At 38.4% G+C, this 72,089-nt stretch overlaps 3 pseudogenes; 2 read left to right on the top strand and 1 right to left on the bottom strand.

The window, feature by feature from the left end:
- Nucleotides 1-13,362: 13,362 nt before the first annotated feature.
- Nucleotides 13,363-37,609, bottom strand: LOC111148738 (annotated as a pseudogene).
- A 3,112-nt stretch (nucleotides 37,610-40,721) lies between these two features.
- LOC111148726 lies at nucleotides 40,722-41,551 on the top strand (annotated as a pseudogene).
- Nucleotides 41,552-44,560: 3,009 nt separating this feature from the next.
- On the top strand, nucleotides 44,561-45,839 carry LOC111148725 (annotated as a pseudogene).
- Nucleotides 45,840-72,089: the final 26,250 nt, after the last annotated feature.

The following is a 72,089-nucleotide window of genomic DNA, read 5'->3' as shown; positions in this document are numbered from 1 at the left end:
TTTTAGTTTTAAGTAATCTCTACACCCAATGTGGGGTGCAAACTCACAACTCAGAAAACAAGAGTTGCATGCTCCACTGACTGAGTCAGCCAAGCACCCCCTAAATAAGTTTTTCAAAATGAATAGTTGGGGTGCCTAGGTGGCTCAGTCAGTGGAGCCTCCGACTCTTGATTTCAACTTAGGCCATGATGTCAGGGTCATGGGATCCAGACCTGCATCGTTGGGCTCTATACTCAGTGGAGAATCTGCTGGAGATTTTCTTTCTCCTACTCCCTCTCCTCCTCCTCCCACCCCGGGCTTGTGCTGTCTCTCCCTCCTTTTCTCTCTCTCTCTAAATAAATAAATCTTTAAAACAAAGAAAAGTGAATGGCTATTTGTGTAATAAATACATATTATACCTAATATGCTTTAAATAAAGGCCCAATTTGTGCCTTGTGGATTTTTATTTTTTGTTTTAAAGCACCTATGTTTACAATTTTAAGAAGTAAGCTCTTTATGTGAAAAGAAATTGCCTCTAGTTATGAATGCTATAGCTAACAAATTAAACATCCAATTGTTTGTATCATTATTTATAATATTAAATAAAATGGAAAACATATTGAACAGGGAATTATTTAACTTATGTTACATCATTAAAGTAATGCAATTAAAATAATGATTTGCCTTTGCAGCACTTGTCTAAATCATTTTAGAGACATTAAAATTCATGTGTATAACAATTTATCTGTATGAGCAAAAGCTTATGACACGATATTAAGTTTAAAAATACATAAAACAATAAACAATTGGTGACAATTAGGTATAGCCATGATTGGTGAAACGAAAACTGGAAGGCAAGTGCCTCATGTGTCATTATTGCCATGTTTTCATGTTGTAAAAGCAGATGGTATTTTTCGCTATTACCAACATTTTTAATAAAAATTACAATGATTATCATAATAAGCATCCTTGTGGGAAAGTTTCTGTTCATATCATTTGTCATTGCCGTATAACAAATCCTATAAATAGATGCATTAGATCAAAGAACATTTCCAAAACTTCTTACCTAGTGCCAGTTGCCGTCCAGAAATGCACAAATATACAGTCCAGCAAGCAGTAAATAAAGATGCCCCATTGTAATTTTTACAAAGAAAGACTAATGAAGCAAACCATCAATATTTGAGCCTCTTTTTTTCCAAATGTGGTTCTAAGGTCAATTGTGTTTTATGATTACTATAGAAAATATGCAAAGAAGTTGGGAAGAAATCATTGTCATGTACTTCCGCTTTTCAGCGTGGTAACAAATGCATTTGAAAATTGTCCGCTTTCTCTGATTGGGAAGCTTTGTAGAGATCCCCAGGAAATATAGTCCCATTAGTTTATGTAGTCAAGGTAAAAAAAGCCATGAGTGCTCTGAGAGAGACCATTCTTCAATTACCCCCTTGAAGACCGCTTCCAATCTCTGTGGGGTTGGTAAAGAAAGTAATTTATGTCTAGATTTTTCTCACGTTTGAGAACAGTTTTTACTTATATTCAGTTCGGTTTGTCTGTTTTCCCCGTGCTAATGTTTAAATACTTTATAGACTTTAGCCAAGACTTTGGCCATTATTTAAATCTTTTTTTTTTTTTTAAGATTTTATTTATTTATTTGAGAGCAAGAGAGAACATGAGCAAGGGGGAAGGGCGGAGGGAGAGGGATAAGCACACACCCCACTAAACAGTGAGCTCGCCCAGGGAACTTGATCACAGGACCCTGGGATCATGACCTGAGCCAAAGGCAGACGTGTAACCAAGTCACCCAGGTGCCCCTTTAGTTAAATCTTTTAATAAACTGTAGGATTTTAAAACATTTAATCACACTACAATTACTTTTCACCTAGTCATTCAGTAAATCCTAGGAAAACGGCAGAGTCCGTATTATACAGCTTTATGTTGTTTAATTTTTTTAATTTCATTGTGAATTTCAGTACTTTGTTTTGGACACCCTTGCCTGAAATTTTCTGTAACTGAAACACTGATAAAATGTAGAGTTTGAGGAGGCAGAATAAAGTCTAGAACCAGGATACCTAGATATGACTGTATGAAGCTCCAGTTCCTTCATCTAATGTGAGGATATTAATAGTAACTGCCTCTAGGATTTTTAGGAGTTTAAACAAGATAACTTCATGTACAACATGTATACATTTCTATGCAGCACTAAGTAGGTATTAGTTACTAGTTCATTTACCATCATCACGTGCTCGCTTCGGCAGCACATATACTAACATTTACCATCATCACCACCATCATTAAACCTGCATTGTTCAATGAGTAGGTCTCAAATTCATGAGTAAGTCTCAAACACTGGAGAGTGGTTTTAAATGCAGATTCTTAGACCTCACATCCAAAGATTCTGATTCAGTATGTGGCACTGAGGCTCAGATGATTCTGATATAAGTGGTCAACTGACTACATTTTGAACTTCTGACTTATACCTGGTCTAGGGACACCTAGGTGGCTCAGCTGGTTAAGCATCTGCCTTCGGCTTAGGTCATGATCCCAGGGTTCTGGGATTGAGTCCCACATTGGGCTCTCTGCTCAGTGGGGAGCCTGCTTCTCCCTCTGCCTGCCTCTCTCATTCTCTGTCTGATAAATAAATAAATAAAACCTTAAAAAAAAAAAAAAAAACCCACAAACTTTAGCTGATCTAAGAATTAAATTGACATGAGACAGATTAACAGGAGAAAATAAAATTAAATTTTATAGTTACAGGGAATCCCCAGACATGAGGTTCCAAAGACAGGCAAAGTAAAGTATATATATCATCCCCATCCAAGAAGGGGAAAGGGATCTGGGACTTCAAAGAGAAGGAAAGCAATTCCTGGGTATGTTTGGTAGACAAGTGTTTGCTGAGCCATAGGAAATCAATGGGACAAAGAAAGGAATTTTAACAAACAGAGTTTACTAAATTCATTTTATACTATAATTATCTATGGCAATAGCTCCCTTCCTGGAGCAGGTCCTTTATCTAAATTCCTTTAGGCAATTACTTGAAGGTCAAAATGTCTTCCTGAGTTTTTTGGACCTTGATTGCCTTCAGCTTGAAATGTAATCTGTATGCCAAAGTGGCACATTATGGGCAACTCGCCCTTGGCCCCTACAGGGGTCAGGGTAAGGAACTTAACTCTCCGGGTTTTTTTTTTTTGTTTTTTTTGTTTGTTTGTTTGTTTGTTTGTTTTTTAATTTCAATCACATGGAAGTGGAAACAACCAGAAAAACTGTTTGAACAGGGCAACTTTTTCTCCAAATGGATTATCCCATGTTCACTGTGTATAACTATTGATAATGGACCAAATAGTATATGCCTTTGGGGACAGATAGCCCTCCTGCTTTCCTCCTGATGCTTTCCTTTTGGAGAATTTCATCACTCTGTGAAATCACAAGTCGGGGTGTATTGGAACAGAAAAGAGGAGTGGACCCAGAGGAGCATTCCATCAGGAAGCACCAAAACCTTGGTCAAAATTGGAATACTGATGCTGTGTGGCCTCAGCACATTCTCTGGGTTGATCACTTCAATCCACCATGCCTATTTTCTCATCTGTAAAATAAGGAACTAACAGTGTCTGTCCTATAGCATTGTTGTAAAAATTAAATCATGGGACTTTGAAATAAGATGACTAAAGTTAAAGTGCATTTTAATTAATCATCTTTGTTCAGCCGTCTTCCTCCCTAAAGGTTGGCCATCATTGATCAAATAATGTATCCTATCTCTTCCTCTCCCTAGTTAAAGATGCCGCATATGATACAGAATACAAATTATAAAAGGAAACATGAAACACTGGTCAAGCAAAATGTACTGCTCTGCCTGCAATTTCTCCTTCTCTACTCCAGATATTAAAAAATAATTCTCTCAGTTATTCATTGCTGGCAGAGATGATTAATTTAATCTTTATAGATAAAGTAAAATGTTTGGACGAAAGGAGCAAATACTCTGCTGAGGCTAATTGTAAGGCACATTCGGGTGAATAATTCATTGTGTGCAGTATAATAATATCATAGATGGTTAGCCAAGAACAAACATCAATTCTATAAAGAGAATTAAACTAAAACCAAGTCCATTTGGAAGCAGAAAATGAATATAGTCCTTACAGCCAATATGGATCTCACTTTGGTAGATCCTACCAGGGCCCAGGAAGATTTCACTATTACCAATTTATGATAGCCCTTCATATGTGCCTTTATCTCTCAGTACTGATTTTTCACTTCAGTAAAATATTTAGGGTATCACCTGGTATTTAGAAATGTGTATGAGTAAGATAGACATTGGAAAAATCCCACTCTGCTACTAAATGTGGTAGTTGTGCGTATGACTTAAACTCCACAAGCTTTCAGTTTCTCGCCAGAAAAATGGGGAAACGAACATCGGGTAGTTACGAGGATAATATGAGATCTATTTAAAGCATTACTTAAGGGGCGACTGGGTGGCTCTGTCAGTTAAGCATCTGCCTTCAGCTGAGGTCCTGATCTCAGGGTCCTGGGATCCAGCCTGACATCGAGTCCCATTTCAGGCTCCCTGTTCAGTGGGGAGTCTGCTTGTCCCTAAGCCACTCCCCATGCTCTCCCCATGCTCACTCTCTCTCAAATAAAGAAATAAAATCTTTTAAAGAAAAGCATCACTTAATGTAGTCCTGGGCTTATAGCAAATACTTGATCAGGGAGAAATATGGAGACATGTAATATGTGTACATATGCATATCTATAAAAAATACATATGCATATTATAAATAATATTTCTATTTATCCTCTTACCATCCAGCTATCTTCCTTTTACACCCGGCTGTGTTCATTTCTGTCTTTTTTCAAGGTATTTTCCTTTTCTCTGCCATTTTAAAATCCTCATCAACAAATACAAGAAGAAAACAGATGGAAAGATTCTTTTCCTCATTAGTAGTTAAAAATGCAAATTATAGCACCCTGGAAATGAGGATTTAAAAAAAAAAGATAACATGAGCTGATGTGGCTAAGATAAACTAGTTCCTTACTAGCAATACTACAATCTTTTTGTAAAGACATATTTCAAAAGTAAGAGCCATAAATGTGCTCTTAGCCAGCACCCCTGGTCTTCCCTAAAAGTAAATCCAAAAGAACAATCTGCTGGAAGCAAAAATTTAGTGACACAATTAATATCTTCATGGGTAAATCTAAGGTAGCAAAATTTTTAAAATAAACACACACGCCAAATGGAAGGCTGAATAATTTATGGCACAACCAGATGATGGAATGTTACATGATGATTACAAATATAAAGTATGTAAAAACATGAAAAATAGTTATGACAATGTAAATAAAAATGCTTAATAAATTGTATATCAAGATTATGACTATTTAAACTGTGCATTTGTGAACATTAAAGCAAAACATGAGCTTTTAATGAGGTAGAATGAGCAATTTTTGTGATGACAATTTTTTGGAATTTTTTTTTAAGATAGTTTTTTTTTTTAAAGAGTTTGTTTATTTGTTTGTTTGTTTGTTTATTTGAAAGAGAGAGAGAGAGAGCGTGCACGCATGAGTGGGGAGAGGGCCAGAGGGAGAAGCAGACTTCCCACTGAGCAGGGAGCCTGACGCAGGACTGGATCCTGGGAACCTGGGCCGAAGGTAATCGCTTAACCAACTGAGCCACCCAGGCACTTAAAAGATGGAATTTTTTTTCATCTTGGCTTTTTCTTTCTTGAAAAATGATGATCAAAGTCTGCTCCGAATGTATGATCAGAAAATCATACATATTTTCTTCCCTTTTTCAAAATAATACAATGGCATTTAGTTGTGTTTCTTTTTTTTAAAGAGTAATTTTATTTAATTTTTTTTAAGATTTTGTTTATTTATTTGACAGACAGAGATTACATGTAGGCAGAGAGGCAGGAAGAGAGAGAGAAAGAGGAGGAAGCAGGCTCCCCACTGAGCAGAGAGCCCAATTCGGGGCTCGATCCCAGGACCCTGAGATCATGACCTGAGCCGAAGGCAGAGGCTTAACCCACTGGGCACCCAGGTGCCCCCATTTAGTTGTATTTCTTATTCTGGACCTTACATATATTATTTTTATCATTTTCACTTACTTCCTCCTTGTTCATTTCTTCTCAGAAAGCCTTTAAACCCTCTGAAGACAGAAGTGGGGTAATTTCCAGTTTACAAATATCTTGCAACACCTAGCCCAGAGCAGGAACTCAGTGAAGCTATGAAAAATTGAAGAGAACTGCCCACAAATATGAATGAACCACAGAAGTATTACCAATACACTTAGATAAAATTGCTTTATCAATTTGGGAACTGGCTAACCAAACCAAAATGCTTATGAGGTATCATCATGCAGTTCCTAATACAGAATATGGATATAGAAAGGCACTTGGGGCTTCGTTCTCTTGATCCCTTCAAGGTTCACCTTCCTGTCTTTGTTGAAGTTCTGGGGTCACTGCCTTCTGCTGCTGCTCTTTCTATCCCGGACTCTTACATTTCCTCGATTTTCCCCAAACCCCATTCATGCAATCCATTGGTATGTGTGTGTAAGACTCACTAAAGATTTGACAAAATAGATCACACATTCATACAGTGGGAACTTTCGAAAATGCAATATTAGACACTTCTTGTATCAGTCAGGGTCTCGTCAGGGGAAGCAGAAATCCCTCTAGACATTTAAAGAGAGAGGATGTCACTTAGGGAATTAACTGAACAGGCAGGGGAGGTAAGCCACTGGACATACAAATGAACACTGGTCTGCTCACATATGACAAAAGAACTCTGACCCTTAACCTCTGTAGAAGTCAGCCCAGAATGGTCAGGACTTGACCAATGACCACTGGCTTCCCCATCTTTTTATCCACTGCCCATCTCCTACTCCCGCCACCTGCCAACTTTGGGGAGCATATCCCAAGCCAAATATGCTCTCCAAATTAACAGAGCCTGCCTCTGAGATTTGCCATGCCAACAACCCCCATTTCAGAGCACCCCTGAAATCTTCCCTTTTTCACTGTAAAGAGTTTTCACTTTCCAGCCTGCCTGTGAGTCTCCGCCAACTGAAGCGATGGTGGCTGACTCCCTTGCTATGGCAAGCTTTGGCTAAATAGCCTCTGTTTGTTCTCATTTGTTTTTTGTTTATTTCCACAGTGGATTAAAAAGAAAGGAGGTCACACTGAAGTAATACAAGGTTAATAATCACTGCAAGCCATCACCACCCCTAGTGTTGGAGACAAAAAGGGGAGCTATTAGAACCTAGAAGTTCAGACCCCACACAGTTGGGAGAAACCCTGCAGGAAGGAGTGACCATCTGGCTGATGCCAGCAAATCAGGGTCTTGGGGAGGGTGTGGCTTACGTATGAGGCTGAGCCCTCTGAGAAAAGGCTGTTGCCCCTCTGGTGCTGGTACATGGATAAGGGGACAGTGAGGCTGGTCCTGGAAGTGCCAGAACAGAGAGACTGAAGCTGACTGCTGCTCCTCGAATGAAGCTCTTTGTCAGGAAGATGGTTATAGAAACAGCAAATGGCTCCAGTGACAGGAATAGCAAGAGGAAGGAGCAAGTCCCCAGACTCACTGTGGCAAAACCTCACAAAGGCAACTGACAAAGGAAAATGTACATTACAGCATCCGAGCATCAGCATAGCGAAGCAGCACACAGAAGGGCAACAAAGGAGAAAGACAACCACTTAATAATTAACACACTCTGTCCTTAAAAGAATTTTAAGCCACCCACATTACCCAAAGCCATTATTTTGCTTTTTTCTTCCTTTGTTTTCTTCCCATTCTTTCCTGAATCCTCTTTATTTTCTCCAACCTTACAAGCAACAGTGACTCTCTCTTACATTGTGTCCTGGGTGGCTCAGTGCTTGCACCCTAAATCATCCAATGGAGGCATTTTCCTTTACAAAAAGCTGTTGGCTCTAGAGGAAAATTATACCACTCCCTAGGGGGACAGAAGCCGCTGCTGCCATTTGGGAGTTCTAAAAGCCTTTCTGTCCTTGTTTACTTTGTTAACGCATGTTTCCATACTCCCTGTGCATTATGTGCAGGCAGATGCTGGGGTCGCTGCAAAGGTGAAGTTTCCAGGAGGTAGGCATTTTGCAGTGTCTCACTGTAGGAGAATCCCTGTTAACACAGGTGAGGGCATGAAGATCTAGTGGCTGCAGAGGGTAAACGTCTGTGGGTATGGGCGATGAAGTCCAAGTGGGGAAACTCAGAGGCCACACTTGAAGGAGAATGTTTTCTTCTGTTAACTTTTCAAAGTAAAATACTTTGCAAAAATAACACACGTTCATCGTAAACAACAAAACAAAACAGCATGTTGGTATGTAAGGAAGTAAACATCCTCCTGCCATTATTTCCACCTCCTGGGTATGCCCACGTTATTGAACGGTGAGTATTCTTTTATGCTTTTTTCTTCCATGGGTGGTCCCCTCCCACACTGCCTGGGTTTGGCCACATGACTTGCTTTAGCCAATGAGCTGATAGCAAATCTGATACAAATAGGAGCTTGAAAAATGTGCATTAAGGTGTGCCCTCTCCTGCGGCTGCCAACCTTTCCACCTTCATGTGAACAAGCCTAGGCTAGCGTCCCAAGGAGGAGAGACCACGTGCTGTGAGCCTCAGCCACCCTAACTGCCCCTGCCATTCCAGCAGAGGCCAGGCCAGGTGAGTGAGGTCATTCTAGACAGTCTATGTTCAGCTAAGTCAGAATAACTCCAAACCCACCCATGGAATCATGACAACTAAGGGTGTTTTAGGCAATCGAGTTTTGAAATGGTTTGTTGCACATTATAAGTTTGTTCATAAAGATGGAAAGATATAACTATTTAGATATAAATAGATTTATATTTCTATATATACATAGTACAGGGTTAAAATATTTTTATTCATCCTTACTTGAGTCATATATGATTATGTTCCATACAAATCACAAGACAACTCATAAGGTGAGAGAATCCTTATAATTAGTAGCCACCATCCAAGTTATCAGTGATTATGTGCTCATGTGGATCTACTCCTGCTTTGTGAATTAGAAAAGAAAAAATTTTATTTTCTCAAAAAAAAATTTTTTTTTTCTCTAGCCAGTCAACAGCATGGCTTGGAATTATGCCTATCCCAGTGAGCGTACATCTATTCCTACACACGCACACCTCCACCATAGTTTACTACCTAGATCTTTAGAATTTGAAATCTCTTAGATCAAGTTGCTCTCAATTTATTCTTTTATAAAACTGCCTTTACCTTTTTTCACATTTATTCTTTCACTTGAATTTTATTTTTTTTAATTTAAAGATTTTTTTTTTTTTTTTTTTTTTTTAAGTAATCTTTACACCTAAACTGGGCTCAAACTCACAACCTGGAGATCAAGAGTTGTGTGCTCTACCGACTGAGCCAGCCAGGTGGCCCTCTTTCACTTGAATTTTAGACTCCTCTGGTCACGAAGGATGAAACATCTTGTGGGAAATTCTGGGAGATTACATTGAATTTAATCAGTTTGAAAGAATTAACAACTCTATTGTATTTCATCTTCCCATGAACAAACATGTTATATTTCTCTTTTACTCAGGTCTTTCCATCACCTTCAGCAAAATTGTATAATTTTCTGTACATTATTATACATTTACTTCTAGATTCCTTCCTCATGGCTTTATATATTGTGTTTCCATCAAAAGAAGGATCTTTAAATCTATTCTATCCCATTGGTACATAGGAGAGCTCTAGATATTTTTTAGCATTTATTTTTACCAGGCCACAATATTGAACTTTAGTCTACTAGGAAAACTAAGACAATCAACCGACCAACTATATAGGTAATCTTATCACTTGTAAATCATGATTTACCTCTCCCTTTCAGTATATGTACTTCACATTCTTTTTCTTATTTTATTAATTTGGAACTGCAATGTAGAGTATTAAAGACATTAGCACTCATCTTTATCTACTTCGTGACTTTGATGGGAATGCTTCCAGTGACTCTCCATTGATCACAATATTTACTATAGGTTACTGGTAGAAATTTCCTATCAAAGTAGGGTTATTTTTTAGTTCTCATTTTCTCAGAGTGTTTTTTTTTTTTTTAAATAAAGAATGGGTGTTGAATATCATCAAATGCTTTTTCATTATCTATTAAGATCATCATATAGTCCTCCTTCTTATTTATGAGCTGAACTATCATAATAAATTCTAATATTAACCTACTTTAGCATTTCTGAAATAAATGCTAATTACATTGTATTATTTTCCTAAAACACTGCTATGCTTTATTAGTAGTATTTTATTTTAGATATCATGCTTCTGTTCACAAATGACTTTTTTCAATACTTTTATTTTCTTATTCTCTCCTTACCTACATTTGGTAACAGGTAACAGCTGAGCCTTTAACAACATGGGTTTGAACCACAAGAGTCCATTTATATGTGGATTTTTTTTTTCTGAGACAGTACTGTAAATGTATTTTCCCTTCCTTATTATGTTCTTAATTATATTTTCTCTTCCCTAGCTTACTTCATTCTAACAATATACAATAATACATATAATACAGTACATAATACATATAGACTACAAACTATGTTAATTAACTATTTATGGTATTGGTAAGGCTTTCAGGCAACAGTAGGCTATTCATAGTTAAAATTTTGGAGAGTCAAAAATTATATATGGATTTTCAGCTGCCTGTGAGGTCAGCACGTTTAACCAGCATGTTGTTCAAGGGTCAGTTAAAATACCAGCTTGACGGTGTGACTGTTGTAAATGATTATCTGTAGTTATAAAGTACTGTGTTTCTTTGTGCCTGTTTATATATGTGTTTTCTTCTGCCAATGACATATCTATATTAAATTCATTCAAATTCTTCTCTCTTCATCTATCTCTCTATCTACCATCTTTCTCTCTTTCTCTATCATATATTCATCTATATATCTACTATCATCTCCTCCGAGTAATTTTGATTCTCATCTTCTAAAATAGCTGCTGAAATGTTTAGTTCTGTCTTCAGTGACTCTCATTTTTTTCTTATGTTTTCCTCAGCTTTCTGAGATAGCGTTGGAAAGTGATAGTGAATATTTACATAGCTCTTTATATACAGGCACTGTCCTCAGTATTAACTCACATATGACTCAATTCATGTCCTGGGTACACATATGAACTTGATTCGATCTTCATAACCACCTAGTTCTGGTAGAACATGACAAACTATATTAGTCGGGATTGATTTGGGAAAACAAGACACCCTTGATGTTTCAGCAGAGAGAACTCACACAGGGGATTGATTAAGCAAGTACTAGAACTCTGAAAAAGCAAAATGAGAACACTGAGGTAACCTAGAGGTATATGGAAGTACAAGTGGCTACCACCTATAAGTGTGGGGAAGTTCCTGAAAGATTTTCAGAACCTAGAAACTCCACAGAATTGTAGTACAGAACTCTGAGCAGGAGGTGTTACTGTAGGTCGCGTAGGCAGAGGAGGGGTCTCTTGGAGATGAGGCAGTGCCCACTGTATACATATTGGTGAGGGAGGGTGAGGAAGCCTGCTTTGGGTGGCCAAAGGAAGGTGGAGACTGGAACCAACTGCTATGGCCACGATTGCCTCCTACTACTGTTGGGACCACCATGACACGAACTACAAGCAAACAGGAAGTTCCTACCCTTGCCTCCAGCATCTTCGTTGCGCTTTTGTGCTCTCTGTCAGCATAACTTCACAGTTAATAAAGTGACAAAGTGACAAAGGAGAAATAAATTCACAAATTCCTAGCCCCAATTTCACAAAGAAAAGTATTATAGGATACGATTGGAGTTTAAAGAAAAAGGCTTAATAACAAGCACAAAAAATTTAAATGATTTTTCTAATGTCACACAGACAGTAAGTATAGACCTAATATTCAAATCTAGGCAGTCTGTTTCCAGAGTCTGTGCTCTTAACCACCACACAAACTTGCCTCTCCAACTATTTAAATTCCAGAAAATTCCTTGGTTCTAGCTTACTAGTTTCTCTTGAACTATGTCCTTTCTTTTGCTCAACCTAACTACTAGGTGTTATTTCAATGATGAGAGTTTTGTTTATTTTTAAATTTTTAAAATTTTATTGTGGTAAGAACACTTAACATGAGATTTATGCACTTACATTTTTAAGTGTTGTTCACTACAGGCATAATGTTGTACAGTAGATCTATAGAAGTTGTTCATCTTTCATAGCTGAAACTTTATACTCACCCATAGCAACTTTTCATTTCCCCTTTCCTCCAGCCCCTGAAACCACCATGCTGCATTCTGCTTCTCTAAATTTGATCACTTTAGATAGTTTATATAAGTGGAACCTTGAAGTGTTTGTCCTTCTGTGGCAGGTTTATTCTACTTAACATAACGTCCTCAAAGGTCATCCCATTTATCACATATGATTTTTTTTAAGGGTAAATAATTTTCCATTTTATCTGTATACCACCTTTTCCTTACCCATTCGTCCATTGATGGGCATTTAAATTGGCTCCTTATCTTGGCTATTTGTGACTAGTGCTGTAATGAACATTGGAGTGCTACCATCTCTTTGAGATCCTGATTCCAATTCTTTTAGATAAATACCCAGAATTGGGATTGCTGGATCATTGGGTAATTGCATTTTTAGTTTTTAAAAAGATTTTATCTATTTATTTGAGAGAGAGAGAGAGAATGAGTGGGAGGAGGGACAGAGGGAGAAGCAGACTCCCCATTGAGCAGGGAGCCCGATGTGGGACTTGATCCCAGGACTCTGGGATCATGATCTGAGCCAAAGGCAGATTTTAACTGACTGAGCCACCCAGGCTCCCTTATTTTTAAATTTTTTTTTTTTTAAGAACTCCATACTATTTTCCATAACAGCTACACCACTTTATATTCTTATCAACAGTGTGCAGGGGTTCCATTTTTTGCATATTCTTGCCAACCATGATGACAGTTTTAATTTCCATTTTATTCAGTTAATTTTATTATGGGTTAAATATCTTCCTACAGTTTTTAGGATATAAATTATATTTATTCTAAACTTCCTGTTTTGCTTATTCTTCTGTCTCTGTCCTTATGATGAAGTTGATTAAGCTGATCTTTTATTGAGGAACAACAAAATATTGGCCTTCCTTGAATGATTGATGACTTTTTTTTCCCCTAAAACTAGGCCATTTTAATGTCTTTTTACATTAGAATAAATAGTATTCTTGATGATTTCAGACATGTAAGGCTGTTGGGTAGTATTCGGAAACATCACAGCAATGCTGGTTTTCTCGATTGGTGTGTAGTCTTCAATAATTATAAGGAGTTACTTGTATGGAAATGATGTCAAACCATAGGACCATGCCTATGCATCCATCATTTCAGGATTTCTGGTAACTTGTGGGCATATCTTCCCCAAATACTTTCCCTCCTTGTGTCACTGTGCCATAAGGCCCAACTTGCTGATGTTCACTTTATGAGAGTTCCTTTGGTAATGACATTCAAAGTTGTATAGAGTGGGGATAGAGACTCTTTTTGATACTAAGCATTGGTGGGCAAAAGATGCCATTCAGTTCAGGATGAGTTACATGGCCTTTTTCAAATATAAGCCCAGCCACAGATGTCTATAGCCATATCACCCTGAATGCGTCTGATCTTGAAACATAAGCCCATTGGCTTAATGAGTCTTTATATTTAGGTGGTTTTTGAGTAAAGCCATCTCCAACACAGCAGACTTTAGTAACCATCTTCTTCCATATTTTCTTCTTTCTCTTTCCTGTTTGAATAATTTTTAATACTTCTATTTCTTCACAGGCAAAAAGTTGGGCAGAAATTTCCTGATTTCATTCTTTATTTTTGTTTAATCATTTTTTTTAAGTCTTTATTTATTTATTTTGAGAGAGAGTGATAGAGACAGTGTGTGTGTACACAAACAGGGTAGGGGTGGGGCAGAGGGAGAAGGAGACTCCCTCCTACGCAAGGAGCCCAATGTGGGACTCAATCCCAGGTCCCTGGGATCATAACCTGAGCCAAAGACAGATGCTTAACCAACTGAGGTATCCAGGCACCCCTGTTTAATCATTTTGGAAAGTACCTTAGCTCAGGACTGTCCCTCTTTATCCAATACATATGCAAGTACTGCTCCTTATGGAGTCTTTTTATCATTCTTTTGTTTGGTGTTTGTCTTTTCATGTATCTTGATAGTCTTTTCCATTTGTATTTTCTCAGCATGGCACTGTTTGTGGTAGAACTTAGCTTTCAGACCAATCATCTAGCCTCTTGACCTTCCTTCTTTCTCTTTTTCTCATGGTAATCCAAATGATATCCATAGTGCTTATGGTGTAGGTGTAGCTCAATACATTTTTTTTTATAATAAGGTGATGGCCACCAAGCCACCAGGTGCACAAAGAACCTCTCAATTTTGGGGTCTCAGAGACTTATGAGCTGACTCCACACCACTCACAACAGGAAAGGGACACTTCTAAAGTGTCCAGTTCCAGACAAAAAAGCATAATGCAATTGGTGACTATTGGTGTGCTCTCATCTCTAACAGCTGAAATACCTTGCTGGATTGACTGACTGTCCACTTATGGGGAGAGGTGAGATGAACTGCTGTGGCCTGTGACTGAGTAGCCTTCATTCAGAGTAGAGAGGCTTAGAATATCCCACTGGTGCAATATGTAGCCTTTAGTTATCCTATTTCCTTCACCCCCCAACCCCGTTGTCATAGCCTGATATCCTCCCATCCCCACCCACCTGAGTCTGCAACCCCTGTGGTTGCTCTCTGGCCTGAGGAGATGGATTTTTCAGAATCTGTCCTGCTTGATTTCCTCTTCTGATTACCATTGGTTACTTTTAGGACCACTCTTGAATTTAGGATCCACTACAGTTGGGTATGAAGCTCCTTTGGTAGTGTTCCCAACTTTTCTAGAAGGAAAATATGTCCTATGTCTTGGGAAATTTCATTCTTTCATTTCCCACCTTCCAAGGATTTTTTATATGTTATGATCCGTTAAGAATTCTCCTTGAGGGGCACCTGGGTGGCTCAGTGGGTTAAGCTTCTGCTTTTGGCTCAGGTCATGATCTCAGGGTCCTGGGATCGAGCCCCGCATCAGGCTCTCTGCTCAGCAGGGAGCCTGCTTCCCCCTCCCTCTCTCTGCCTGCCTCTCTGCCTACTTGTGATCTCTGTCAAATAAATAAATAAAATCTTAAAAAAAAAAGAAAAAAGAATTCTTGATTTACATAGCAGATGTGAATTTTAAAAAGAAAATGCACGATCATTTCTAGAGATTCTATTATGATATGGAGTAGCTAAAACAGTGCCAAGTTTGCCATCTAGAATGAAATTTTATATATATTTTTAATAAAAATGGGCTTCTGCTACTCACAATATTTTGAAATTTTTTTGATGAATCAATTAAACACATTTCCATGAAAGTAGATATATGTTATTTTAAGGTTGCCTAGTGTTCTAGATATAAATATACCACCTAGACATTCCCCTGTTGATGATCATTTTAGTTTCTTTTCAGTTTTTATATTACAAACAATATTTCAATAAATATGTCATATACTTTTGAAATTATTTCTATAGAATGGAATTTTCAATATAGATTTATAAAGTCAATAAGAAATATTCGTGGAATGTGGTTTTCAAAGGAAGAGATCACTCTTTCTTCTCTAAGTTTTTGTTAGCCCCCATCTGCATTAGCTCAAGGTTCTTATCATTCTGGCTATTTCAGTCCTGGAGTTGAGCGACAGGCCCATCATCCATAAGTATTCTCTTTTAGTCAGAGCAAAAGCACCAGGACAGAGGAGGGTATTCAAAAGCATGGAGAGGGGCACCTGGGTGGCTCAGTGGGTTAAGCCTCTGCCTTCAGCTCAGGTCATGATCTCAGGGTCCTGGGATTGAGGCCCACATTGGGCTCTCTGCTCAGCAGGGAGCCTGCTTCCCCCTCTCTCTCTGCCTGCCTCTCTGCCTACGTATGATCCCTCTCTCTGTCAAATAAACAAATAAAATCTTAAAAAAAAACACACACACACGCAGAGAAACATGATGCAAAAAGAAAGCATCACTCATGCATTCCCAGAATGTTAAAAACCTACAATATCTATTGATAAATAAGTGAAAATATTTTTAATTAAAATGTTTACTGAATAATATGCAGAAAAATAACATATCCTGAAGTCAAACAACTAATTTCTCAAAATTATCAGGAGCTTTACACTCACCAAGAAATTCTTAATCCTTTTCAGCAAAGAGATATTTCCTTCACATCCTAAATCCTTTTTCTCAATAGACTCAAATCCAACATCTGTCTTCATTGCAATTTTAAACATCTTCTTACCTGTTCTGGACTTCTTTTCAACAACTAACACTTTCAAGTTTGGTTCTTTTCTTTTATCCTCAAGTGTAAACTCCAAAATATCTGTGTCAGAACAAACATATGGTAGATCTACCAGAAGAACCCCAGATACAAACTCAGGTACCTTTCATCTGAAATGAGCTGATTAATAGCAGTTGACCAAAATATCACTAGAATTTACTAGGCATGTGTTCTCCATACATGAGTTGTTATTTCTTTTTTAGAAACTATAAGAAAGCACAGATAGGACACAAACAAACACACAAAGGAAAGAAAAGAGAAGGAAAAAGAAAAAGAAATAATCACTGTGGCAGACCATGTTTCAAAAACTGTCCATGTTTTTGTGTTTCCAGTTCTATGATTGTAGAACCTTGACATTTGTCCTATCAGAAGGTGGAGTCTAATTTTCACCCTTGAATGTAGGTCAGCCTTTGTGACTGCCCAATAAGTAGAATGCAAAGGAAGATACTGTGTGGCTTTTGAGACTAGGACACAAAGGGTGTTATAGCTTCCATCTGGCTCTTTCTCTGGGATACTCACTTTTGGATCCCAACCACCAAATTTTGAGGAATCCCAGGCTCCATGAAGAGGCCACCTGTAGGTGACCCTTTGACAGTCCTATATCAAGTCCCTGCTGAGAGCCATTATCAATCACCAGGCACGCGTGTGAACAGCCTTAAGATGATTGCGGTTCCTAGCCTTCCTTCATAGTATCCTGCCGATGAGGCTTCATCAGTATGGATCAGTGACAAACCTTCTCTTGTGTGCTCTATTCAAGTTCCTGACACAGAGAATCTATAACAAATGGCTGTTTTTGCCATTAAATTTGGGGTAATCATGGAAAAACCACCCTTACCCTTAGAAAAACAGAATACTTGCCTTGAGTTATTGAAATAAATAAATATGGGAGGATATACGTTTAAAACATCAGGTTTGAAAAGGGCTGGACACTCACACCCTTCCATCACAATGTTAGTTCTAGTGTAGAATTAATTCTTTTACTAGAGATTCAAATCAATATTGATGGATCTCAAAAGTTTCAGGTGGGTACCCTTTCCTGTCCTTTGGCATTTTCTCTGCTGTATATCTGAAAAATGTTTAAAATTGCAATGGATTCTCCTAATGTTTAATTGAACATTGCCCTTCCTATGTTTTAAGGCATTGTCTCTAACATCAGCCTTGACCCTCCCAATGCCTATTATACACTCTGCTGAGATTCATTTCTCTTCCTTAGCACTTGCTTTATCTGACTGTTAGGTTTGGTAGAGTTGGATGAGAATTAATAATTTATTCATTTGAAAGAAATTGATAAGTTTATTATTTAGCAAGTATATTTCGGAATGCCTTAGGCTCATCTATTAATGATTCCTTCTCCTTTAGCTCATAAAAAACAAACCAAAACCAAAACAAAACAAAACAAAACACACCAAATATATAAAACCAACCAGTAAAGATTTTACCCAAGCCACCCTGTTATGTCAACTCAGCAAAGAGAAATCAAATTGGCTGAGACCTGGTTTTGTTTTTAGTTTTACTGAGCAGGACTCTTTTCCTGAACTAATAGCTTGATGTAACAGCTAACGGAAAATTTTATCTCTTTCTGATGATATGCAAAAGAGCTACACAGTTGAGTGTAAGTCTTATATTCAAAGATTAAAGCCCACATTCATTTATGGTATCTCCAATTCTGTTTTGGTGATGAAATTTAGTGTTTTAAAAAAATTTACACCACAGCCCGTTCTAACACAATTGCTATCTGACTACTTTATAACCTACACCATACCATTTATGGATAAAATAATGAAATTTCACAGAGAATTAATTTAATGTTCTCAGAGGGATTTTCCATATCTGTTTTTCCTTTAATTACCCAAAATGGCTGTGTGAATAAGGCGGAGGATAGACATGGCAAACTAGATTCTATTCATTTCCTGGGATTTGATCTAAAGCCGCTAAGAGACATTCCATTTTTAGGTTCCTCAGATGGAAAATTTTCTACTCATGATAGTCCTTTATTTTCTTAGGTGAGGTGTAGGTAATGGGATGCTGCTGCAGATTTTTTTTTTCCTGCTGCAGATTTGAAGATGACTATGTCACAAAGGTGTCAGAATCAAATAATAATTTACAAGTGTATTAAATAGTCTAGTATTACTTTTAAGCCACACATTAAATTTGAATTGTCAAAAGTGATTTAAAATGGGACATTGATAGACTCTACCCATTCTGTCTGGAAAGCCAAACATTTTTATTGCTACAGTTACTTTGTTTGAGTCTAGGTGTGTATGTACGTATACATGTGTATTTTAAAAAATGAAACAAAGACCAGAGAAGTGTATCCTCAGAGAAATTGCATGCAAATAGGGAAATCCTTTGTCCCTGAGGCTATTGGTGGCTTTCTTTCTAGTCCACTTCAGGATTTTTCCTTTAAATAATTGTGGAGCTGAGAGTGTGGGGCAGAGCCCACTTGCTGTTTTTGCCCCTTTCGTGGGCTATAATAAGCTTCTTACCTCAACTGGACTTCATTTTTAGCAGGTTCCAACATTTTTCCTGCCATTATGACACAACTATGTATATAAGAGATCTCTGAACATAGTAAACATTGCTAGAACATCGTCATTCATTATAAGCTAAAATATAAGGATGCTTATATAAAATTTTTTTGTGTGTTTATTTTGGTTTAAACTAGGTTCCTCTGATTCTGGGTTGACCTTCATATTCTAGCCCATGAAAAAAATTTTCAAGTGGTATTTATTAGGCAATTAATCTAGTGCTTTCAAGGCATTGTGATAGAATTTTTGAAGTGGCTGTAATTTTTTTCTTCCTTTTTATGGACCACTGCAAAATATCCACCCAGTCAACACTTAACTGTGATCTATAGTGTGTGACCAAATCTACTGGAGAAAATATCTGTTCTTGCAAGAAATAAGTACATGCAGATTTTGGAGATAATTAGTTTGTACTTCACAGTCATAGTTATTTTTATTTTAAAGAACTTGGGATATTATTCTCAGACCATTCAGGGGGCAAGTCCTTCTGGTCCATTTTCCTATAGTAGTAATAACCACTATTAGTACTACTGTCATCACACTTTTTTTTTTTTTTTTTGTGGATACCTACCAGATGTCAGACACTGCTCTACATGTTAAATGTATGTTATCTTCCTAAATCTTGTGAAGTAGACATTACCCTTATCGTAAAAATGAAAAAAATTGTCACCATGCATAGTGGAAATAGCAAAATCATTGGTGTCAAACAGACTTAGACTCATTCTCTGCCACTTCAGAGCTGCCTTATGATTTTTTAAGTCTTTGGCTGTTTTTTGAATCTTACTGTAATAAAAGATACAAATGTTTGGTTTGAAGGAACCATGAAGCAAAAAGCAAATGAAAGAAAAATACAAGCAAAAATCAAAACAAGCCAACAAAAACAGATAATCAAGCCTTAAAGTCGTTTTTTCCCCTTCAGGGATCTAAATTGTTGTAAAAATGATCTCCAGTTATATTGATCAGGTGAACTTTAACTTCTGATTTTGTTCCTTTGAATTGTAATGAGTCAGTCATTCTCAACGATATGATGAGCCTTTTAAGTTACCAAGGAATGAATTTTATGTGTATTTAAATTCTAAATTGCCTAAAAATATGATTTTTGTCCTCATTTTAAGCTTTCAAGAAATTATGCCTGAATCTCTGGTTAATCAAGAGTGCAGCTCATTTCAGTTTAAATCATTCTCTTATTGAAAAAAGCCTCAGTGTTAACTGGATTGAAGTTGATTTTAAGTTATCATGTCTCTTAGAACCCTTCCTTTTCAAATGAAGTTCTGCAGCTTTTTCACTGACACCTTTAAACCAAGACATTTAACTGACACTAATTGAAAATGAAAAAGAGAGACACTATGGGGTATTATCAAATCTCAGCTATGGGAAAAAAATATGTATATCCAGTCTTCCAGGATTAATGCATAGTCTGGAAGATACCAGTCCAGATGTGCAATTCTCTTTGGTGATCATCTGGCCCAGGATATGAGTAATTTTTGAAGCTCCCTCTGGGCAGAGATATGTGCAATAAAATACCATCTCTGTTTGCCCACAACAGCTTCCTCACCTTCTAATTTGGTCAGGTCTCTGTAATATCCTTGTCCAAAAAGGACACGCTATGTATTGATGGGTACTAAATAGCTCATACTACCAAAGAGACTTCCTTTTCATCTTCTAGTCTCAGATGATCATAGTAATCCGGGGAGAACACTATTTTGTGTTGAGGTGTCTTTTCCTTCTGAACACTTCAAAGTGAAACCATCATTAAACTCGAGTGGCAGTCATTATTTGTCTCCAGAACCCAAGTGAGCAGATGAGTGGTGACTGTCTAAATGGCAAAGGGCTTGACCACTGACAGAATTATAAACCTGGATTCTGAACCTATCCTTTGTCATGAGGACAATGAAAGGGAGACAGATTTTATAGTAGGGAGGGTCAGCAGGAGAGAGATGTTCTTCAATGGTGGTCAAGGTCTATCAGTTCAAAAACACTCAACACACATTTAATGCCTACCATGTGCACTGCTGTCCTTGAGGCACATCACTCTCTGTGAACTGTTCCTTCAGAGGAAACAATAGCCCACACTCATGAGCAAGTTCTTAGCAGCTGTGACCTTAAAGGATGGAAGTGTGGTTTCACACTAAAGTTTTCCAACTGGAATTAAATGCTGGAAAGGGCATGGGAGTCAGAGGCACAGCTAATCCCTGCATCCTACAGACAGATACAGAAGGCTTAATTAGAAAGACTTTACTAGAAACATGATTCACCCTAGTTTGAAATGTCTCAAAGGGAAATGTTCACAATTTTCCATGGAAGCCCAAATTCATGGTCTGTTAGAAGTTGCTATCCTCCTGTCTCCTTGCATTTAAAAGTGAGTATTTTTCTTTCTCTTTTGATTCTTTCACCTCCTATTATTTCCTCCTAACAGAATGCTTACTCTATTCCTTTATCATTTCCATGTGACTGTGGTTTGGAAGTTGATACCTAACGATTACTAAAGAGTTGGCCAAGTACTCTTAGAAGGTACCTTGATGATTATCTCAGATCCACAAAAATGTCTGCACTTTAGATCACATACAAATTAAAAGTAAATACATTTTTGAAGTATAACATATAAGGCTAAAAAAATCCATATTTAAATAACCCTGGGTCAGTCTTTTTTGTAATCAGTTCTTTAAAATAATTCCCGTACTAAAATTTGAGGTGAATGAAAGCACCAAGGTTCTTTGGCACTTGGATCATTAATTATCTGCCTTCCTTTGCCATGTGATAAAAGACAGGCTTTTGTCTTGGTTTTCGTTCCTTTGTCAATTTAAAAAATGCTTTGCCTGCCTACCTTTGACACATTGCATTTCACACCCTGCTTAGCCTTTGCTGGGCAAGGGAGCTTGGATTTTTCTCTCCTAGAAAGTCCATTTGTTCAGAGACAAATTATATGAAATGATCAGTAAATGTGGCTTTGGGTGATGAACATGTGTGCTCATACTGTTCATGTACATGCCCTTCAACCCAGTATAAATTAATTTTTAATATATTAATTAAAACATTCTTTCCTAAAGGCAGAGAGCACATCTCCCTACCTCCCTCTTCCTCTGTCTCTCTATCTTCCATGTTGCCTAGTAGAGTGCTGTATACTTTGTGATTGCACTGAGGAAAGGGTGCTGGCATACTTTAAAGACAGTAATATAATAATAATAAAACCTTCTATTTTCTTTTCCAGTTTCCTAATCTAAACTCTGTATCTTTCTATCAATCACTCTTATGGTTCCCCTCAGCTCCCTTCATTTCAATTGTATTCTTCCGTAAGAAAATGAACAAACCAATGTCAATTTTCAGGTGGTATTCTCATGCATTTCCATGGCTTTATTTACAACGTATGCAGGTGACAGCCTGCTCATTCCATCAGTCACAGAGCTAAATTCCCATGAGTCCCAAGATGCTTCGATTTATTAACCCTGGACTATTCCTTTTGAGAGATTTATCAAAGAAAGGGTGTTTCAGAGAAACCTAACAATCCTTGCATTGAGGTTCTCTCAATCATTCCGACAGTCTAAGGCTTCACATTTGTAAAGCCTCTTGATGCATAAAATAATGCAAAGAGAGGAATAAAGCTCACAATGAACTTGCACTAGTGGGAAAGTCACGAATGGTAGTGATTAAAAACCCAGGCTTTGGATTCAGTCAGGATTCAAATCACAGCCCATCAATTACTGACTGTGTGATGAGGGCCAGGTCCTGAATCTCGGTTTCCTTATATGTGAGGAGAAGTAAGAATATCGACCTCATAGGACTTCAGAGAAAATCAAATGAGATAATGGTTGTAAATATGAGACCCAGTGAAATGTCTGGAATGTGTTGCATTTTCCTAAAGCTGTAACTATAGTTATTCCTAAAGGCTGCAAAATGGTCAGTCTTGTTATGAGAAGGTTTGTTATTTCAGTTCCACAGATTCCTTTACCTAAATCACATTTTTCAAAATATCTCTATTGAACATGGAGGGAGCACGTATTACCAGACATTGGCAGTGCTGTCTTCCCATCTGCAGCATTATCAAGGGGCAAGGAAACCATCTCATCACATTGTGAATTTGGCAGAAGGATTAAAAATGTATAGAGCTTGAATCATAGGCTATGTGTTAATTAGTATAGAAGCCAAAAGAGTACTTGATTTTCAGTTCAACTTGAAATTTTCAATTTATTTCTCAGTTCAGTGGAACAGTGATATTAATAGCTAGTATTAGTGGAGGGATTACTCAGTGCCAGGCACTAGATTCCCTAGCGCAAATATTTCTCAATTCAGGGGAATGCTCTGCAGGGTCCCTGGGACAATAATCCTTAGGTAGGCAATAATTATCTTGCCTTCTCCTCAAATGAATCAAAATTCAAATCAAGTTCTCCTTTGACTTTGTATATGCCAACATCTGGCAGACACTTTGACATCTATGTCTCACTAGGCCATTTATAACTCCCTGATTTTCTCTTCATTCTGAAGACTGCTTTTTCATGAATTCCTCACCAATGCATAAAAGCCGTAAAGTTCAGTGCTTTTTCATAGTCAGATGAAGAGTTCCAGGGACCATTTGTGTTATCAAGATTGCAACATCACTAAGGTATTCCTTATTGCCCAATTTTTAATTTATTCAGTGAAAAAGCAGAGGACAGTTAAAACTTTAACATTGAGGGGCACCTGGGTGGCTCAGTGGGTTAAAGCCTCTGCCTTCGGCTCAGGTCATGATCCCAGGACCCTGGGATCGAGCCCCATATAGGGCTCTCTGCTCCACGGGGAGCCTGCTTCCTCCTCTCTCTCTGCCTGCCTCTGTGCCTACTTGTATCTCTGTCTGTCAAATAAATAAATAAAATCTTTAAAAAAAAAAAAACTATTAACATTGAATGCTATATCTGAAAAACCTATAAATAGGTTAACTGAGGGGCTAGCTACACAGGACTGAAAGCAGTAATTTCATGGTAGGAAGAATGCCTAAAGGTCTTATTTCAAATTCTGATGATGCAGCAGATCTAGACGCTAGCGTTTTATAGCAATGCCTGAACTGACAAACATTAACCAGAAATCACTGCCCATGATACAAGTGGCGATCTGTCATGGTAAATGTCAGTATGGGGAAGACTTTAAAAGCCAAAAAACCAAAAAAGATCAGATATAAAGCTTATCCAATTGGACTTTGCTCTCTAGAGGAATTTTTAAATTCATATTATAATTGGGTAACCTGTGCTCTTTATAAGTTCTTGAAAGGTTCTCTAGCTCTAGATAGTACTGTTTATGGCCTTGAATGATTACATATCAAATCCCCTTAGGAGAGGCAATCTTTGAATGACAAAAAGATTTCCAGATTCTAAATGATTGGCCCATGTATTTCAAGCTACATTCAGATTAGTAAAATTTCAGTGTAGCACTGATGATGGGGTTGGATCCATCTTTTGTGATCAGCATTAACAAAATTTTACTCTCAATATTATTAATTTTTTTTCAAATAATAATGATCTTTCAAATCAGAATGTTAATCAAAAGAAACCAAGCAGAATATATCAGCTTCTTCTTTTAGATCTAATATCATTGTTTCTAACAATGATATGATAGAAATCTCCCACTGATGTGTTTTTAATACATGAAACTTAAATACAACTCTCAACTTACTAAAAAGATACAGGGTCTCTTGTTCCAGAAATGAAGACTAAATCATCAGCAAAATACAAAATCTTTCAAAATGACCCCAACTTAACTTTCTAATATTTTCCCTACCATTTCTACTCATCTTCAAAATGTATACCTAAACCATAGTTACAGAAGACCTGTTGCATTTCTCCAATGTGTCATGGATGTTTACCTGTCTGCTTCTTGCACTTAAATGACCCACTTCCCTTCTCTGTGTGAACAATTCCAAATCAGCCTTCAAACTGCAGCTCAACTACAACCCAGAGCTGGTCGCCTCTTCCTCTATCTGTGCTCAGTCTATCAGAGCATCTGCCACATTGTGCTGACCTCTGACCACATCACACAGAGTGATAAGCTCTATTTTGCCTTTGTATTTGCAGTACTCAGAGTGGCATTGAGGAGTCAGTGGACAATAAATAATATATTTTTTTCTGAATGAATCACTCCCAGGGCTGCTATGTACATCTCTGCAGGTTATGCATGACTTCACTCTAGGGGCCACAATTCAGATAGATTACGATGTGAACAGGAACCCTGTAGTTGTGAAATACATATCCTGACAACACATGGCAGATTCAGTCATTCGGGCTACAAGTTTCATACTCCCTCATGTTAAGCGTTAGTGTTCAGTGCTGCTCACGCCCTCTTCCTTCAGTTTCCAAATCCTGATAAATCAGGATAAGTTGGTTTTGCTGTAGTAACAAACAGTTCCAAAGTCTCATTTATTTGACACAACAAGTGATTCATAGGACATGTCCAATACAGGTGGGCAGAGGAATTCTTTTCAATATTATCTTTCAGAGACCAAGACTGACAGAGGTTCTATCTTGACCCATGGTCATGATCATTGAGACTAAAATCAGAATGTGGCTGATTCTGTACATGATTCAAAAATCATGTACTGGCTCTTTGAGCTTCTGTTTAGATATAGCACGTAACACTTCCAATCACATATCAGTGGCCAAAGAAAATCATGCAGCCGTACGTACCTAATTTTGAAGGGGGTCAAAGAAAATGCAGTTCTTCCAGATGCTCTAAAGAAGGAGAAATACTCATAAATTGGAGCATCTCCTATTTCTACTCCATTTGTCTGGCTTAACTCCTTCTTACCTTATCCCTAGACTATAACTATCACCTACATAGCTTCCCTGCTTTCTTTTTCTTTCTTCCATCTTGCCCTCAGCCCTTCTCTTCATCAATGATAGATTGATATTTAAAAAATAAAAAAGGGGCACCTGGGTGGCTCAGTGGGTTAAAGCCTCTGCCTTTGGCTCAGGTCATGATCCCAGGGTCCTGGGATCGAGCCCCGCATCGGGCTCTCTGCTCAGCAGGGAGCCTGCTTCCTCCTCTCTCTGACTGCTTCTCTGCCTACTTGTGATCTCTGTTGTCAAATAAATAAAATCTTTAAAAAAATAAAAAAGAAAAAAGAAGTTTCTTACTTCTTTCAAGAAGAGATTTTTAATTAAAAACTTTCAGTGATTCCCCCACTGATTACCAAACTAAGTGGCAATTTATTTATCTAATCCCTCCTCTTTCATACATTCCACAATTTTTGACTTCTTAATGGGAATCAGACACCACATGGGACACTGAGGAGCAAAAAAGATAGTTCCTGGACTTGACAGAGCTTATAGCTAGACACAAAGAGAAAATGAGGGTATTTCAGAGTGATGTTATAGTGGTATAGCTCAGTGGTAAGATCAAGAACAGGATAACTTTTTTTTTTTTCAGATTTTATTTATTTATTTTTTGACAGACAGAGATCACAAGTAGGCAGAGAGGCAGGCAGAGAGAGAGGAGGAAGCAGGCTCCCTGCTGAGCAGAGAGCCCGATGTGGGGCTCTATCCCAGGACCCTGAGATAATGACCTGAGCCGAAGGCAGAAGCTTTAACCCACTGAGCCACCCAGGTGCCCCAAGAACAGGATAACTCTGATTGGAGTCGATAAAGGCATCTCCAAGGAAGAGATGTTTCAGATGGTTCTTGGATTTTGAATATATGTTTTATAGGCAAATATAGTTGGGGATGGGTGAATTGGGGAGGGGTGAAGGCAGAAGGAAGAACATGGATAAAGATGGAGGCATGAAAATTTGGTGTGTTAGAAATATAAATAGTTCTGTAGGCTAGAAGACAAGAAGCTCAGGTGGTGGGATGGGAGTAGTTCTGATGGGTAGGAAGTACACATGGAAAGAGAGATTGAAGTCGTGAGAAATGGAGGAGCCTTACAGTTGGTTTTAAAGAGTCTGGCCTTTGTCCTTTGGGAATGGTAGAATAATTGAATAGTTTTAAGCAGGAAATGATGTGATCTACTTTGTACTTAAGGTTCACTCTAGTGGTAGCATGAATGCAGAAGTGGAAAGCAGGAAATACCCATTTTGGGGTGACTTTTTACTGTGATTAATTTTATGTATCAACTTGCCTGGGCCATGGGGTGGCCAGATATTTGGTCAAACTTGTTCTGGGTGTTACTGTGAGGGTATTTTGGGTGAGAGTAACATTTACATTAGTAGTAGTTTAAATTAGTAGCCTTTGAGTAAAGCAGATGAACCTCATCCAGTGAACTGAAGGCCTAAATAGAATAAAAAGACTGTTCTCCCCCGAGCAAAGGAGAATTCTCCAGCAGACTGCCTTTAAACTTCATCTCTAGCATCAGTTTTTTCTGGTTCTAAAGCAGACTGCCTTAGGACTCAACTGGAACTCTGGCTCTCCTGGGTCTCCAGCCTACCAGCCCACCCTGCAGATTTTTGACTTGCTAGCCTCCATAAGAGTGTGAACAAATACTTTACAATAAATCCCTCCCTCTTGCTTTCTTTCGCTCTCCCTCCTCTCTGCCTCCTCTCTCACTGTCTCTATCTCTCTCTGTCTCTCTTTGTTTTTCTGTCTCTCTGTCTCTCTCTCTATTGGTTCTGTTTCTCTGGAGAACCCTGACTATACAAATTTTGGTACTGAGAGTGGTTCTGGAAGAACAGAATCTTAAGGATGAATTTTGTGAGTTGGTTCTAAGGCTTCTAGAATTAGGTTTTTAATCTGATTAGATTTAAAGACATTAATGACTCTATTTTAAGTAGTAAAAAGAACACTAATAGCCCATGTGTGACCTGGCAATAGTACTATGCAAAATATCACCAATGTGATAATCAAAGTCTAGAAGTAAGAATCTGGGTGTCCATGTATATAATACTTGGACATATTTGTCAAGTAAATCCTTAAAAAAATTATTTATTTATTTATTTATTTATTTATTTATTTATTTATAGAAAGGGAGTGGGAAGGGAGAGGGAGAGAGAGAATTCCATGCAGACTCCACACTGAACCTGGATCCCTACTCGGGACTCCATCTCACAACCCTGAGATCATGACCTGAGCAGAAACCAAGAGTCCATGCCTAATAAACTGAGCCACCCAGTTGCCCCTAAAGGTAAAAGTCTTAAATACTTAGCATTTACCAAGTCAAGAAATAGTCTATGAAATGTTAAGTGCCTTGCCCGAGGCATCAAAACTTAAAGTGAATGAGGTGTGTCATGAACTCACATTTGCTGGTGCAGTTTCTGGTATTTTCACCCATTACTCCAAAACTGAAGGGCTGAGTTCAGTCCAAGGACTTTACTTTTGAATTATAATTTGTAGTTCTCTGGAAATAGCTCAGTACTTTTTGGGATGCTTATAATGGAGCTGCTGACTAATGGTTTATTAACAATGGAGGTGGACATAATCTGATGGGATTAATCAAGTGTGGGTCAAGTTGCCCCCAAAGTAATTTCCATATACTCCATATAAATAGAGAACCTAATTATGTAAATCACTCCAGAGATCTCTAACTGACCTTCTTGATAAGAATTAACCAATAGTAATAAGTGGAAAGAGAAAATATTGGAAATTGGATCATTTCCTCAAATAAATCCAGAGTTGACAACAATGCTTCTTGAGTTTGAGTGCTGTAGTTGCTGACTGGGGACTATAGTGCTGATTCAAGCTCCCTGAATGGGATGTATAGATTCACTAGGAAGTAAACTAAAAAGAAAGATGTTTTCTGTTTCTGTATGACCTAGCTTTATATTTATTAAAACTTGAAATGTTTCTCAAAGTGATGGTAAACAAACTTGTTCAACTGGCAAGAAAAAAAAAATCACCCTGTATTTTCTAATCAAGGAGGATTAAAAGGCTGTGAAACTATATCCAATGCACAAATGTTGTAATTACGATAAATATTTGTCCTTTCTGTTTTCACTACAAACTCAAAAATCCTAGAGTCTGTGTTTGGCACATGCAGGAGATTACAGCCATCTGCTGACAGACAAAGCTGTCAATTATAAAACAATCTGGCTTTCCATTTCATTCCATTTCCAGGTTAAATGTGGCCCAGCTGAGGTAGGATCTTAACTATTATTACTATTAAAATTGAGAAGTTCTTGATCCCTTCTGCCCTGTGATCCCTTCTGCTCTGGATCCCCAGAAATTTGCAAATCTCTGAACTTGGAGTTTCAAACTCAAGGTCAGCATATCTTGTACAGGCCATTTAATAAGGTAAACCACACTAAGGGAAGGCTATGAGCTTTTTATCTAATTTGAAGGCAAAATGATGGTTTCATTCAATTAAAATATACTTTAGACTGAGGAGAGAAATTACGGCAAACAGACATAGCAAAATGGAGATAGGACTATTGTCTGTCAGCTGGACTGATGAACATTTAAAAGGGAAGTTTTGAGGTTAATAAATAATAAAACAATGAAACATGGGGGGGCATGGGGCTGGCTCATTCAGAAGAACATTCGATTCTTTTTTTTTTTTTTAATTTATTTATTTGACACAGAGAGAGAGAGCACAAGTAGACAGAGAGGCAGGCAGAGAGAGGAAGGGAAGCAGGCTCCCTGCTGAGCAGAGAGCCCGATGCAGGTCTCGATCCCAGAACCCTGGGATCATGATCTGAGCCGAAGGCAGAGGCTTTAACCCACTGAGCCACCCAGGTGCCCTAGAACATTCGATTCTTGATCTCTAGGTCATAAGTTCAAATCCCACATTGGGTACAGAGATTACTAAAAATAAATAAATAAATAAATAAATAATAAACTTTAAAAAAACACACAGAATGAGGGGTGTCTGGATGGCTCAGTTGGTTAAGCATCCAACTCTTGGTTTTGACCCAGTTCATGATTTCATGGGTCCTGAGATCCAGCCCTGTGTTGGGCTCTGTGCTCAGCAGGGAGTCTGCTTGAGATTCTTTCCCTGTGCCCCTCTCCCTGACTTGTGCTCTCTATCTCACTCTAAAATAAATAAATAAATCTTAAAACAAAACAAAACAAAACAACAAAACCCCACACATACAATGAAACATGGAAAGTAGAATGGCCAATTTAATGCCTTCAGATTCAGGAGGAGGGACAGTTTAAAACCATGGTAGAGACATTTTAATGAAATCAGCAGTGGCCCTAAAATTAAGGCCATTAGAGACCTAATGGAAATGAGTTAGCCTTTGTTTTAGCCAGATTCCATACTAGACAATTCACTCAGATTTCTTGAAATTTTCCTGCAGTTTCACTGGAAACAGTTATCTTATATTTTGTCTTAGTTAAATGCCTTTTAATGGACTGTTCGGTAACTCTTCTATTCCTCAGCAGCCGGGGAGGAAGAATTGGCTTTTAAACAGACACCTAATAGTAGAGAATACACATTTTCCCACCTAGATCTGGGCATGGGTCAGGCCTGAGGACACTTCCAAGGGGCTATTGAAAGCCTAATTAAGGCTCCATATTTACATAATGTTAATCATAGTGTTTTTTGAAAGAGTTCTTCCTCAACGCCATTGGAGACCAGAGGGAAGTAAAAATGAATTTGAATTTTCTCAAGTGCGTGATTCCTCCCCTCCTTTCAATTTAACAACCGCAGTTTGCATTTCATAACAATGACCTAATCTTGGGTAAATAATTTCACCTACTGACTCCTGAACCCAAGGCAAAAGAAAAAAAAAGAGACACTATATTTTACAAATGAAGAGCCCACTGAAACACAATTCATAAATCTAATGCTTCTCAGTTAAACATAAAAATGTGTACCTAAAAGGATTCCATTTAAAGCAAATTGGGTAACAATTAGGGCATCTGGCTCTATCCTGCAGAAGCAAATTTTGCCTCCTGGTTTCAGGGAGAAGGTTAAGTTGGATTTCAAAGTTACCTTCCACTTTGCAACTGGCTCTGTTCTCCCATCTGGTGACATCCTCAATGTCAGCATTTCATTTTCTCTTCTCCATGCCTCTTGTACTCAGCCATCAACATTGTGTGTCCTGGGTCTCATTCTGTCAATTGGATTAAATGTTAATCCAATGGTAAAGAACAGTGGACTAACTTTATTGTCTAGTACAGCTGTTGGAGCTTTCAATGTCAATACATTGTTGGACCAGAATCAACTGGAAGGTTTATTGTAATTAATTTAACACCTATACACAGACTCCTCTACTTGAAGACTTTCAACTCCAGACTCTTAGAGACATAAAAAAATTTCCCTATAAAATTATCAACTTTTCTTTCCTTGACAAATGGTAGTATAGGAGGGATCCTGCAGATAGGTGTTGAAGGGGGATCAGGATATGCCACCTCAAAATATGCCATTTTGACATAAGGATTACTTTGAGTTGAAGGCAATTGGTCCTCCCCATTATCTGCTTAAAAGTGAACATAAATTTCCCTTTGTAACGTTGACTCCATTTTACCAGGAAGAGAAGAGTGACTGTTACCTGGGATAGAGAACAAACACCAAGGTGAGTTTGTACAAACAAACCTTACTAAAATAACTCTTATCTCCCATCAGCTGCCTGGTGTATTTCTAGTCCCTTCCTTATAATTTATTGTCCTTTGAAGCCCTAACTTTCCTTCCTTTGTTAAAATGGTGTATAAGCCCCTGAGTCTAACCACTTTTCTGACTCTCACTTTTCTTTCTTTTTATTTTTCTTTTCTTCCTCTCTCTCTCTCTCTCTCTTTTTTTTTTTTTAAATTTAAAGAGAGGGAGAGTGTGTGTGTGAGAGTGGCAAGGAGGGGCAGAGGGAGAGAGAGAGAGAATCTCCAGTGAGATTCTGCTGAGTGGGAAGCCCAGTGCAGGGCTCCGTTTCACAACCCTGAGATCATGACTGGAGCCAAAATCAAGAGTCAGATGCTTAAATGACTGAGCCACTGAGATGCCCCTTGACTGTCACTTTTCTATGGACTCCTGTGTATGTAACTATTAACAAAAATCCTGTACCTTTTTCTCCTCTTAATCTACCTTTTGTTAAATTCACAGATCCCCAAGACTGAATATAAGAGATAGAAGAAGAGATTTTCCTAACAGTGGACAGAAGTTAAGTTTCATCACTGTGTGCCTACATTGATACAGAAGAAGGACAGGAGTATCTCTGAGACTATAAATCCTACATGTATTAAAGTTCCTGCTGATGAGAATTTTCCTGGGGACTGTGGATGCTGGTTCATACTCAAGACATTTTGCATCCACACATCCTCAAGGTCGATGGTAAGAAGGAAAATGAAGATACCCAATGGGGTTTATGAAGTTTATTAGTGACATATGGGGCACCCACTGCTTGTTAACCTACAATATCTATTTTCCTCTTGTTTATCCATAACTTGAATGTCTCATTCATAATGATTTTTTAATTAATAACCCTTACTTCCTTATCAGATCTGATTTCATTCAGGATAGCAGTGATGAACAGTTTAGTCCAATTAAAAGAACTTACGACCTTTCACCTCCCCAAAATTAGGAGATTCTGTGGCCCAGGTGTAGCTAGTGAGGGCAGGTCTCCAAGTGGACATATTGAGAACAACATTGTTTTCCTGTCAAAAGTGACAAACTAAGCCTGTATGAATCTTTTGCTGATTATTCTTTTCTTTTCCACTTACTGGAATACAGATGCAATGTCTGAAGTACAGAAGCCATCTTACAATCATGAAGTTAAAAGACACAGGCTAAAAATGGCAGACCAGGAGGTAGAAGGGGCCGAGCTTTTGATGACTTCCCAAAACAACTGCCCCAGTTTTAGACTGCCCACCTCTGGAGATCTGGTCATGTGAGAAAAATCTGTTTAAGCCACCTTTGAGGTTTTTGTTGTATGAAGTCATCCAAATTCTAAGTGACACAAACTGCTCCAACAGATTTTAATTTTATTGTTAAAAAGTGGTCTATTGGGGGGAAAATGCTTGAAAGATTTTATTTTAAAAACTTTGGGGAGTAGCTCAGACTTCTATACAGGAGAGTGTATTGGTTGAGCAAGTTAAATTTCTCTCTGCAGCTATAACTTTACAAAAAGAGATAATTAGGGGCACCTGGGTGGCTCAGTGGGTTGAGCCTCTGCCTTCGGCTCGGGTCGTGGTCTCGGGGTCCTGGGATCGAGCCCCACATTGGGCTCTCTGCTCAGCGGGGTGCCTGCTTCCCTTCCTCTCTCTCTCTGCCTGCCTCTCTGCCTACTTGTGATCTCTGTCTGTCAAATAACTAAATAAAATCTTTAAAAAAAAAGAGAGAGATAATTAAAAGGAGTTTGACATTTTGGTTATTTACTTTCTTTGCCACACAGACATTTTGGTTATTTACTTTCTTTGCCAAGGAACTAGCATTAGTAAATTAGTTCTCTTCATGTAAGTTAAAATACACTGAATATTATTCCTACAACAATGCCTCCTTCCGTCATTTGGGCACTGAAGCTCCCAACTAGTGATAGAAGGTTGGATCTCTAGTACTCCTGAAATCAGACACAGTCCTGGACACACCCTGGGAGTTTGTCCTCTGTGAGAATCTCCTTTGCTGTATTTGTCTAGGGACCTCTTTAAAAACTGCTGGAATAACACATGTATCTGTGATTAGTTTTCTAAATTGGCACACTGATTTTAATGATCCTTTCTGAAAATGCTGTCTTAAACAGAATCCTGTAAGAGAATGAGAAGGTGAGTATTTGGAAAATTGGGGCCTTTCAGCATTCCTCAAAATTGGTTCCACATCCATGGGTAAGCCCCTTCTAGAACATAAATGCTAGATGGAGGAAAGCTGGCGGAAAACTAAAGGGAGAGAAGAAAGAAGTGGCCTCCATCACAGTAATTTGCCTAGGGCTCTCAGTAGGTCTGTTTGCACAACAGTAACTCCTTGGGTTTCCTTCCACCAGATAAAAAGTCCATCATTAGGGTTGTGATTTGCAAAATTCCCTTGCTGCCTCACTCTCACTGGAAGGGACCAAATGAATCAATCAACATCACTTTCCCAAGGCTCTGTTTGCAATCAAAAGGACCAAAGTTTTTCTCGTTTATAATTAGTGAAACATCCTGCTAAAACAAGATCCACATGAAGGCTTGCCAGCATCACACATCCTCATCCCAACATCTAACTCATAAAGAATACACACTCTGTGTTGTGTAGAGTGGTGCTTAGCAGCTGCTTAATGGCATAGCAACTGTACACAGGACTGAAAAGCAAAGGCAAATACCAGATTTGATTGAACCTGCACGGGAAATTTCAGGTGGTATAATGTAATTACCAGAGTTAGGATATTGAGGTTAAGTAACACCTTATGCTCTCTTATCTAAAAGTGTCCAGGATCTCTACCAGCCATAAATGACTTGGATCTTAGTTTTATAACCCGGTAGTGGAAAGGGAGGCAATTCTCCAGCAGCACAGCAGTCTCTTGTTGGAAACCCTGTTTCTCATCCGGCACCACCTGTGTGTCCCCTTGGCTGTCCCCCAGCACAAGGCACCGATGCAGCCAAGCCCACCGAGCCCGTGAAAATGGCCAGAAACACAACAGAAGGTGTTGGCTTCCTGGCCTCTCGTTGAGGCCATCTGGACTCTCTAACACACCTGTTTGGGAGGGTTTCCATAGCTTGGTTTACAAATGTAAGTGCAGCTCAGAATGTTCTGGTCTGGGGCTGATCATTGGCCTTCACTTTTGGGGATGTTAATTATGCAACAAGATCATTTCTGTGCCCATTTTTCTCCGCCGTTATAAACTTTAGATGGCAAAAATGTGCTTCTCGGTATATTTTTTTTTTAGTGGAATGAACAGATGTAAAAGTGTTTTCAATTCCTTAATAAAGGTGACATTAGGCCAGATTTGATATTACTCTAAGTCCCACATAACATTTAAAAATGAGTTTTTTCAACCATAAAATTACTAATTGATCTGTCTTGTAAAAAGATAAAGGAAATGAATGCCTATTTGAGTTTCATTTCTGTCAGGCTCCCGATTCCTTATTTTATGTAGCGCAAAATGAATTTTAATGAAGCAGCCTCCAAATTTCAAAATATGCCATTACCCTTCTGAAGTAATTGGCATATTTGACTGCCTTTTCCTGTCTTAGAGTCTGTCTGACTTCTCATCTTAAAGTCAATGTTCCATTCAACATGTTCTTCTGCATGCCATGTGAAAGAAGTAAATTAAAACAAGAGGAGGGACTGTACCAGAAAGAATTCATTCATTGAGCGACTCAACAAATATTTATGGAATTCCTGCTGTAGGTCAGGCACTGCTCCAGGTGCTGCAGAGAGAGGGCAGCATAAGTGAAAATCCCAGCTTTCATGGAGTTTCCATGTCTGTGGAATGAGACAGTATAATAGACACACAAATACATGATATTCAGGAGATTTGCACTATGAAGAAGAATAATAAATGTTAATATGTGGAAAGGGACAAGACGGAAAGTCTGTGTATATTGGATTGTTTTGTTTGTTTGTTTTGTATTTTTTTGAAGGGAGCCCAGATGAGCCTCTTTAGGAAAAAATGGCATTTAAGCAGATACCCAAATGAAGTAAAAGGGTGAGCTATTTTGGCAATGAGAATCAGTAGTTAGAGTAGGCTTTCTTCTTCCTCCCACATTTTTGCCTACTTATGTACATATAAAACACTTGGGGTTGCTTTATCTAATCTGGGAGGCTACAGAAGGGATGAGGAAAAAGGCAACTTTGGTTAACTACCTGTGCTACAATATGTATATTTCTATTTTGTGAACCTGTATGACAACTCTCTGGCCCAATAATTGGATCCCTTTTTACAGCTAGGGAAGCAAAGGTTCAGGGACAGCTTGACGTATGAATGCTCTAGTTCTTTCTTGTTGCATCACAAACTCCTAAATTTTGTGGGCTAAAATAACAACAGTTCTTTATTTTGCTCATGAAGATACAATTTAAGCAAGACTCAAAAGGAAAGGCTTCTGTCTGCCCCATGTGGCATCATTTGGGAAGCACAGTTTAGGGTTAGGAATCCATATCCAAGATGGCTCATCCCCACTGATGGCAAGTTGGTGCTATTTACCCAATGATAGATAGCTGTGTCTGAAGGCCTGTGGGCCTCCTTTTCTCTCTGTGCACACTAGGCTCCCTCAGAGCATGGTGACTGGGTTTCTAGGACAATGCCCTAAAAGAGACCACAAGATAGAAAAATATGGCATTATGATGTAGTCTTGGAAGTCCGTATGCCCAGATCTGCCTCTCATAGTGTCGGGTTTTCAACAAACTGACATCACCCTGACCCCCAGGAAGGCATTCTATTTTCCCAAATAACACCTTTCTCTGCATCCGTTTGTTTAGTCAACAAGCATTCCTGAGTGCCTCTAGCACAATAGTTAGAACTCTGCTCTGGAGTCCAGTTGTTTGAGTTTGTATCCTGGCTTTTCCCACTTACTTGTTGATGAAACTAGGGAGATTTACCCAATCTCTCTTTGCCTTGGTTTTATTAAATGTAAAACATCAGGATTTAAGGAAGGTCCAGAGAACTTCTCATGCACCTAATAAGATCAATAATTTCTAGCCCTGTAATGCTACCAGCTCAGTTCCATTGTCTTAAAAAAAAAAAAAAATAAATCCCAAGAAGGTAAAATTAGAATTAATGACCTACTGGGGCACCTGGGTGACTCAGTTGGTAAGTGTCTGACTCTTGATTTCAGATCAGGTCTTGATCTCAGGGTTGTTGAGTTCAAGCCTCATATTGGGCTCCATCCACACTGGGTATGGAAACTACTTAAAATAATAATAATAATAATAATAATAATAATAATAATAATAATAACCTGCCTTCTCCAGAAAGACTGCCATACATTTTATCTCCACAAGAGGCCCAAGACATATATGATATCCTTTATAAGAACTTTTATGCCCCTATGTTTCTGTATAACCCTGAATCTAATTCAAGCTCTCATCTCTTACCATGACTACCACCTCTGCCCCAGCAAAGCACCAAACCCTTCTACTTTTTCCTTTGGAATTTATGGTCATCATCTGAAAACAAACAAACAAACAAACAAATAAAACCTGTTTTCTAAGCAATCTCCTCACCTTCTTTCTCTAAAAGAAATAGTTTCCTAAAGCTCTTTCTTGTGATAGCTGTTTTGTTTTGTTTTTACCACTACTACCCTATGTAGTAAAGGACTTTGTGGTAGGATAATTGTCTTTCTTGTTCTTTCTTACTGTGTCTAAATCATTTCTCCTCTCACCATCCCCAAATCCAATGTTCACTGAAGCAAATGCCATAAGATTATACTGCCTACATCCCTTCATAACACAATCATCCATCAGTACCCTGCTTTTTCCTTACCCTTCACATGAGACTTTAGCCCTTGCCTCATTCGGTAGGTTTTCCCCTAGTATTATACCTATCACTATATTACTGGATTTTACCACATATACAGATAATCCATCCACTATCCTGGCTTCTAACAATAAATTCTCCTTCCCTTTCCAACAATCTTCTTTCACCCCATCTCTACCATCCACTCTTACAGCCATATTTTGGATCCTAAATCTTGTCAGCTTACTTCCTTTAGTACAAATTCCAATAATTCTTCAGTTCACCAAGAATTTTAATCCACTTTTCTCAAAATTCCAATCTTCCTACTTTTTCCTTCCTTACCTTGCTAGGTAGCATTCTACAGCCCATTACTAAGGACCACTCTTTGCATATTTTTTCAACAACTTGAACTTTGTCACCTATGGATGAGTTTTTATTGGTGTCACAACAAATCACTACAAATGTAGTGGTTTGAAACAATACACATTTGTTTATCTTATAATTCTGTAGGTCCAAGTTTGGTGGGCTCTTACCTGGAGTTTCTGAGGAATCATCCACTTCTAAGCTCATCAAGTTGTTGGCCATACCCAGTTCTATGCAGTTGTAGGACTGAGGTCCCACTTCTTTGTTGGCTGTTGGCTGGGAGTCACCCCTAGCCCCTAGAGGACATTTTCTGGTCCCTGCATGTGGACCACTACAATTCAGAGTCAACAGGTTCTACTGAATCCTTCTCATACTTTGAATTTCTCTGATCTCTTATTCTGCCTCTTTGCTTTTAATAGTTCTTGTGATTACCTTCAGCCCACCTGGACAACCTCCTTATCTTAAACTCATCTGATTAATAACCTTATATCTTTAAAGTCCCTTCATAGTAGGACTTATATTAGTGTCTGATGGAATAACCAGAGGATGGGATCTCGGAGGGACATTTAAAAAATTTTGCTTATCACCATCCATGTAATTTTTACATGATAAACTCTAACTCTGCTTAAAACTGGCCCTGGACCCCTTTGCAGCTGCTCCACAGCTGAAGAAAAACATTCAGTGTTCTAATAGGGACATTCTGAATTTGTGATGACAAACCTCAAGTAGGACTCAGCACAGCCAAACAATCATTCTGTATTTCCCTAGGAGGCATCAGCATATAGAAGATATTTAAAACATTGGGACTAATGAGCTCAACTATAAAGAGAATGTTGATAGAGAACAGTAGAGAGCTGATGACTAAGTCCTGAGGAAGTCCAATGCTTAGAGGTCAGGAAGAAGGAGAATCAAGCAAAAGAAACTGATAAAGAACAGCCAAAGAGAAGTACAAGAAAACCCAGGAGAGTATAGTGATCTAGAAGATAAATAAAAAAGGTGTCTTAAGAACAGGGGATTCATCAACTGTGTCAGGTACTGTCTAGAATTGGGAATTGTTCATTGGGTTTGGCATAGCGGAGGTCCATGGGGAACTTGAGAAGTGGAATATCAGTATATGGTATGAGCAAAGTCTGACTGGGATGAGTTGAAGAGAAAATAGCTATTGGAGAAGTAGAGGTAGCAAGAATAAACAACTCTCTAAGGAGTTTTTCTATAAAGATGAACACAGAAATGGGGTAATGCTATAGGGTTTCATGGGATTTAAGAGCAGAGAAAGATTGGTGGGGAAGCACATGGGGGCATTTGTATTGACTTCTAGTTGGTATGAAAATCCAAAAGAATCCACTTAGAAAATTTCAATTTCAGATTTTCACTGTTAATATTTTCAAATTATTGAACATTGAATGCAGGGACACTTCTTTAGGTTTTTATGCATTACTGGACAAGTTCTTGCACAGTGTAGGGTAAGAAGGCTATAGCATATCAAAATGTATCCGAGAGCCATATATCTTTGACACAACAAAGTCCAGGGAGGACTTTTTTAAAATGGGAGATATATTTGCATTTTTGTACAGTGACATTAAGCAATGTAGGAAAGAGAGGAAAAAATGCAGAGAAGAAAGTATAATTGCAATTGGAAAGTCATAGAACAGGCAGGAGGGGATGAGATTGAGTGCATTCTGGGAGGCTAATAGTAAATTAAAGCAAAGACTTAAATAGAAGCAGGGAAGCTGAATATATGCATAAAAATGCGACAGACAACTAGATTTCATAATGGAGAAATATTGTAGTTTTCTTCCAATTGCTTTGAATCTTCCTCCCAGTGAAATGAGAGTTGAAGCTGTCATCTGGAGGTAGAATATGAATAGAGTTTTGAGGATCAGAAAAACATGTGAAATGCCATCTGGGGCAGTAGAAGCAACCCATACCAGTCAGGCTTTGCCCCTATCATTTACTAATATTCCACTTCTCAAGTTCCCCATGGACCTCCGCTATGCCAAACCCAATGAACAATTCCCAATTCTAGACAGTACCTGACACAGTTGATGAATCCCCTGTTCTTAAGACACCTTTTTTATTTATCTTCTAGATCACTATACTCTCCTGGGTTTTCTTGTACTTCTCTTTGGCTGTTCTTTATCAGTTTCTTTTGCTTGATTCTCCTTCTTCCTGACCTCTAAGCATTGGACTTCCTCAGGACTTAGTCATCAGCTCTCTACTGTTCTCTATCAACATTCTCTTTATAGTTGAGCTCATTAGTCCCAATGTTTTAAACATTTTCTATATGCTGATGGTTCCCAATTTTAGATTTCTAGTTCTGACATATCCCTTGAGCATTAAACTCATATACCAATTGCTTACTCAACATCTCCTCTTGGTTGTCTAATAAGGTTCTCAAAATTAGCATGTCTAATATAAAACTCATGCTCCTCTCCATTTCTGCTCTCCCTTCCCCACCACAATTCACTTCTCTCTCTATCTGTTTCATCTTTGTCAATGTTACAATTCACCTACCTGCTCAGATCAAAGCTGTATTATTCAGGGTTCTCCACAAAGCATAACCAAGAAGATATGTAAACATATAGAAAGAGAGAGATATCTTAAATAATGATTAGCTCAGCAACTATGAGGGCTGGAAAGTCTAAAATGTGCAGGAAAGCCAACAGGCTAGAGACTAAGGGAGGGGTTGATGTTACAACTTAAGTCCAAATGCAGTCAGGAGGCAGAATTTCTTCTACCTTGGGGAACCATAGTTTTTGCTCTTAAGGCCTTCATCTGATTGGAGCATACCTACTCACACTATGAAGGGTAATCTGCTCTATTCAGAGTCTACTGATTTAAATGTTAATCACATTAATCATGTTAATGTTAATCTAAATTCAATTAAAATTTAAATGTTAATTTAAAAAGTATCTTCCCTGCAACATCTAGCCAAGCTGACATAAAATTAACCATCATGGTCCACCCCTTGTCAACCTGACATCCATATGCATCTCCTTAAACCATTTTTAATCTCCAAATAAAGGCCACAATAAGGTCATAGTTCTAACATATTACAGATATCCTGTGTATAACCAAAACACACTCATATTTTCCCTAGAGAGAATGCAAAGTCCTTAGGTGATACTCAGTTTTCTTCTTGCCATCTTGTAATTAAATATGATGATATAAAGTGAATACATCTTATAGAGAAAAGGGAAAAATCAAAGATATTATTATATACATATATATACACATATATCACCTTTGGTGTCAATGCAGAGCTTATATCCAATAAACCTCAAAAAGTCATTATTTTCAGTTCTTCCTCAGAGGAGGCCCATAGATGGCAGCCATGGCACTCAACTAAAATGGCATGATCCTGAAGCCCCACTTCCACAAGGACTGGCAGGGGCACATGCCCACGTGGTTCAACCAGCTGGTGCCAGGACATCTACAGACATAAGGCCTAGCAAGCCAAGGCATGCTGCATTGCTCCATGCCTGGCATGCAGACCCACCTAACCCATTGTAAAGTGTCCCACAGTAAGGTAGCATGCCAAAGTACAAGCTGGCTGGGGCTTCAGCTTGGGAGAGTTAAGGGTGGCTGGCATCCACATGAAGGTGGCATGGGTCATTGGGATTGCATTGGGCTTTCAGAGGATCCAAAAATGTGGAACAAGTCCATGGGATCCTTGTAGTCCAACATGCAGCAGCTCAAGTGGTATCATCCTTGGTTCCCAAGAAGGGAGACAACTCTGCGAAAGAACTCAAATTGGCTACCCAGCTAACAGGACTGGTCATACCCAGAGGGAATGTCTGTAAGAAGGAAAAAGCCAGAGTCATTACAGAGGAGGAGAACTTCAAGGTCTTCACTAGTCTTAACGTGGCCAGTGCCAATGCCTAGCTCTTTTCATATCTGGGTAAAAAGGGCCAAGGAGGGACGCCTGGGCGGCTCAGTTGGTTGGGCAGCTGCCTTCGGCTCAGGTCATGGTCCCAGCATCCTGGGATCGAGTCCCACATCATGCTCCTTGCTTGGCGGGGAGTCTGCTTCTCCCTCTGCCTCTGCCTGCCACTCGGCCTGTGCTCGCTCTCGCTCTCGCTCCTCTCTCTCTCTGACAAATAAATTAAAAAAAAAAAAAGGGCCAAGGAAATTACAGAACAGGACATTAAAAAGAAAAAATAAAGTGTCATTGACAACTTGTAAAAAAAAAGTCATTATTTTCTTTTTCTCAATGCACAGTCATCTTGGTTGAAGGCCATATATCACTTTGGAATAGATTGGGAGGAAAGAATAGCAGGATACATTTTCGGCCGTGTACTGGGTCCTTCTCCAAGGGAAACTGGCTTCGCCCCTTCACTCAAGTTCAAGGGGTCCCAAGCCTATAAACTGGCTCAAATATAGGAATTAACTATGGGTCTGTGATTCTTTGCTTTTATGATTCAAATTTGACTTTTGTTCTTTTGACCTAGAACCCTCTGCTTATACAAATAAAGAATTTAGACTTACCATGTATTTTACTTCTAGAAATATTAGGATCAGCTAGCCAACAGCTCTCTGCAAGTCATAGTATTCTAATTGCTGCTTTGATTCTGCTGTTCGTTAGAGTAACCATGCCTAACTTGCCTTTGGTGATTAAATAGCACCACTTGTTTTGATACCTTGGAATTCAATTACTTTCATTACATTTAGGTATTCCAAGTCAGTGACAGTTGTTTCCACTATAATTTCTGACCTATGGAGGAAAACAATCACAGAGCTCTTCAAGAGTGTTGGGCCTTCCCTCACAAACTTATTGCTCATAGTCATATTGAAAGGTATGTCCTCTGCATCCTCCTAGGATGAATGAGGAGATCTTAAGTGATAAATCCATTCTAACATTCCAATCTCCCTAAGCTTTTGAATCTCTTCCTCTATAGTTTATCAAGACAGTGCTGGCATTTCAGTCCATTTAGTGTAGGCTGTATCTTCTAATGTCAATGAATCTGTTGGTTTGTGTTTCGAGTAACCAATCAACCAATCAAATAGAGTTCTTTCTAATCTCCTAAACTGCAACATTAAATCCACATCTCTGCTTAGTGGGCCCATGTCGATAAATTCTGCCTGATCCAATTTTATGGTCCTTCCACCATTACGCCACACCTGTAAATACTGACCTCCACCCATATTTCCTGGATTTCTATTTATATAGATAAATAGCTTGACGTATGAATGCTCTAGTTCTTTCTTGTTACATCAAGAAATGGCAAGATCATGTAGTTCTTGTGGAGTGTACTACACTCTTTATGGGTGACATTTTGTCTGTCACCATTAGGGGTCTACAGGAACTTGAGTCCAGTGATAGATCTAGAAGCAAAGACAGTGGTGGTCCTGAAGAGAATCATCAGTGTCTTGAAAGGCAACTACTTCATGGGAGGTCATTACAGTTTCTTTAGGCAGAGCAAGGTTAATCTCCTCAGATGAGGATGGAGTGGATGCTTCTACTGGCAAAGAAGACTCATGGGAGTTAAAGTGTTCAATGTCCCCAGCTTTATCAGGATCTTCCCATATGTCCCTATTCTAATTTTCAGGATCTCATTCCTTCCCAATTTATGCCTTCACTTTAATAGCAGACACCCTGTGAGGTTGAAAATTCAATTTGCATTGTAATTCAACCACTTGCAGGATGAGACTCTGAGTTTGGTTTTCAGCACTCTTGGCTCTTTTGGCTGTACGGGTGATAAGGGTTTCTTTCAGCACAGAATAGAAACTTTTAGGTCATTTATGCAGCGCATGAGCTGGGAATTTGATTCCTAAACTCTTCCTTCTTTTTCCTTACTTGGTCCAGTGCAATTAGGAGCAACCAGCCAATCTCATACTCATTATTTTGCTAAAAATGTTCTAAAATATTAAATACATAGCCACTCTGTAACTTGCTTCGTAAGTATTTGACTAGGAGTATCCGATTGTGAAATTTTGTGAATCTCTATTGTCACATCACACCACAGACAATCCATGTTCTCTTCACCAATGGAAGTAGTCAATGGTACTTTTGAATTTAATAAGATTAGAGAACCAATTTCAAACACTGGGCACCATAGTCTAGCCAAGTTGACACTTAAGCATTATAAAAACTTATGATTAAAAGTAGAATTAAGCATTTAAAAAACCTACAAGTCATCCTTGGTGTCTTTCACTCTTACTACATTACATCTATCAGCTCCACTTTCAGAGTATATCCTGCCTCTTATCACTTATCATATTCAATATTATTGCCACCCTCATCGAGGCTATCATCATTGCTCATCTATACTCTCGAAATACTCTCTTTTCGGTTTCTTTGCTTTCACTCTGCCTTCTACCCTGCTGGCCCCCTACCCTCTGAGTCCATTATTTATGCAGCAACCAGAATGGTTTACTTTAGACGCAAATTTAATCAGTTCACTCACCAGCCCCAAAACTCCCGTGGCCCCAATAAACTCCAAATAAAACTCAAACATCCTATTATTGTTAACAACTCTATGTAGTCTCACCCTGACTCTCTTTCTTTGATTTTATTTCCATATTCACCAGCATTTTTATGAATTCCCCAATGTCTAACTGAAGGTGTTTTTGTTTCTTTTGCCTGGAAACCTCCTCTCCCCGATGCTCTTATGGCTCCATTCAGATCATTGCTCAGAAGTCATCTCTTCAAAGTCTTCTCAGGATCACTCTATTTAAATTAACTGCATTATACACTATTCCCTTACTCTGATTAACATTTCTTCATTACTCCTATCATCATATGGTATATCATACATGTATTTGTTTAATGTCTGCCTTCCTAACTAGAATAAAAACTCCAGGAGGACAGGGGCTTGCCTGCCTTGTGTCTTGCCAAATCCTGAGACCCCAGAACTACATCTAATGTACAGTAATGCAAAATCATTTATCAAATATATGTATGGTATTTATAGAGTACCCTATGTTAGTACTCATAAGGTTGTTTAGAGGGTTAAATTTGATAACACACAAATACTAAATACTGACAATTATCTTCTAATTTAAATTCTTCATTCTTTCCTAAGAGAATCCCCAATTTTTATTTACTCACATGGCTTCCCAGAATAAAGACTCCATTTCCACCCCATCTACACAGTCACACTGAGCTAGTACCCACAACTGGTATCAGGCTGCAACCTCTGTCATTCCTGCCACCTCTCTTTGCCTCTGGCCATGGATTTCCACAGAGTGAATGAGCTTTGGGCCTTGGTGAAAATGTGTAAGCAGGATCCGAACATTCTGCACACCAAGCTATGTGCTTCCTGTGGGAGTGGGTGGCAAGTGTGGTGGGTGAAATACTACCTGCTGCTCTTAAAACTAAATCAGAAGACAATATCAAGGAGGAAAAAACTGATAGTAAGAAGGTGGAGGAAAACATAAAGACAGAAGAACCATCAAGTGAGGAAAGTGGTCTAGAAATTGACAATGAAAGTGTGATTGAAACAGATCCTGATGCCTCTCAAGGAATGGGAGATGGGTGCCTGAGTGGCTTAGTTGGTTACGTGACCACCTTCAGCTCAGGGCCTGATCCTGGAGTGCCAGGATTGAGTCCTACATCAGGCTCCCCACTCAGCCAGGAGTCAGCTTCTTCCTCTGACCCTCCCCTCTCTTGTGCTCTCTCTCTCTCATACACACTCTTTCTCTCTCTCTCAAATAAAGTCTTAAAAAAAAAAAAGAAGTGGGAGATGAAAATGTAGAGCTAACCAAGGAAATGATGGATCAAGCAAAGAATAATAGTGGCTGACATTGATGCCCTAAGTGATGGTGAACTATGGAAAGCCATTGACTTGCTCACAGGTGCCCTCAAGCTGAATCTTCACTTGGCCATTCTGTATGCCAGAAGAGTCAGTGTCTTCATCAAATTACAGAGCCAAATGCTGCCATCTGAGACTGTGACAGAGCTACTGAAATAAATCCCAATTCAGCTCTGCCTTCTGAGTAGTGAGGGAAAGCACACAGACTTCTGGGCCATTGGAAAGATGCAGCACATGATCTTGTCCATGCTTGTAAACTGGATTATGAAGAAGATGATCATGCATGCTGGAAGAAGTTCAACCAAGGGCCCTGAAAATTGCTGAACGTGTGAGAAAGAATGAGCAAAAACATAAAGAGCAGGAGATCAAATAAAGAATAGAAAGGGTTAAGAAGGCTTGGGAAGGACATGAGACAGCCCAGAGGGAGGAAGAAGCCAGAGGACAATCAGGAGCACAGGATGGCTCCTTCCCAGGTTACTTTCTTGGAGGAATGCCTGGAATGGGAGGGGGTATGCCTGGAGTGGCAGGGATGCCGCGGCTCAATGAAATTCTTAGTGATCCAGAGGTTCTTACAGCCACACAGGATCTAGAAGTTAATGGTGGCCTTCCAGCATGTGGCCCAGAAGCCAGCAAATATGTCAAAATATTAGAGCAACCCAAAGGTTATGAATTTCATTAGTAAATTACCAGCCAAATGACTTTCTGACAAATAAAGCCCGTGCTGAAGGAAGAGCAACTTTGATCACCCAATGGACATCACGATAATCCAAACAAGTGTACCTCTGACCTTCTCATGGAGAAAACTAGGGTGCTGTGAAGAGAATCCCTACTCCTCTGCCCCACAAGCAACTGAAACATTTTATAGTGGTTTGCCATTAGGGTATTCATTCAGATAATGTTTTCCTACTATGAATTACAAACTTTAAACACTTTTTTAACCTTCAAAATATTTAAAAACAATTTAAAAGGGTATGTTAATTCCTATAATATTTATTTATTTATTTATTTATTTTTACTAATCGTTTCAGGTTTTTTTCCTTTGGATTAATTGGGCAAGGAAGACACTTCAGTATGGAAGATTTATTGCTTAGTTTGAGTGAAATGAAGGTTTATTAGTGGGAAGCAAATATAGCATTTAAATACATAAAGTTTGGGTTGACTTTATGGTTTCTGAGGCATTTTGACTTGTCTTTTTAAATGCTTTATTTTTTAAAACATGATTTATTGCAATACAACCATTGGGATTACCAGTATTGCAGTAGGATCTGGATGGGTACTAGAAGTACTTAGCAGGGCAGCAGCAATCTAACCACTACTTTTATATAGCATGTACCCTTGTGCAGATGCATTTAAATCTTTTAAATTTAAATTTAAATTTAAATTTAAATCACTGTGGTGAAGGGATGATTTTTATATATGCAGTAGTGAAGTTGGATTACTTAGTTGTGTTCTTGTCTGATATAGAAAATAAATGTTTCACATTATTTCCACAAAAAAAAAAAAAAAAGACTCCATTTCCCACCGTACCTTTCGGTCAATATTGATCATGTGATTAGTTCCAGCCAATATGGCATAAGCAAAATTCCACAAACTTCTGAAAAGAGATCTTAAAAGAAGTGAGTAGAGGAGTTTGCCCCTCCCTTCTCTTTCTTTGCTGATCGCAGTTTAGGTATGATGGATCTCCAGAAGCTCTAACATCCATCTTGAAGCATGAGATGACCTTCAGAATAGAGGTTGGCAGTGGAGGATCAGGAGATTTTGTAGAGCCTAGGTTTTTGCTACCACAGAGTGACATAATATGTTCTGAACCTCTGAACCTCTGAATGTGAGCAAAAAGTAGATTACTTTCATTTTTTATTTATTACCATTTTGAGATTTTCTGTTTCTTACAACCGTACCTACTCCTAACATTTTTAACACATAAATTACCAAGACAAACTTTGGGTCCCAATAAACCCTTAATAAATATTATCTTTTACTTGGTATTATCATCATTGCTTTAATTTTTTTTTCTGTTTCTATATCTCTTGTTAGCATTGTTTGTTCTTAAATGCTATGTACTATACCAAATTTTAGCAATATGGACAAGAATAAGATAGATCTTTGAGTTAAAGGACATTGTGGTTTGGGAGGGTAGAAATAAAATTACAATACAACATGTATTGTGCTTTAATGTTTTAATAAAAACATGCTATGGGAACACATAGGAAGAAGAGCATAGGAAGTCTTCCAGGGGGAATAGAGGCAGATTCATTGCAGAAGACATAAATCTTTTTTTTTTTTTAAGATTTTATTTATTTATTTGACAGGGAGAGAGCACAAGTAGGTAGAGAGGCAGGCAGAGAGAGAGAGGAGGAAGCAGGCTCCCCGCCGAGCAGAGAGCCCAATGTGGGACTCGATCCCAGGGCCTTGAGATTATGACCTGAGCCGAAGGCAGAGGCTTAACCCACTGAGCCACCCAGGCGCCCCGACATAAATCTTGAAACAAGATGTAAATATGTGTAGTAACTATCATGAGGACAAAAGGTTGGGGAGAGAGAGAGAGAAGCAAAAGGAATGACTGCATAAGGACTTTCCTAATTGGTGAGCAGGAGTAATTTGGATCTTACAAAAAGAGAGAGATAGATAGAGAGAGAGAGAGAAAAGAAAAAGAAAAAAAAAAGGGTTGTTTTTGTTTTAGTTTTTGTTTTTGCCTTTAAGAAAGCCCTGTCTCTTATCTTACTCAATACTTTATTGCAAATGTGAGGTCATTATATTAAAACAAAACAAAACAAAACAAATAAACAAACAAAAAAACCAAAAGACAAGCAAAAAACATTAGCACCAAAGAGTTTGAATAAAAGATGAGTTAATATCTTAGAAAGCAAAGTGGATTTCCAGATGGAACTTATATAATCAGGACTATTAAAATAAATCATGATGACATATCTTAGGTTGAAATTATTGGGGGATAAAGGTGGGGGGAGGAGGTTAGGAGGTGGCAGGACAGAATATACAAATCTTCAAAATTAGAAAGACCATCTGAGGGAAAGATACCTACTTAAGGTTCTTAAGGCAACAATTTTTAAAGTAGTTTCTAAAAATTACACTCTAAGTACTCCCTAGTCTATCCCTTATATTGACAAGCAATAAGGAGCTTAGGATAGTATTCATTTGACTTTCATTTTCAGGGCAATTTCTGTATAAATTTCAAAATCCTCATCCTACCTCCACTGTATGTTTTTGCAGTGCAAGTCAGAGGATAAGGGAAGGATAACTAAGATAGCAAAACAAGGATGGACAGTTTGGGATTTCCTCCTTAACACATCTTCACTGTTGTAACCTCAAGGCTTCTGGTGATTCCTAATTTGGATCCTCAGGATTCTTGACATTGTCCATTTAACCTCCTAAAACTAAGCTAACCTTAAATTTACTCCTGAAATTTCCCATTCCTCTAATACTAGATTTAGCATTTGCTCACAGCTTCTCTAATAGCAACTCTTGATTTTTTTTATCTTAATAATCTCTCCCATTGGCAAATTATTTTAAATGTAGTTTTTAACATGCCTTAGAGTCAAGTGCATTTCTGGTCAAATAACACACCTCTGAAAATACAATGGAAATCTATTGAAAACTATTCGTTGATCTATAAAAGTCTGATTTACAGATTTTAAATGTCAAGAATGACTGTACAAAAAAACCCAAAATAAAATAAGCAAAGCAAACAAATAAAAATACTCCACAAGGCAACACTTAAAGGAATTGATTTCTGGGACTGAAGAGGAAAGGGATAATAACATTTGCTTAATATTAATCTATTATAATGTATCCTTCATGTCAGCTTCTCTTTGCCACACTCTAAAGCAGCAACACTTTTTACTGACCGTATAATTCAAATCTTTCTTTAGAGAAATATGCAATAGTTGGTAATCGCATGCATTCTAAAGCATCTCATTTTATGCCCCCCAAATGCATGATTTACTTTGAATGACAAATATGGCTATGAAATGGAGTGTTTCCGGCATTCACAGATCAAATGTAACTAGGGAGAGATAACTCAGATGCATCCTGATGTTTTATATTTCCATGCACTAATATTTGCTTCACACCATATGTCACAGTTACACAAAAATGTGATAAAGTAGAACAGCCCAGTGGTTTTCTCTTCCAACATCTGGTCTTCTGAGGAAGTCTAACACTTTAGAGATTCATGTTTAAATCCCCAGATAGGTGGGATAATCAAATGTCTTGGTGAGAGGAAGCAAAGGGAGTGCTGGAAAGTCTTCCCATTATCAAATTGGCATCAGTGAACACTGTGATAATCTCAACTGAAGTAAACAAACAGACCTAGAAGTCCAGCGGACCCTCCATGGAAAACCACACACAAAGTCCATTCCCAGAGCAGTAAAGAGAACCAGATGTCAGCCTTTTAAATGGTGGCTATCCGTCAAGCCTTCTGACTCTTCATTTTGTTCAACACAGTCCAGCCCTGGAGGGACCACAGCTACCTAAGGAACAATAGCAAAATCATCTTCCTGAAGTTGGCTTGGCCAGTCTATACAGAAAAAGACCAAGACCACATCAGCTAAACTGATGGGATTTGCAACACATGCTTGTGTCCTTGTGTCTCCAATCCTTAAAAAACAAAAAACAACAACAACAACAACAAAAGATGGGAAAAATATGCTTTCATATTTCTTACTCCCCTGCAGGAATAAATTAGCTATATTTGTTCTCTTCATTCCCTTACATGTTCCTTGTTCTTTATGCGGACATAATATGGCTACCAGCCCTGCCATTTCAAAGAAGCTACCCACTGAGTTCCCAAGTGGCCACCATAGAAGCGAAACTTTACATACCCTTCCTATCTTTATTTTGCATCACCACATCATTTAATATATTATTGGCTGCTCTCTCCTTCTCAGAAGAGTTTTTCCTGCATGAAATGTCCACCTCTCTGCTTTTCTAATCACTCCCTTTAAATCTTTATTATTATTATTATTATTATGCCTTTACTTTGTCTAGACACTCAAATTTTGATGTTTAGCAAAACTTGTTCTTAGGTCTTCTTTCTGTCTTCATCTCTTCCTGGGTGATCTAACCCTCATCAACAGTCCAGGCCTTTATCATCCATATGCTACTTATGTTGATATATTCTCTTCTCCTTAGGTCTGTTGTCCACTCTTCTGTACCCTGTTCTGTACTGCAGGAAGCTGATCTCTTAGGAACTCTGTCATTGGTTCTTCGTTTGGTGGTTTGGTTTTGTCAAGGAAGACACCAGCAGGAAATTAGATACCAGGAGGAGAGAGGTAAGATTACTATTATCTTTCTGGCTCCTTCCCTGCCAGGCTCTGGGTTAGCAGTGGCTGCATTTCTTTATCAGAAACCATAACTGTTAGGCAGGTTTCTTCTATAAGTATAGGTCTTGGAGTTTCCAGTAACTTCTCCTTTTCCTTTCCCCTCAAACTGAGAGGTGGTAGCTGCTTTCAGTTTTCAACCTGATCCCAAGTTGAAAATTGAAGTCCTCATTCCGGGGGACTTCCCCACTCTTGCCATGTTCCTGAACCCAGTTATCAGCTTTGTAAATAGTTTATTCATTAAGGTCTTTTCTTGTGCCTTCTTTCCAATATGCCATCTATTTGTTGCCAAAACTCTGACCCACAGTCTGAAATTACCCTCATCTGTATCTCAAGTTCATCTATCTTGTTGGAGGTCGAGATTCAAAAACTGACTACTGTGATCACTTGGATTTTCTAGAATATTTAAATACTAACATGGACATCAATGAACAAATGAGCTTCTCCTCCTCTTTCTCTGTATTCCCCTTTACAGGAAATGACATTTGCTATTTTCAAACCAGAAACATGGAAGTCACCTTTAACCCCTTCTTTCTTTCAATTCTAATTATCCAGTGAAATACTAAATTTTACTGAGTCTGCTCTAAATATTTCTCGAACACATCCATTTCCTCCATTCTCATCACTTTTATGCTAAACTAGACTATCTCCAACTTTTGTCTGGTCTCCCCTATGATACATTTTCCACAGCGAAGCCAGAATGATCTCTCCAAAAGGCAGATTTCATTATATAAAACTCTATTTAAAAACCCTTAAAATGGATTTCCATTGCCTTTGGATAAAATCTAGGCTTCTTTCCATGGTTATGTGCTTATCCACTACCTGATCCATTCTCTGTTGTAACATTTATTGTAATTTGTTATTTAAATGTCACTGCCTCCATTAGAGTGAAGGTCCACAGGTTAGATGTTTGTCTTGAGTTGTATTCCCCTAAAATTTATATGTTGAAGTTCTAATTCCCAGTATCTCAGAATGTGACCTTATTTGGAAAGAGTCATTGCATATGTAATTAGTTAAGATGTGGTCATACTGGAATAGGGTGGGTCTCTAATCCAATATGACTGGTGTCCTTCTAAAAAGAGGAATTTGGACACAAACACAGACACATGTGTAGGGAAGGTGACTGAAAAAAGTGGGGAGAAGATGTTCATCTAAAAGCCAAGAAAACATTCCCAGAACAGATCTTTCCCTCATAGCCCTTAGAAGGATTTAATGTGCCAACACCTCCATTTTAAACTTCTAGCCTCCAAAACTATGAGACTATCAATTTCTGTTGTTTAAGCCACTTAGTTCTAATATTTTTTTGCAGCAGCCTTAGCAAACTAATACACAGGGAATGTGTCCATCTTAATTATTGTGGTACCCCAAGTCTCTGACAGTGTCTCAAACATATACAGTAGCTATTCTACAAATATTTATAGAATGATTGAATGAATTCTTGTAATTGCTGTGAAGCAAAATTACATATTGGGCAGGTAGGTCAGACTAATCTGATGGAGCTTAATTATTGAAGTATCAAGCATATCTCATTAAAACCTGATCCCAAGTTGAAAATTTAAGGACAATGTTTAGTCAAGTCCCATCACATTTAATATTAATTAATTAAGCAGGAAAATAGAGTAAATTTTCCATCAGAAAGAGGAAAAAAATGCTGAGTGTCGTTACTCAGCTAGAATAATAACATTTTAAACATACCGTATCAAGTGAAATGAAATAAAATAAAATGCCACATAAGCTTTACCTTATTCTTTTCATAAGCTCTTTAGATTTTACTTATCCAAATAATAGAGAGTCATTATAGTCAACAGGAACACAAGCATAGAGGGTTGGAAGAATTTGAATGGGTCCTTTGTCATTTTTACTTACAACTGAGACACCAGGCAAGGAAGGTTATTTAGTTGCTACTTTTTGAGTTTGTCTTTTCCTAAGTCAAACCTGAGAGTTTCAACACCCTCAACAGAGTACTTATAGGCTGAAGGTTGGAAACCCTATTAAAATTTCATGAACCTGAATCCAATATATTGGTTTATTCAGCTTTCCTTGGTGTTCCTAAGGTTCACATGGTTCAGCTGAGGCATGGCATGTGGATTTCCTAGTGAATAGTGAATTCTGTAAGTTTATATGTATTCTAAAATGCATATCTCTTAACCCAATATCACATGTTCAACTTAGCAAATATCTTGGAAATCAGAGCCTCCTTGGCATTTGGGGCACCACAGGTTGGCATTTCACAAATGAAACAGTCCTCTTTAATTAAATAAAGATGAGTCATGATGATAAGTGGTGAATATAATTTGAATTAAATTATATTCTGAATGGTTAAGTCTAGAAAAATCAGCAGCCTAATAAAACTCATTAGTATTGACTTTGTACTTGGTGACATCAACGATCTCTTCCAATTTTTATTCTTCAGGTGTGAAGTCACATACATGACACTGGTGCATGTCTTATGAAATGTCATCAAGCTTCTGCCTTCAAAGAATTGAGAATACTTGAATTTGACCACTTTTAATAGCATTTCTTTCTTATTAACTGCTATTTTGTGCATCTAAATCACAAATCAAGCCATTAAGTGCAGTTGATATTTATATCATACCAAGATGACTCTGTAATCCCAGTCAAGTTCTCCATGAACAGAAGCTAAACAATCAGAACCTTGCACTTTCTGTAAATAATTAATCTGTTCACATGGCTATCTCTCAAGCAGACAAGTCCTCACTCCCTGGCGAATTTTTGGCCTAGATACTGAACCTGTCATGTCATCTGAACTGGAATTCTTTTTACTAGTATGTTATTTGAATCATCGTTTTCTTGTGCACTAGAGGCTCTTGCTCTGATAAATAACAGTGCTTTACTGCCATCACATTTCCTCAGCTATGCCCTGCACATGGTCCCTCATATGGTAACACCCATCTTCTAGCCATGTAGATTTCCCTCTTACCTTGAACCTCCTATGTACCTCATCACACCATTGGCCTTGTAGCCAGAGATTTCTGTAGTCCAGGAAATGGGAAGTTGGATGAAAATCAAAGATATATAGTTTGCCTTTGTTACTAATCCTGGGCTCCCTTTTCTATATCCATGGATGCTTGGAATCCTGGTTCACAAACTCATGGAGGTATATTGGTGCCATGACGGTTGCTCCATGGACTCCTATCGGAGTCAGATGTATCCTTTAAAAAAGTTTATAGGGGCACCTGGTGGCTCAGTGGGTTAAAGCCTCTGCCTTCGGCTCAGGTCACGATCTCAGGGTCCTGGGATTGAGCCCCGCATCTGGCTCTCTGCTCTTCAGGGAGCCTGCTTCCTCCCCTCTCTGTCTGCCTACCTGTGATCTCTCTCTGTCAAATAAATAAATAAAATCTTAAAAAAAAAAAGTTTATAAATGTTTTAGAACACTTCTTCCATCATCAAAATATTTTATAATCTTCTCCCTGTTTCAGTCTTCTATCATCATAGCAATTAGAAGACTGATTAGCACCACTGCTACCTGGAACATGAATTCAGAGAGAATTGTCCTTGAAAATCTTCCGGTTTAATCCTTGTTTGAGCCAGTAGAAATTCAGTTTTCTATTCCTTGCAAATAAGTGATTTCTAGCAAGTCATTTAATTCAATCTTTCGTATCAAAGAAACTTTTACCCTATTTTAAAATTTTAAGAGTTGGGGAAAGAAGACAAAGATGAAGAAGAAGAACAGAAAAGGAATGTGAATGATGAATTGAAAATGTCTTTTGTCTCTGAAACACCAGGACCAGTTTCACAGACTTTCCAGTTTTGTCACATTAGGTATCCTTATGATCAGGTCCTCATGATTCAGCTGGTTTCAGGTAACTTGTCCAAGTATCCATGAAGCAATCATGAAATCAGTGTATCTAGTCAGCATGAAACATGATATTGTTTTTAAAGATCCTTAAATATTCTTAATTATGAGCATCTGAGGTTTAAAAAATATATCCAAAGAGTAAGTTGTTTTTGAGTTTTGATATGAAGTAGCAGAAAAGGGACCCTAACACTGACCTAAGTTATTAACAAAAAGATTTAACTATCAATGAATAAACGTGGAGCATATAATGATGTTTCTTATATTTTTTAAAAGAATCACTTTCAGTTTATTAATCTTTATAATCCAAATATTCATAATTATTTCTGAAAGAAAGGATAAGATTACTAATAATCATTACACTTAGAAGAATTTGAAAGAATTTGAAAGGGAAAACACTTTCTAGTGGAGCAAATGTTTCAAGACGCAGGTCAATGTGATCTAGCAAAAACACTGTGAACTCAGGCCTTTTATAAATACGTATATATATATATATGTAATATATATTATATATATACATAATATTATATATATATCAAATTCAATATTTGCCTATTAATAAAATACCAAAGGTCAGGATTACAAAATGTGCTATAAGCACAGTTCATCTTTAGAGGAAGAACGATTGCATCTTTGCATGTTTCCTTTAGATTGACATTGGAATAATTATACAGTAGTGCATAGATCAATAATACACTATACCAATATGCCTTGATAGAATATCAAACCCTAAAGATCCGTTCATAGTTTGGCTGGTCAACATTTCTCTAATTTTTCTAGAATTTAAAGCACAAAAAGCACAAGCAATTTTCTCTCTTCCATGTTGGTTTCCAAAATAATGTCTTCATGGAGCCTGCAGGGAAACTTGGGAATTGGAACTCTTTTCCAATTAGTAAAGGAAAATCAAAGAGAATTTCCAGTAGTGACTCAATTAATCCAAGTATAGCAGGGAGTAACATCCTAATAGTTGGAAAAAGAAATTGTGGGAGGATGCCTAAAATTCATTTCTAATTCCAAAGCTGAAAAACTGAGTCGCCTAAGGCCATTCTACCTGCTTACCAGTCCTTCACATTTCCCCCTTGATGAAAAATAGAAAAGTAAAAGTAAATTTAGTTTCATCATGTAGCAAGCGTTCAGAATATTTACATGCTCTACTAACAGTGTTCCTAGAGCAGCGCAAAGAAGGGGCCTAGAGACTGACGAGGCTATTAATTGCTAGTTATGTCCTGCATTAAGTTTGTACACCTCAGGTCTTCTTTGATGTCAAGAATATTTTCGCATTTGTCTTCATTCTCAGATAGTTCAACCTTTCTGGATGGGGAGATATTTATTTGTGTAGCCAAGACAGTTTTGATAGAATCAGTTTCAGTTTTAAATCTCTCTTGAGAGGCTCTCATATCTTGTAGGTTCACCTAGGCGGATTCCAAGGAAGTCTCTCAAGTAACTCGCCTCGGGCCATGTGCATGCATTTAGCTTCTCACTGAGATTCCACTGAGTTAGCAGTTTGTTAAAATTGTTTTTAGAAATATGTTCCTGCGTGGCGAAGCTCCAAATAACATCTAAATTATCATTTGTGAAGCGTGAAGGGGAGTGTGACTGTCTCCACTGCGTCCCTCATGGGCCAAGGCCCACCCTGACAAAGCACAGGATAAAGTGCTCATCTCAGAGGAAAGACACAATACCTCCAGCCACTTCACCCTGGCAGCAAAATGGCAGCAGAGCTCCAGGGTAGACACAGCTCATTAGGACAGTGGAGTTTTGCTTGCTTCCTCTTAACTGATGAAACAACGCGCACCTTTTCTTTTTTCCAATCAAAATGCAGATTAAATTTCGTCATGCACTACAGGTGCTTTGAAAGAGCAAACTGGTTCCAAAAAAAAAAAAATAAACCTATTGTGTTTGACTTGTCATACATATTCTTTCTTCTGTTTGGAATGTCTTTCATCTTTTCAACTGGGAAAAAGCCCAGTTCTAAAGGAAGAAAGTCTTGCTTGGGAACCTTGTTCTCTCCCCAGCTAATCTGAGTGCCCATCTACGGATACCCAGACCCTCCCATGACTCCCATGTCATAGCACTTTTCCCAGCCTAATACAATGTTTGTGTCACTCTCTGGATCGTTAAGACTGTAACATCCCTGAAGCAGAGGACAGATGTCATCACCTTAGTATCTACAGGGTCTTTAAGTACAATTACTAGCACAGAGTTATACTAAAAGAAGCATGTTTAGTGAATTAATGTACTTAGTGCTGCCCAACAATCAATGCTATCAATAAATAACAATTTAGATTTATATATCTCTGTCAGTACTCCAGCACTTCCAGAACGCAGACTTGGATGGAGATAATGGATTATCTCTATTTTTCAAGTTTTAAAAAAAAATTTATTTATTTATTTGACACAGAGAGAGAGAGCACAAGCCCGCAGAATGGTAGGCAGAGGGAGAGGGAGAAGCAGGCTCCCTGCTGAGCAGAGAGCCCGATGCGGAACTCGATCCCAGGACCCTGAGATCACGACCTAAGCAGAAGGCAGACACTTAACCAACTGAGCCAACCAGGCACCCCATATAATAGATTATCTTTAAACTCTTACTTTTCTTAGAATGCCCTCTGACTCAAATGTGGTTTCTTGCAGCCATAATTTCTTCCCATTTATCTTTTTTATTAGACTTTGAAAAGAGGGAGTGTGCCATGCTTCCTGTAGCTAACAGGTACAATAATAACTACTTTCTGAATAAATAAACAAGCAAATACGAAAAGGTAACTGTTGACGCCCATGGCTAGGCAGAGGGCATGGCTATTGAGGATTGACTCAGTAGCTACACAGTTAATCAGATAGAGGTGGTTGGAGCTAGGATACAGAGGATTTAGGAAACTAATAATAAAACGCTTCTACAGACTAAATAACACTATCCACAGTCAAGATAAAAGAAAAATCATCTCCTAAATAAAGATGTTGCCATAGAAATAGATGTGATCTTACAGTGTAGAAGGGTTAAAACTTTGTTCATTGATGAAAAAGCTTTTTTATTAAGCTTAGAATTAGAAAAAACAACCTTGAGTTATACCGATGTAGGGGATGAAAGAGGGACAGTCTGCAGTACAGACCTGTAATAGGCAGTTTTCCAAGGAAAAGGACAGGTTGTTTTGACCTGGGGCTAAAGGGAAGATATGGGGACATGATCAATTCCAGCCATGGACAGCTACCAGAGAATTAAAGGGAAATAAGCCTGGAAAATCCCTTTTCCACCTAAAAGGTATGCTCGTTTCCAAGTGACTTGGCTTCTTTTCAATGCTGGCCCATAGCCTATTAGGAGAGAGAATCATTTCAGAAGCCTAAAGCAGCCAACCCAGATGCTTTGACAGTTCTGGAATGCCTCATTGTTTCATCAAAGCACCCAGACATCAGAGCATTGTACTGCACCAATGGGAGACCAGCCTTTTATTCTGATGCTTATGGGTTCTTAGGATACACAAACACTTGGAAACCACTAAGGGGAATTACCAGCCAAGGTACCACATCATGTAGCCAGCCATGATTACCAACAGAGCCCACTAACCCCAGTGCATGTTTTGTTAAGAAAAATTAAAAAGTTACTCAGCTGTGAAAACCACTTCCCATTCAATCGTTGCCAGTCCCAAGGTGCAGTTATACGGATCCAAGTTAACAGCAACATACACACATACACACACCCTTCAGTTATAAATCAGGACCCACATGACTTAGCATTGAGCCTGGCAAATAACTAGAAAAGGTTTTTCTTTCTTCCCCTTCTTTCAGTTGGCCGACAGGTATAACAAGCTGACTGAGCCTGCAATCAGCTCCATCAGAGAGTGTGGATAAAAGAGCAAGAGGCAGAAGGATTTTCTGTGTCTAGCCTACAGAGCATCCCCTGGGAAATCTGCAGAAGTGCAAAACACTTTTCAGAATTACTGCGATATACTACCTGTTCATCGGAGGTGCTTACAGTGATTGAAATGTCCTAATTAAGTTTCCCATCCGCCTTGGGGACTGGGATTGTAAAGGTCATTAAAGCAGGTACTGACCAACTAGTACTGACCCAACACTCATGCATAGAGCCCTTGTGTCACCATATTTTTTTCATTGTATTCTGTATAGCCAGAGAGAAGTCAAGCCAGGTCCCTGTTCAGTTACCTGCCTCTGCTCTTTAAATTTCAGGGATATGGTAAAGCCTATGATGTGTGTGTTGGGGTGGGGGTAGGGTGGGGTAAGAGGACATGGAATGACAGGAAGGGAGCATGAAAACTGAGGAGGAATGGGATGGTGGGAAAAGCTCATGGCTTTTCTTACTGACTGGTTTTTAGTAATGATGGCAGTGAATGAATTACCCAGGTAGTGTACTCCAGCATTCTTAATGAAGAGATTAATGGATGTGGTTCATTCTTAATAGGTATTTAAGAAAACTACTAGATTTCAGGAAGTCAAAATGTTTGTTAAGTTTTTTTCCTTGTCTTAAGAACCATCTCTAAATGGATGATTTCCTTGTGTGTGCCTCAATTTAATCCCAATATTTTCATATGGGCATTGCCTACTGAAGTGCTTCCTCCCTCTCTGGTGGATTCTGGAGATACTTGACGGATGATCCTCCTCTCCATGCATCCCTCTAGCCTGTTTTGGAACATCTGCACCATGTTACCCATGGCTGTTACATTCTTCCAGGACCCTTTACCCCACTGGACTACACTCCTGCCTTGAGATGCTATTGGGCACTTGCTTCTGCTGGCCCTGACCTGGCTTTGCATGGGGATGGACTCCTCCTGTAACAAGAAGAATGTGAAAGCTTCCCGAGGGAGAAAAGGAAAGAGCTTCGGCATTAAAGTCTTTTCTTTTTCCCCCTTGAATGTGGTCCAGATTGTTGAACCAGTTTCTGTTATTATCTGTTTCTGCACCATGCAGTCCTTGTAGAAATCCTGCTATATGCAGCACCCTATCCATTTCTGACCACCTGGAGCATGGGTTTTGGTGCCAAACAGCCTGGATTTAATTTAGCTCTAATCCTAACTCCCGTTTATGACCTTGGATAAATCACTTAATCTCTCTCTGTCTCAGTTTCCCATCTGTAAAATGGAGTTAAGAAGCTATTTTTAGGGGTGCCTGGGTGGCTCAGTTGGTTGAGCATCTGCCTTCAGCTCAGCTCATGATCCCAGGGTCCTGGGATTGAGTCCCACATCAGGCTCCTTGTTCAGCAGAGAGCCTGCTTCTCCTTCTGCCTGCTGCTCCCCCTGCTTGTACTCTCTCTTTCTCTCTCTCTCTCTCGCTGACAAATAAATAAATAAAATATTTTTTTTAAAAAAGCAGCTATTTTTACTTCATAGGGTTGGCATAAGAGTTAGACTTTCTGGGTTTTCCACAAGCCTCACATCCCTTTTGTCATAGGCCCAAATGTTTGTCTTAGGACATGCCTGGTCACTAAAGTATTTGAATTTATAGTTAAGTATTTTCAGAGTCCTTATTGCCTACTATAAACCTATGCTTAAGAAATAAGTACTGTCACAGGAGATACTGATATTAGATAAATAACTGGTAGAAATATTTATTAAAATTAGAGATTCTTTTCTCCACATTCATTATGAGATATTTGGAACCCAAACCACCAGGTAAATCATGCCCCGCTGTGCCCAGCAAGGGAAGCAACAAAAAAAGGAGAGCTAGCCCTGGGGCAACTTGTAAGTCGATTCCTCCAATGAGTGTAATAACACATGTTCTAGTTAAGAATCACAAAGACCAGTTGATTTAAAACAAATTTTATATTTGACTGTATGAATATTGGAAGTTCAAAGAAAGGAAGGCCAGTGTGAGCTTCAGCAGGCAAGACACCTCATGGCCTTGACCAATCAAGTTCAACAGGAAAGGATGAAGGAAGACCGCTCTCATCTGGACAAGTATGGGGAGGTCAAAGACAGCATAAATAATTGTGCAATTTTTGGTCTAATTAAATAAACTTCTGCTTCATAAAAAAATTTATATAATATATCCCTTCATGTTCTAGATTTAAATTTGGAGAACTGAAACACACACAACACTACCCACGTATTTTAGTGCTTGCTGACACATCCATCAAATATCATTACAAAAAAACAAACAATAAAACCCCCTAAAATCAAAAGGCTCTACCAATGATGGGAGGCAGATCTATCTTCAGGGCTATTATAGAATATAACTTACTGTGTTTTTTTCACTGCTGATGCTTTACAAATTCATTTATAATTTGCTGCTGGCTGTTCTTTGTCTCTCTGGTGTTTCTGCTTTCAGAGTTCTCCTACCCTTCATAGGTCAAGCATTAGATCTCCCTCCACACCCTCAGCTTTAATGCTTATTTTGCAAGCTAAAAATTTCATTTCAAACACCTGTAAATCTTCTAGTAATTCATTAATAAAACCATTAAGTAATTTAGGAACTAATGGAGTTGATCTTGATGCCCCCCCCGCCCCACAGCTGAGTGGCTCCACTTTCATTTCTAGCCCCTTCCTGCCCTTTTACCCACTTTCCATTCCACACTCTGCCACAGGCTGCTATTAACCAATGATTTTTACACAGAAGTCTGTCAACTTACATTTGATCCATATGCTCATATATTTACAGAATAGATATTATTTTGAAATCGCCTTGTAAAGACTGAAGAGAGGAAGAAAACCAGGGAAAGCTTTTTATTGTTAGATATGAAGAGACTGAAAGATTGATTCCCTTTGGGATACACAAACATAGAAGACTATATAAATTTGTGAATGCCCCCGGGCATTATTTTGTGAGATGGGACCCTGAAACATACAGGAAATATATATTTTGCTGAATTCCTTGCTACTTTCTCTCCTCCTCTTTCTGCATTCTCTTCCTTTCCACTGTCAGACTAAAACTCTCTATACCTGGAACCCTCTTTGGAAGAGACATTCACGATTTATTTTGTGCATTTATAAAGTGTCTATTTTTTTTGTATCATCTACAGGTATCTCCTGCTTTCCAAAAGTTGGCATCATACCACTTTGTTTTCATAGAAGACCTATGTTAGTACCTATTTTCACTAACCAAAAGAAATCCGAAGATCATTTTTGCTCTTATTAAAACTTATGTTACCGTCCTAATGCAGAAAGTGGGGGATACTCTTGCCAAAGTTTCATAGAAATGCTCTAATTCTGAATAGCAGGGGAAACCTGGTATTCATTGAATTTTGAAATTAAACATAAATTATGTAGTATCACAATAGGTAGTATTACACTAACTGCTTCTGTCACCACAGGGCACAACTGGCAAGCTACTGAAAATGGGGAAAACATATCAAATAGCCAATAGCAAAACCAAATAAATGTGCTATGCATTAGAACTCCATAAAGGCAGGTTTCAATGGAAACTAGAGGTAAAACTTTTGTGAAATTTTGTTTCAGGTACCACTATTACAGGTGAGATGATCTGTGATGTGTGAATAGGAATCTCCATCCTTGAATTTGCCATAAGAAGATTTAAGTGGGGATCTGGGCTTGAACAAAGATAGCCAGAAGGAAATTAACAAGCACAAAGCAGTTTATTAAGGTGAAACCACACACTCAAGGTGGGAGAGCTGGGCAAGTTCCTCCAGGTGGACCCGGCCTCCACGTTGTTTTCAGATTGTTATTGGTCTCTCTGGGCTGGAAGGAGCTGCGACAAACAGTGGGGTGGTGTCTAATGGAGACTGTTTCCAATCCTTCCGGACCTATGGGAGGAGTTTTTGACCCTACACAGTGTGTACCAGAACTATCGCTGCAGCCTCTCCTCCATGGGCTGTACCCACAATGCAAATGTATTTCAGTGAGTGTAGGGGTTTGTCTGGGGCAGAGGAGGAAGAGGAGAGTCCTATCTGCTCCTGCTGCTCTTTGGTCTGTCAGCCCCAAGGTCTTAAAAGACACAAAGTCAGGATGTTGTACTCCTGGGCTTTTAATGTGTAGCTTTTTAATCACCATCCTTGCCTATGGCTAAGGTCTCTATCATTCCCCTTCAAGGACTTGGGAGTCTGCTTCAAGCATTCCTTCCACTGCTCTGGTCTAGCTTCTACCTAACACCACCATCTCTTTTACGTGGCTATGGACATTTTAATTCCCAGGATAACTTAAATAAGATAAAGATCAGTGTGTCTCTCAGAAACATGAAGGATTGTAACAATCACGTGTTTTACACCATATGGAGAGAGGAGCACTGCCTAGTTCATTGCAGATGCAAAAGACAGACTTTCCAGAAGAATATATGGAAATTTTGGCTTTCCAGTCAGGTGGGAGTAAGTGTGACAAGATTTGCTCTCTGATGTAAACAACTGGAAAATTAGGCAAAATATATAAAACAACTGTTTTCAGACATTGGACCACAGGCAGCACAGAACTGATTCTTTAGAGAAGGAAAACAAATCAGGTTTTCTGCTTAGAATTGCCTCCTAGAGTTTTATGGAGAGCAAAGGAACCCAGACAGACAGATTTTGGTGTTTCTACCATATTGTAGAAATAGAGGTCAGAGCACTGGGTAGCTAGAATTGTTGATGTGTACCAGAGAGAAGAGAAATACATAGAGAAAAAGCTTCAGAAATCTGCACCAGGCACCTTGGTAGCCGCTGATGAATACTTAGCTACACATGCATAAAATGAACATCTACAAATTAGACAAAGAATTCTCAGGGAGAACAACATCCAGAGTTCAAATGCATTGCAATCAGCCAGAGTGGGGTATTGAGTAGTAGGGTAATAAAACTTGGCCTATAGTAAAAAGCATAGTAGACTATTAATAATAATGCTTTAAATGGTGGAAATAATCTTTAGGTAAATTTAAAGCCTGCCAAAACATTTTTAACACTCTTTGTAAGAAGTAAGAACCTAATAGTAAGAGACTAAAAAAAGTAAGAGCCTAAATAATACAAAACTTTTAGTATCTAATATACAATCAAAAAATTACTAACTAACTAAAACTACTAACTAATAATGATTGAGAATTTCAGGACAAATTGACCAAGAGTCAAGTGAAAAATCAGTCAACTGAAATAGACCAAAGATATGACAGAAATAAAAAATTACCAGACAGTCTTTGAAACTACTTTTACGAATATGTTCACTATGTTTAAGAGTTACACAAAGATTATGAATATAATGTGGAGGGAAAGGAAAGATATCAGAAGGTTCCTAGTGGAAATTTTAACCATGAAAAATAAAATACCTGAAGTAAAAAATTCAGTGAATGGAATAATGACCAATTAGGTTAATGCAAAAGTAAAGATCAATGAACTTGAAGACATTGTAATTGAAACAATCCAATCTGATACACAGAGGAAAGATTAAACACAGCTTTGGTGACCAATAAGATAATGCCCAATGGTTTAGCATATGTATATATGGAGTCCCAGAAAGACAGGAAAAGTGTGTGTATGAGGGGTAAAGAAATAACACCTCAAAATTTTCTAAATGCAAAAAAAAAAAAATTAAATCTACAGATCCATGGAGTTCACCAGACTCTAAACAGGACATACACACATAAACACTAACACACACACATGCACACACACACATATACAGACAACCAGACCAATACATGTCATAAATACATTCCTGAAAAACCACGATAATGAAGTTTTAATTCTTCCAGAGGAAGAAAGACATGGCACATACAGAGGAATGAAGAAAACAATTCCTACAGACAGCTCAGAATAAATAGGACAAACCAAAAGAAAATGAAAAACCACCTTTAAAGTGGTGGAAAAATATTTACAAAATTAGCATTCTAAATCTAGCGAAAATATCTTTAAACATGAAGGCATAATAAAGACATATTCAGACAATTAAAGCTGAGGGAAATTTTTTGCAGGCAGTCCTGGATGTTAAAAAATGATAAAGAAGTTTTTTGAGCTGAAAGGAAATGATTCCAGATGGGAAACTGAATCTAAAAACAGGAATAAAAGGTACCAGAATGACAAATATGTGGCAAATATGTAAGGCTTTTTAATCTCATGTTCAACTTTATTTAAAAGTTGTTGATTTTTTAAAAAAGATTTTATTTATTTATTTGACAGAGATCACGAGTAGGCAGAGAGGGAGGGGGAAGCAGGCTGCCTGCTGGGCAGAGAGCACGATGTGGGGCTGGATCCCAGGACCCTGAGATCATGACCTGAGCTGAAGGCAGAGGCTTAACCCACTGAACCAGCCAGGTGCCCCAAAACTTATTAATCTATTGAAGCCAAAATGAAAACAACAAAAGGTAGGGTTTATAAATATAGTACTAAAAAGCTTCACAACACTTGTACAAGTAATGGGGAGAAGGGAATAGAAACAGAGTATTGTGAGGTCCCTGTGTTCAATGTGTTCAATGTGAAGCATTATATTATTAAAGTAGACTGAGGTAAGTTAAAGATACATATTACAATACCTGGATTGATTTGTGTGCTAAAGGAAGCACACAAATAAAGACAAGACAGTGATGTGTCTAATAAACCAACAAAGGACAAATGCTCTCATTCACTCCATGGTATCAATTCTTCAGATGACCTGAGTTTTCTCCCTCTGCCACTGGCTCAAGTAGTAGAAAATCCCCTGTGGGTTAAGATCCAGTGTGGTAAGAAGTGAGATAGGCCACGGCTTTTAGATTGAAAATCCATGATGTTTTAGACACTAAAGCATTTGGCAACAAAAGTTTCCATTAAGGATCAGCCTAACAAAGTAAGTGAAATCTGTTTTTCTTCTTTGTCTTTCACAGTATAGAGAAGCTGTTGTAACAACAACCACAACAACTACAACAACCTCTATAACAACCACTATAACAAGAACAAAAAACAAAAGCAAAAAAGAATCCCACACCACAATAATACTTCTCATCGTACTCCTATCTACCCTCCAGAGCCCTCACATAACTCCTCTCATGGACTTTCAGCCCCTTCATTCAGGAACTGGGTGCTTTATGGTGTCATTAATGTGGAGGGCACCTACTCATTGAACAGTGTTTGAGGTTCCACTATTTGCCATACAGGATTTTTATAGGGAGTTCCTTTTCCTTTTCTATAATGTATTCACTTTCCACTGACTCTTTAAGCTCAATTTCAAATGTCTTTTTCTCTTTTCCCTGGTCACAAGAATCCTACCCCCAAAAAGTCTTCTCCTAAAGTCCATAATCTGTTGTCCCTTTTCTCACAGCACCTATCTACCCTTTATGGTAACAGTCTGTTTCCGTGTCTCCATCTTACTCATAGGTTGTACATTGTCCGTATTTGTACCTGCTTCTTTCCCCAGGACAGAGCCCTGTACATAAGGGAGACTTCATAAATGCAACAAGGTGGGGGAGGGGGCGGGGTGGCGGGGTGTGAGACAGGCTATTGAGGTCGTTTGAGCCATCATTTTGCCTTTTGGTTATCTGGAAGGCAAAAATGTCAGAGGATCAAGAAAAAGTATTTTTACCAGGTCACTTGCAAATACAAAGGTAAAGATCTATTTTTACTTTTGATGATAAAACTTCATGGGAAAAACTCAAGCACAGTATGTATCCACTTATGTAGAACAAAAAGAAGCCAAAATGAACCATGTTAGGGAAGTGAACTGTTTGAACCCTCTCTTAGAGAGCTTAGATAGTCCAAGGTAAAATTGCTGGAGGAAGTCATGGGAAGTGAACAGGCACTGTAAAACCAAGCATATTACTTAGAGAGTTAGATCAGGAAATTCCAGTTTTATCTTGGCCTGGTCTCACAAATGGAAAGGATTTAAAAACTTAGAAACTGCAACTTGCCCACTTTGTGTCTTATGGGTTGGAGAAGTAGAAGAAAAGAAAAACAAACAAACAAAAATTTAAAGAGATAGAATGAAGTAGTCATGACCAAGAGAAGATATAATAAGAGAGAGAATATTCCTTAAGATGGTTTCCTATTCCCTTCCCAGTACTCCAAGACAGTTGGCTGACTGTCCCATGACTCATAAATCATAAATGGAATTTTTAAAATCTTTTTTTTTTTTAATAATTTAAGACATTTTATCTCATGTACAGATGCACTGAACCACATAACCACCACCACAATCGGGACATAAAACTGTTCCATCACCACAAAGAAACTCCCTCATGCTATTCCTTGATAGTCAGACCCTCCCCCCAACTCTAACCTAGCAACCACTGACTTGTTCTCCATCTTTACAGTTGTACTATTTAATGCTGTTATATAAATAGAATTATAAGGTATGAAATCTTTGGAGATTGCTTTTCCCCCCAGCATAATGTCCCTGAGATCTATCCAAGTTCTTGCATGTGCTGATGGCCTATTGTTCCTTTTTGTTGTTGTGTAGCATCCCATTATATGAGTGTATCAGTTTGTTTACTCACACACTGAAGGACATCCAGTTGTTCACATCTTTTGGCTATTATAAATAATGCTGTGATGCACATGAATGTGAATGTATGAACACAAGTTTTCATTTCTCTGGGATAAATACCGAGAAGCTCTCTTTTAGAGTTCTTTGGCATATATGAAATTTTAAAATGCATCTTTCCTTTAATTTTCCTACTTTCAAGTTATTTCCTTTCTTACAAACCAAGTTCCTGGAATAACACTGTCTGTATTCCCCACCAGAATAGGAGTCTTCTAAGGCAGGGGTTCTGTCTTAATAATGATGGCACATCCAGTGATCATGTTCACTGCAGAGTAGACATGAAGAAATGTGGCTTGTTTTTTTCTCAAAATATCAAGGCTGCTTTGAATAATTTCTGATGGATCACTCACTCATATTTACAAAGAAGTCAATGACTAACATTTATAAGGAAATTAGATAGTGTGGGAGCTGATGTGGTGTCATTCTGAGTAGCAGTTATCTGAGGCTAGAATTCCATGCTTCAACGGAAGCCCTCTCTGCTCGTCATAATCACCATCTTGATTTTCTCTTCAATCTCTTTATACCTACCAAGGGTAGCCATCAGGTACCCTACCTGGGGGTGGTTAGTTGATTTTTAACTTCTTTGTTGCAAAGAGCAAGTCCTTAGAAAAAAATCTCAAGGGAAGTAGAGAATATGCTGTATTAGAGGAGAATCAGGAGGACATTTACAGACATGAATAACAGGGTAAGCAGAAAGGAAAACAATCTTAATAGGAATAAAAAGGTTTACAGAGAACTTGACTCCTAAAACAATACCAATTTAATGAATTATTTTAATAATAAAGGCAACTAACTTTTCTTTTGACCTTTCAACTGGCTGAATGGATACTATTTTTCTTAAACTATAAAGGCTATCCATTGCTTTTGCTACTGACAATGCTCCCTTGATATCTCACCTTCTTTGCCAATTCAGAAATTATTATATAGACATTCCTATTTCCTAAGTTGAGCATGAGTATTTGGGTGTTTGCATAGCAAGAGTTTCTCATATTTGATGCTTGGTGTGCTTGATGTGGGTATCATACAGCCATCAGTACAGGTGACAGGCATCAAAGGGCCCTACCGTGGCTGCCTTAGCACCAGGGAGAAGCTGTATACATGTGCCAGATGAGATAATCCTGGAAATGTTGAGTAGCAGTGAAAATGCCAGTGTCTTCCATTCATCATCCCTGTGTAGGAACTTGGGGAATAAAGTGGGTGGAGGAATCTAGGGAAAGGATGTAATGGGTAGGGACAGTGCTTGGAATCAGCACTTTGTTACCCTTTCGTAGAAGAAAATACCGTTCTTTCTTTCTCTCTTTTTCTCTGAAATTGCATGTCACGTTTCAGTGATTTTTCACTTGAAATGGGTATTAGGGAAGTGATGCTATTGTCAAAAAGTCATACAAAGGCAGTTTCAACTAGATTAAATGGAAAGCAAACAAAAAAACTGAAAGTGAACTCAAATCTTTTTATTTATGAAAGTGATAATTTTCTCTCTATGTGTGAGTTCAGTTGATCCAGAGATAGAAAACCAGAGGCTTAAATTTCAACTGAAATAAGAGGCTTGTTCCCTCATACTTGGGGGGATTATGCATTCAACAACCCTCTCAGTTTAGGCATGGTGTTAGAAAAGACTAGTTTCAGTCACAAGTGATAAAGATGCTCAAATAACAGCAGCTTCAAATGTATTGCTCTCAGATATAAATGAACTCTAGAGATAAACATTTCAGAGCTTGTCTGGTAACTCTGTAGTTATTAGACCCAAACTCCTTGTACTTTATTGTTCTACCATTTCCAACACTAGGTTGTGGTTCGAGATGACTTCCTAGGTGCTGTGTGGTCCATATATCAGCAGGAGGATGGAGAAGAATGTGTGAAAGTTCTCAGCCTCAACTTTCAGGAACATTTCCTAAAAGGTGCACATGACACCTCTATTTATATCTCAATGGAGGGAGATTAGTTACTTGGTCATATCTAGCCTCAAAGAAGGCTGGGAAATGTAGTTTCTATTTTGGATGGTTACATACCCAGCTAACATTCAGAGGTTCTATTATTAAAGAAGAGGGGAGAATGAATCTTGAGAAATCAATAGCAATTTCTGTCACAGGTTCTACACAATGGATATTTGTTATTTATGGCTGTCTCAAACCCTTTGAACCTGTTCTCTGGGTTTCTTTTGTGGGGGGAGCTTATTTATTTTTGTTTTTTGTAGTTTTCATCATTGCAAATCCCTAGTGAGAACAGTTGAGAGGCCAGAAATGAGGCTGGAGAGAGGCCAGAGGACCAATCATGGAGGGCCTCATTCATTCCATCAAAGAGTTTGGATTTATAAGGATTGGATATAGGTTTATCTGGAACTTAGATACAACTGATGATAGAGAGACAGACATATATATATAGAAATATAATGCTTTTGATTACCAACTATGTGAGGACACTGAAACAAAACTAAAATTGACATCCATAGCTTTTTAGGATTTTATAATTTTGTAGAGAAAATATATCCATCAAATCCAATGCAGAGTTATAAAAGGTTATAGCCCCTTTTAATTTACAGAGAACTTTTACATCAATGACTGAGTAAATGATTAAAGCAAAGAAATGGAGTCTGAAGAGGAAAGGATATTTTGGGGAAATGAATAGTTTATTTTGACTGACTGGGAATACATATATAGGAAATAGTGGGGAAAGCCCAACAAAATAAATTGAGAATAGATTGAGAAATAAGTTGAGTATATATTCCCCATATTCTAAATGTTTTTGAACATTTAAAAAATAAGAAATATAAAACCTAAGTATTCCTGAATACATACATTGAGGTTTGTTTTCACTTACCAAGTTTTTACTAAACCAGATCCTCTATCAGATACCAGGAATTCCAAACCTCAAAAGAGTCACTGAGCCCCAGACATGTAAATATCATTGGTGATTCATAATCAACTCCACAAAGTCAACTATATAAAGTCACAGAAAACTCTGACCTGACTGCTCTGACCATTCCACTCTGGCCCCCACATAGTGACCTGGGATATTTACAGTCTGTCTCCAAAAATGTCTACTGTTTCTATAACCTATCACTGTGTAACAAAGTACTCCAAGAGTTAGTGGCAATATCAGTTCATTACTGGACAAGATTCTCCGGATACTTCTGATTTATGTGGTGTCAGCTGGGGAGCGAGGAAGGGTAGAGGTCCAAAATGATTTCAGTTATGTTGTTCGGAGCTGGTACTGATTGCTGACGGTGGGGGCACACGTGGTGCTACCTGCCAAGAGCCGCAAGCTTCTTCCTGGGGCTGTTTTGACTTCGTCCCAGAGCAAGAGTGAGGAACTAAGGAGTGTTCAACTAAGGAGTGTTCTAAGTGGCAAAGGTGGAAACCACAACATGCTTTAAGGACCAGCTTCAGAAGTTACACAGCATAATATCTGTGCTATTCTTTTTTTTTTTTTTTTTCAAAAAAGACCACAGGGTCATGCTAAATTTAAGGAGAGGGGAAATATATCCCATAGCTTGATAAGGGAGCAGCAAGGTTATATTGCAAAGATATGTGGGATAGGAGACACTGTTGATAATCTACAGCTATCCTCTTTCCATAACAATTCATATTCCTCTCATATGAAAAATATTCTCACCTCATTACCCCCAGAATTATCCCATTTTAACACCAGGTTCAGACTTCAAGGTGGAAGATTTTTTTCATCTTGATTTCAGAGACCCTCTTAATTATCTATCCCAATCCTATTCCCAAGAGTGAGAAAATGGAGATAGGATAACCATAATACACATTCTAATTCAGAAAGAGGGAATACGTAATACTTAGTTGTCTCTCGTTTATGGAAATTCTGATACCCAGCGAGGCACATGTGGCTTATCCTTCCTGCTCCAGCCGTGGGCAATGTACATTGGTCAGAACTGAGTTCTGCTCCCTCTGAGTGATTTCTCTTGGTTTTTCACTCTACCTTCTAAATTCTAGGCTTTGCCCACTGAATCATCCTTTCTTTTCCACAGATACAGCCCACGCTGGTAGTTTAGATGTTTTTTCATTCTGTTCTTGACCATAGAATGTTAGGGGTCCAAAAGCCTTGACTAATTTTTTTTTAAGATTTTTTATTTATTTATTTCACAGAGAGAGATCACAAGTAGGCAGAGAGGCAGGCAGAGAGAGAGGCGGAAGTAGACTCCCTGCTGAGCAGAGAGCCCGATGCGGGGCTCCATCCCAGGACCCTGAGACCATGACCTGAGCCAAAGGCAGAGGCTTAACCCACTGAGCCACCCAGGCGCCCCAAGCCTTGACTAATTTTGATCTCAGTCCTTTTTAGGCTAAATAAGCAGTGCTTCCTTCTGATATTTCTCTTAGAAACTTTGAAGGTTTCTTATGACTCGTATTGGAGTGAACATCTTTGGATGGCAGCCACACACAATTTTGGGGGTTCATCTGCAAACCAAAGCTATGTTTACTCTTAAAGATAGGGCCCTTCCAACCTTGGGGTGAAGGTTGGTTGTGGAACACTGTCCCTAAAATTTTTGCAAGTTCCTTTTTCTACGTGAAGCATCTATTAAGCAAACCCTTAAAAGTTTTAGAAACTTTTAAATCTAACTGAGAGTGTAAGAGACATGGGCTTTAATTTTTATGAGGTCTTAATAATCTTACAGACACATCCTTGACTTGGCTTTGACCTGAGACCACATTATAGTAGCATCACCCTGGGTTTGCTTTTTTTCCCAGAGTCATCTCTTACGTTGCCAACCTTTTGCCATCTGGAGAGGCTTGAAATGAGAAACAGTTTTATTTTACAACCTGGAAACTTTTGGATTAGAAAATTTCCTCTAGGGGCGCCTGGGTGGCTCAGTGGTTAAAGCCTCTGCCTTCGGCTCAGGTCATGATCCCAGGGTCCTGGGATCGAGCCTCACATCGGGCTCTCTGCTCAGCAGGGAGCCTGCCTCCTCCTCCTCTCTCTCTCTGCTTGCCTCTCTGCCTACTTGTGATCTGTCTGTCAAATAAATAAAAATCTTTAAAAAAAAAAAAGAAAAAGAAAAAGAAAATTTCCTCTAAATTTAGCTTGAAATCCAAATTATTTCTTTGGATCTTCTTTGTTTCATCATTCCATTATCAGCCATTAAAAGAAGACAACTGACACTTTCAACATTATTCCTGGAAATCACTTTGGCAAATCCATAAGTTCATTAGTTGTGTTTTCTATCATCCACATTACACTAGATGACTGCGTTGCCAAATCTTCCGTTACGACCTGCGACTGGTCGCCCGCCTTTCCTTCAGTCCCCAGTATTAATTTCCTCATTGCCTTTTTAGCCTCTACTGAGTCTCCTTACTTCTGTTCATTCCTCCCCACAGTCCAATCTTAAAATCAATACCATGTGTTTTAGGTTTTATATTACAGTTGTACCCTATCTCTATACTTCTCCAAAACTTAGTTACTTAAAGCAATAAC

The sequence above is a fragment of the Enhydra lutris genome, unplaced genomic scaffold, assembly GCF_002288905.1.
Source record: "Enhydra lutris kenyoni isolate GAN:26980312 unplaced genomic scaffold, ASM228890v2 scaffoldscaffold20, whole genome shotgun sequence".
NCBI lineage: Eukaryota > Metazoa > Chordata > Mammalia > Carnivora > Mustelidae > Enhydra > Enhydra lutris.
This window is presented reverse-complemented; position numbering and strand designations above follow the sequence as displayed.